Source organism: Poromitra crassiceps (assembly GCF_964638095.1).
Source record: "Poromitra crassiceps genome assembly, chromosome: 2".
Lineage (NCBI taxonomy): Eukaryota > Metazoa > Chordata > Actinopteri > Beryciformes > Melamphaidae > Poromitra > Poromitra crassiceps.
In genome coordinates this window covers 28888077-28960165 of record NC_139624.1, presented here as the reverse complement: position 1 = coordinate 28960165, position 72089 = coordinate 28888077, and the positions used below count along the sequence as shown (strand labels likewise).

The window sequence follows — 72089 nt, the reverse complement described above, 5'->3', positions numbered from 1 at the left end:
AAAAGTGAAACAACGTTGGCTAAATAACAAACATCTATCACTTTCTTTTCGTTTTTATTCTAGAATAGTCAATAACGTCAACCTTTACTTAATTTTAGTGCAGTCAGATGTTTGTACAGTGTCAGGAAAGTCACTTTTGAACAATAGTAGGAAGCATCTTACCTGACTGTGTTCTGGGCAGCAGCCGGCTGGTTATGTTGCTAATATAACTAACCTTAGAGAACTCACTCCACCTGCCCCAAAGCAGGACTAAACAGCCAGGATGATAGCAGCATTGCAGACCTTCAAGTGTAAGTGGAGTTAGTTTTAACCATGCTTTATTAAATAATAAGCTGTCATTACTTCCCATTTGTTGATAATGTAACGTTTTCGTTAGCTTGGTTTTATGCTTTTAATTTGAAGGCGGAAAGGGGAAATGGTGGTCTGTCAATTGTGTCAGTTCACACGTACCATTTCCCTTTTTCGCCTTCAAATTAAAAGTGTAAAAACAGCTAACGAAACGTTAGCCTGTCTGGATTATAAAAGTAAGTATAATGTCAGAGAAAACAGCCATCAGACATGCCGTTTTATACAAATTTATTGCCAAATGCTTGGCAGTTGGGATTCAACTTAAAAAATCTGTCTATGCAATGAAACAGCACCAGTGCGATCTGTCGCATGCGATGGTACCTTCAAGCAGGAGGACGTCTGAAACAAGTTATTTTTTATCCAGCGATGTGAAAATATGTTACCTAATTAATCAAGTATCTAGTTAGATAGCTACTAGGTGACTTGTACTTCCCACTGAAACCTGATAGTAATTGCTCCCTGATCCCTTCTGACCTCCTGTACCACCTTTCCACATCTAGGTCACTTGTCTTAGATCCTCTGACCAGATCTTACTGTCCCGCTAACCAGGTTAAAGCGAAAGGGTGACCGTGCCTTTTTCTGCTGCTGCCCCGTACCTGTGGAATAGCTTGCCCCTCCCTGTTAGGTCTGCCTCTTCACTGGGCATTTTTAAATCAAGACTAAAAGGACACCTTTTCTCCCTCTCTGTAGTATTCACATTTGTATCTTTCTCTCTGGGTTATTATCTGTTTGTTATATTTTACGTTGTTTTAACTCATACTGTTAACAAACACATTGCTTTGAACCTTTATCGTCCGACGTATCACGCCTCTCTCTCTCTCTCTCTCTCCCTCTCTCTAACTTGCATGTTGTACAGCACTTTGTTCAACTTCTGCTTGTTTTTAATTGTGCTCTATAAATACATTGACTTGACTTGTCTCATACACCCAGTGCAACTGTACTTTGGCCTCAAAGTGTCAGAAAATATTAATATTTTAAACATGTGATGTGATGTTTCTCTCAGTGACGGGCCTTCCAGAGATGTAATTCTCCACCTGACCACCGGGCGGATACACAACAAGAACGTCTCCACTCATCTCATTGGCAGCATAAGCAGAGGTACCATACAATGTGAACCATGTACTATAGTTAGCTAGCTATTTCACTTTAAATGTTGTGATTGTTTTTCTGTATTGCTTTGTCTTCTATCTGATTACTTACTGTGGCTTTTAAAGTTAATCTTGAATCTTAGTGGATTGGTTTACGACTAGAATTGACTACACTTTTTATGAATAACTCATTTATGTTATATATTATACAAATAAAGGTCTAACCATAATCTATTCTGGACTCAAAGATTTTGTTGATACATTTTGACTAGGGGTGTAATGCTTCACAAAATCCCTATGTGCCCAGTCTCTCCCCCCCCTTTTTTACTCCTTTTTGTTTTTTGTTTTTTTTAACAGGCTAATTCAGGCTGATGAACTTTTTTTTTTTTTTTTTTTTTTTTACATCTCGTCTCTTGTAGCCATTATTTCCTTTTAGGTCTCTGTACAACAAGTGTTTCTGAAAAGTACAAACAAATATTTTGTATTTATTAGCATAGAATTTGTTGCCAATTATTAAGAACTACAAAAACTTTTTAAACACACAGATTGGTTCTAGCAATAAATTGTAATGACCTGTGTTTCAAATATGGCCCTACAGCTCACCACTTGCTTGCACCTACTCTGTACTTGCTCACGCAATTTCTGAAAGCACTATTTGTTCAGTAAATAGGATCCAAGCTATGGTGTACTGTTCATGCCCAGATGTAGATGGGGGCAGCTGTAGCTCAGGAGGTAGTTGAAATACTGGAGATAGTTCCTTGATTTTAAAACTTTTTATTTATTTTTATTTATTTTACTTATTTATTTTATTACTGTATTTTCACAATCTAGTTAAAAAAAAATATATAAAAAAAAAAAAATTACGCCGTTTGTCTATTTTGTCTAAATTTTGTTTACCATGATATCTTTGTAGAAGACTCGCAGTGTTCAGCATTGAAAGATTCATTGGTTCATCGGTTTGCAATGTGTATTGCACCTAAAGCCTCGTACCTAAACAGTTCAGTACGAATACGCGTATTGTTACACCCCTAATTTTGACTGATGAGATCTTTTTCTCCACAGGCTCAAAAGACGAATCTTCTAAATGTGGCCTGTTTGCCCTCTGCACTCTTGATGGTGAGCCAGAAATGTTGAACGTATTCAAACGATTCACACAAGAGGATGTGTAACGATGAATCCATAGTGACATTGCTACATACAGGTACATACTGTATTTGTATAACATGTAATGCAAGTTAGTGAGAGCTCTACGACTTGCTTCATTAACGTAATGAGCACCAAAGGTGAAGGCGGCGGCTGCTCTGTAAGGTGCCTTCCTGCCAGCAGCTGATACTTACTAAGAGCTTTCTGAACAGCGGGAGAGTCCATCAATATTTAAAGAAGAGGGGAGCCAATGGGATTATCAAGATTCACAGCTGCCAGACATACTCAGAATCACTCTCTCACACCTTAACACGCCTTTACCTAGTACTGTATGTAGCATTAGTGTATTGAAATGCAGAGGAAATGGTGAGAGAAATGTAAATCAGCTGTATGACAGGAAAATCAGTGATTATTTGGCAAGGAAACCACAGTGGAGAACTCCTTGGAGAAGCATTGATTTTCTCTTTGTGTGTCGAGACAGGGTTGAACGGAAGATTTATTTGATTTCATTCTGCTCTGCTGCATATGCACTTTCCTTGAACTCATATTGGTTGTTGTGGATTTCTGCTATCTCATTGTTATTCTTGAAATGTCAGACCCAGCTCCATCGCAGAAACCTTGCGCTCAAATTATTCCTTCTGTTGGAAGAGCCATTCAATGCCAACATCTGTGATACAGTGTGCTCTGTGCCAGAGGATTTGTTGATTTATCTTTATTCATCACAGCATTAGCATGTGTAGGTTTAAACTTGTTTGGACTGTTCAGCTGCACCATCATTTCCCACACATCTCTTTGCATTTCAAAGGAACCTTGAAGCTGATGGACAGTTCGGAGAAGCTGCTGTGGTCAGTCCAGGTGGATCATCAGCTCTTTGCCCTGCAGAAGCTAGATGTCACTGTGAGTTCATGTATTTATTTAGGCCTCCGTTAAAGTCGAACTGAAATGAAAAAATTACTAACTATTTTAGATCACATCCCCGGCCAATTTCAACCAATAATATCATGATATCCATTAGGGGTGCACCGATCGATCGGCAAGCTATCTGTATCGGCCGATTTTGACCTCAAATATGCGATCAGCTGATTGCCGATATTTCGGCTGATTGCCGATATTTTTTTATATTGTTATTATTATTATTATTATTATTTTTATTTATTTTATATATATAAAAAAGCCCTATCACTAATCAGGCTTTCCAACGATATAAAATACAATGCCAATTGGTATTATTAAAGGGGAGAAATAATCGACCGAAATAACGTTTCCAAACTTTTTTTGAGGAGTTTATATATTGGTGATCGGTAATCGGTGATCGGTCGATGACCGGTTGGGCAGATATTTCCCATAGGCGATCGGCAATCGGTGATCGGTGGCAAAAAACTTGATCGGTGCACCCCTAATATCCATCTGTCAATCAGTCTTTATTGCTAGAATAAAATTCCAAGAATGCTTGCAACATGGCTACATGGGCCAACTTTGCTAGCCCATAAATGTAATATAACTTCGCAAATAAGCATGTTAAATAAAAATGAACTGTAGTATCTTTGTTTAATATAGATGCAGAGGACATGTAATTAGTTTATTAACTCGCATTCCAGTTATATCGCTGTTTACTGTAGCTCATGTCCCGCTTCAAGACCGTTGGCCGGCTCTCTCCCTCGGCTAGGAAGCGGCTGTCTGCCCGGGGGGGAACCGCCAGCCGGTTCCCTGCTCGGGGGCTGCGCACAGTGAGCCAGCCAGCCAGCACGCAGTGCACGGCGCTGTATTTACATTATGTTGTTTGTAACAAAGACTGTTCAATTTCAGATTTGTCAGGTAAAATAAATTATTTGGCAGACTGTCTCCCTCTGCTCCGGGAGACACTGTGGGCAGGGCACTCGACTTTTCAACAGTCAAATCACACTCCTCCAAGCGCTATGTCCCACCTCTCTATCCTGTTTCACTCGGAAATACATCACGATATAAGGAAGTCACATACTCTCGAAATGCCGTTTCAGCTCCACTTTAAAGTGCAAAAAGTTTGTTAGGTTTGAGCTAGGGCTGGGAAATATATGAGACTAAATATCTTAGATTTAGATATCGTGATATGGCATAAGTGTTGTCTTTTCCCTGTTTTAAAGGCTGCGTTTACAGTAAAGGGATATCATTTTCTGAACTTACCAGACTGTTCTAGCTGTTCGAATATTTGCCTTTACCCACTTAGTCATTGTATCCACATTACTGATGATTAGTTGTCAAAAATCTCATTGTGTAAATATTTTGTGAATCACCAAGTTACAACTGAACATTTAGCCCAATTTGTAGAAAATACCGATATATATATATCATGTATCGCCAACCAGCCTAAAAATACAGAGATGTGAATTTTGGTCCATATCGCCCAGCCCTAGTTTGAGCCTCATGTATATGTGTGTGTTTGCCTCCAGGGAGATGGCCGAGAAGAGGTGGTAGCATGTGCCTGGGATGGTCAAACCTATATCATCGACCACAACCGCATGGTGGTGCGCTTCCAGTTCGATGAGAACGTCAACGCTTTCTGTGCAGGTGAGAGACCTTGTATTTAGCCCCAAATCTGCTTTTTTCCCCTCAGGCCATTTGCTCCTGTACGCTTCACTCCTGCTTACACTGTGCATGTCTAGAATTCCAAACATGCACACGGCCCATGACACCAGTAGATGGCAACATTGAGCTTAAGTCTCATCCAGTCGTCGCTCTCCCCCTCCTGTTTACCCTTCGTGTCTCTGTCCTCTCAAATCTTTCTCCAGTGTTTGAACAAGCCCCATCTTCTTTGACATGCACAGTAAGAAGTGGATTACAGAAAGGCATAAGAGAGGCTGTTTGATCTGCCTGGCTTCATCCTCAGACGCACACAGCCACAGAGTGTGTGGGGGAAGAGGCACCCCCCCCTTCCTTCGCCCACAGCCACAGAGCGTGTGGGGGAAGAGGCATCCCCCCCTCCCTTCAGACGCACACAGCCACAGAGCGTGTGGGGGAAGAGGCAGCCCCCCCTCCCTTCGCCCACAGCCACAGAGCGTGTGGGGGAAGAGGCAGCCCCCCCTCCCTTCGCCCACAGCCACAGAGCGTGTGGGGGAAGAGGCACCCCCCCCCCTCCCTTCGCCCACAGCCACAGAGCGTGTGGGGGAAGAGGCACCCCCCCCCTCCCTTCGCCCACAGCCACAGAGCGTGTGGGGGAAGAGGCACCCCCCCCCCCCTCCCTTCACACACAGCCACAGAGCGTGTGGGGGAAGAGGCATCCCCCCCTCCCTTCACACACAGCCACAGAGCGTGTGGGGGAAGAGGCACCCCCCCCCCTCCCTTCGCCCACAGCCACAGAGCGTGTGGGGGAAGAGGCACCCCCCCCCTCCCTTCACACACAGCCACAGAGCGTGTGGGGGAAGAGGCACCCCCCCCCCCCCTCCCTTCACACACAGCCACAGAGCGTGTGGGGGAAGAGGCATCCCCCCCCCCTCCCTTCAGACGCACACAGCCACAGAGCGTGTGGGGGAAGAGGCACCCCCCCCCCCTCCCTTCACACACAGCCACAGAGCGTGTGGGGGAAGAGGCACCCCCCCCCCCTCCCTTCAGACGCACACAGCCACAGAGCGTGTGGGGGAAGAGGCACCCCCCCCTCCCTTCGCCCACAGCCACAGAGCGTGTGGGGGAAGAGGCAGCCCCCCCTCCCCTTCGCCCTCCAGCCGTTCTGTGTGATCATTAAGTCACATTAGATGAGCACATTAGTTTCTCTGTTGTTTATGTGGAGGCTGGCTCTGCCACACACATTAGCATGCCGAGCACCACAGGGCTTTGTTGATGTCTTCATTGGGATGCACATGTCCTGTAGGGCTGTGAATCTTCACTGGCCTCACGATTCGATTCGATTACGATTCAGAGGGCTCCGATTCGATTATAAAACGATTATCGATGCATCTCGATGCATCTTACATCGATGCATCACTTTTTTTCCCCAATACATGATTTATTTTTTCTCACTTTCTTTTTTCTCACTGTGTGGCTACTTTTAAAATAAAAGTGCATTTGGAATTGCATTGTATTATGATCCATAATTAAAATAAACAAATGCATGTACTTCCATTATATTTTATTCAATTATTAAAAAAATAAAAAAACGTTTTTTTGTTGTTGTTGTTGTTTTTTAATAATCGATTTTTTACATTTGTGAATCGATGCAGAATCGTGCACGTCCGCATCGCGATGCATCTTATAATCGATTATTTTTGACACCCCTAATGTCCTGTTCTATCACAGCGCTGCATGCACACACACACATTGCCTTATCATATATCGGATTACTTCAACGCGACTGAATTGTAAGTCAAAGAATAGTTCTTACTGTAACCAAGTGCAATTGTGGGTTTTGTGGTGCAGGGCAGTACACCTGCAAGGAGGGCAAGAACAGTCCCTGCCTAGTGTACGTCAGCTTCAACCACAAGATCTACGTCTACTGGAGGGTGGAGCTGGAGCGCATGGAGCCCACCAACCTGCTGCGCGTGCTGGAGGAGCGGCCCGACTTCAAGAGCCGGCTGAGGCAACTGGGAGTCGGTGAGGTCGCCACACCAACACACCTCAAGGCAGCTAGCTATGCTCTTGTTAGCATTCCAGCCTAGTCCCAGACAAAACCTTTTAACCAAAAACCAGAGAAAGCTAATCAGGGTACCTGGGGCCTTAAAAGTATTTAAAAAGCATTGAATTTAATATTCTCGAAACAAGGCCTTAAAGCCCCCCTCCAGTCAGTTTGTACTATCTGTATAACTGTTGATGTTCTATGGAAACATATGTGCTGTATCAACGCACATCCTCATTTGCGGCAAATAACTTAAATTGATAAGAACCAAAGGTAACATTTTTCTCCATGCATTATTCCATCTCAGCATGACAGCAGCAGCGTTCTCTGTGTGTCTGTTCTCTCTTTGTTCAACTCTTTGTCCGCGTCCAGAGCGGAAATACCGGAGACAGTCACCGCCATGACCGTCTGCCCGCATCTCCGTAAATATTGTTATAATATCAACAACTAGCCAACAGATATCAAAGCTGGTGGGCTTCATGGAACGAGCGTGACTCAAACTGGTTAACAGTGATATCAAATTGGTCATTCAGTGGCGTTTTGCACCCACATAACTAACGTAGCTCACAGCTAAAGCGCAAATTATGCTCAAGCGAAATCGCCGGCTCCAAGGCAAGGCAAGGCTCCAAGTCGAGGCTGCGCAGAACCCTGTCAGCAGCTTAACTAACAGCTAGCTAACAACACCAGAGGCTAACCCCAGCTATTTACTGTATACTGTAATGTATTATCTGAATATCATACGTCAGTCGTCTGACCACTACAATATCTGATGTCATCACCCGTTTTTACAAACCGCTTTATTTTGAGTTTTATTCTGAGCCCAAAATAAGGTTATTTGTCAACAAAATACACTGGTGAACAGTGTGGCTAATCAACAGACCAGGGCAGGACTCAGCAACACATGAAATATCTTAAAGATTATAAAATACACTGGAGAGGGGCTTTAAAAGTATTAAATATAGTTTACAAAGGTCTTTTTCTTGTCCCTTTGTACGGACAAGAGCATTTTTTATTTTATTGTTTCCACTTGGAAAATGACAACTGCGCATATGATATCAAACAATGCACGTCTTCTGAGAGCAGCGAGTGTGCACTTAGGAGTGTTCGTCTTGTTGATTCCTCGCCTGACTGCGCTCGTCTATTTTCCTGGCAAGCACAAGGTCATTTCAAGGCTACATTACCCTTGTTGCTTTCAGTTATGTTTTGACAGTTGTTTATTAACAGACTTAACTGCACAGTTCTTGAGGGGGTCTGGCTACAGACCTCCGCTGTCACGCCAGCTCCATATGTATACATATAAGATGGAAAAGAGGTCGGCAGCCATGTTTGGAAAGTAGTGCCGGCTATCTCTTTTCCTTCCAAAAAGACCGATTATGTGCATTTTGGATTAATATTTAATCGTGTGTTGAGTACCCGAAGCACAACATGTATTCTGGCACTGTGAGATGTGTGTTTTGGCAGATTTCTAACAGCTGTACCATTACCCTCCATTCTATGGCGATACTAACTAACTTCACGAGGCATGGTATCTTGGTTATGTGGGGGGGGGGGTGTGGCAAATGAGCAAAACTCCCCAAAAAGGGGAGTATCCCTTTAAATTGAACTTGGAGAACCCCTGGGGGTACCCGAGAAGGTTGATTCTGTTCAGATTAGAGCCTCGTTTTCAAACAGGCAGTGTGTGTTCTCCTTTGATCTTGTTTGGCAGTGCAAGTCATAAGCGGATTAAGAGGCCAACTGTCACTGTCTCTGCATTCAAATGATTTGCCAATCAGTTAGTCATAGCACACAAACGCCCCCCCCCCCCTCACACACACACACACACACTAGATCCCACTGAGAGAGATCCTTCTTGCTGGCAAAGCGATAATTGTCCATCCTCGCAAATTAACCACACACACACACACACACAGAGGAATATATATATATATATATATATATATATATATTAGGGCTGTCAGTGTTAACGCGTTAATTGTGATTAAGGGCTGACCATAAATGCGTTAATCGCATGCCGCTATTTTGCCCCTTCGACGCACCCGTACTTGTAGTCAAGCATCGGTTTCCTGTCTCCTGTATGTTTCAGGCATGGAAAAGAAACACGGCAACACGCTTCTAAATGGCTCGTTTTACTTAAAAAAACTCCCAGATGCCACGTTTGCTTTAACCGTTCAACATACAGAAGAACGACACTATGCAGAAACATGTGCCCAGCACTTCTCCGAAGTAGCAGAGCAATGGGACATTGCAAGGAAGGTGACGACAATCGGTACAGACAGTGCACAGAATATGATAGCAGCAGCAAAAATCATGCCATACCAACACATGCCGTGCATTGCACATAGTATACAGAGGACGATTACAACGTCAATCCGTGACAGTGGTTTTGAGAATGTATTGGCAAAATGCTGCAAACTGGTTGGACATTTCAAGCATAGTCCAGCAAATGCAGCAGAACTGCAACTAGAACAAGCAGAGAGAAGACAAGAGCCTGAGCCTCTAATCCAAGACGTTTCCACCAGATGGAACTCCACTCTGAGCAGGATCACTCGGCTGCTCAAACACAAAGATGCCATCAGAGCTACACTTGATCTCCATCAGCAAAGGATCACTCCAGCCATGCTGACCAATGCAGAGTTTGATTAGATCCAAAAGCTTGAGACACTACTTGAACCCTGCAAGTAAGCTACTACTTAAACACACACACACACACACACACACACACACACACACACACACACACACACACACACACACACACACACACACAGACATTGTAGACATTGTTACCTCCTGTCTACATTGCACTTCTATTGAATTGAAAATAAATCTAAAATTCAAGATCACAAAGGACATTTATTTGCATTCATTTGATTCCCAATTCCCCATGACACACTGGTAATAATTATTAACATCGAATTAAAAATGCTTTGAATGCAAAATAATGGCATTTTAAACATGCGATACAAAGATGCGATTAAGAAAATTAATCATTTGACAGCCCTAATATATATATATTTTCGAATATAAGTGAGCCAAGTATTGCAAGGCAGGAAGGGCTGTGTGACGGGGTTTTTATTATTATTATTTTGCTGTGACCTCACCTTTTCACTCCAGCCTGGGAAACTGTGTGCAGCCAAGCAACACCGCTGCTTTTACTGCCAAACAGCAGAGAAGCTATATGGATTCCATTTGTCTGCTTGTTGTAAGGTTCACAAATCACCATGTCCTCTTTTCATTCCTTTTCATTAAATGTCCCTTTTGAAACACACTTTCGTCGAGGCTAAATTATGCACGCCATTACTGTGCCCCAAATTCACTTTACCTTGCTTACCCAGGTAGTCAGAGAGAGTGGACAGTCTTGTCAAGACTTTTTACGCACAAATGCTAATACTCCCTCCAAATGTTTGTTGTTTATTCTTTTATTATTAAATGGACACAGGTAAGACAGCAGTGGACCTCCTACCCAATCTCTTTAAAAAAAAAATCAAATCCTTGGCGAATAAAATAATTCTGACTCTGATTCAGCTTTTTTCCATAGCTCTCACTTAGCCACTATAAGCGTAGATTAGAAGCTTCAGCTGTTTGTTGAGAAGCCTCTGTAGTATTTGCTATCTCACACACCAAGTGCCCCATGTCAAGGTCATTGCCACAATTGTGCTTTTCCCCCACAGATGCTGAAGACACGGCGGCACAGAGACAATTGGTGGCAGATTTGCTCTACAAGGATGGACAGCCCAAACACACTGACACACATTAACTTGTTGCCGTTTGTTCCCCATTTCCCCTGTAACTGTCAACAATGTAAATAATACACTGTTAATAAAGACTGAATAACCGTCTCTCCTGTTGTTAGCCGTGTTACTTGTGTTACCTGTCAGGGTCAGGTTTGTAATCTGCCTTCTCCATCACCTGCTGTAATCTCAGATCTACTGGCAGTCACTGGCATAGGTATTCTATCCACCCGTGTTGCCTTTTTGGACCAGTCATCAGTTCAGCGCCTGCAGTTAGTCCAAAATGCAGCCGCTCGGCTCCTAACTGGGAAAAGAAAGGGCAACCATATTACACCGGTGTTGGCTGCCCTTCATTGGCTTCCGGTCCGCTTTAGGATCAATTTTAAAATTGTGTTAATTGTCTTAAAAGTTTTAAATGGATCTCGCTGATCTCATACACATTCACACTCCATAACAGGGCACTGATGTCGACAAACCAGATGCTCTTCTATGTGCCGAGGCGGAAGAATAGAGGCGACCGATTGTTCGTGGTGGCTGCCCCTAACCTATGGAACAACTTACCTGTCCACATATGAACTGCTGAGTCCTTTAAGTCGCTACTAAAGACTCATCTTTACTCTCGGCTTTCAACTCGAGCTGAGTTGTCATTTCGACTCTATCTTATTGTGTTTATCTCTGTGTTTATTGTTTGACCTTTTATTAATTGTACTATTTGATATTGTATATTTGTGCTCACATGTTAAGCACTTTGGTCAACTGCGGTTGTTTTAAATGTGCTATACAAATAAACTTTGCCGTGCTTTTAACAAGGCTGAAAGAGAGCAGAACAAACAGCAGTCCTTTTTGTTTTGATCACGGCTACATTTTGTCAGTGTTTGAGACGGCTTCTTCCCTGCCACTCGCTTTGTTACATATGCATCCTCTGAAACACATGGAGTGGAGTGCCGTCATATTACATAACACAGCGTTTGTTACATAATGAGGCCTGTGTTGCACCCTGCCGCAGCGAAGCGCCTGCAGGGTGTGGAGCGTCTGCAGGATGGCTAAGCTGCCTGGAACGACTGCGGGAATCACCCACTGTTCCCAATGGGAGGATCCTATAACCACCTGCGTAGACTGTCTCCATTTCTCATGTAATATAAATGAGGTGTGTATGGCTCAGGTGGAGGCCGGAGCCTCTCATGTCTCCTGTGTTTCTGCCCTTTAGACGTGTGCCAAGGGAAGGGTTTTCCTGCTGGACACAGTCTCCCTGTGTTCACAGCCTGACAGATGAGCTTGTTTTGTTTGCCTCCGCTTGTTCATATCAGGCGTAAAGGAAAGATCCACCTTTAAAATATTAACACTGCTAGAAAACCGCTTTTGGCAGTGTACCTTTGATTACTGGGCCAATTTTATTGCGGTAGAGATTTAATAAGCAAAATCAGTAGGGGATAACCGTTCCTATGCAGGTCTGGAAAGTCTGGGGAAGTATTAAAAATGAATTAAATTGATAATTTCCAGGTCGTGAATAGTTTGGGGGTGTGAAAGAATGTCTGGGAAAGTATGGCAAATGTTCAGGTCCGATACACACATAATTCTAGCTTTTATGTTGTAATGTAGACCCACTTTGAGTCCACAGTTTTTGTTGATGTGAAGAATAATGTTCAGATAGAGGGATGCTCTTATTTAACCAGCCACTGTCAGCATGCATTATATCAAAACACCCACCAAAGTCAAATCCAGTCAAGAACATACAGTAGGGTTTGCCTGGAGAAATATGGAATTTTAAAATGGAAACCATGTAGGAACCCTGCCAATCATCTCACATATTCTGATATTTGTCGCTGCGAAGAGCAATCTTCATCTATGTGACCTAGTTAGCAGGGGTAACATCTTCTAAACAAATCAAGCTCTGGAAAAAGTATGGATTTCTTTTGAATGAAAATGTGCCTTTAGGGTTCCAAAGGCTTTTATAGATCTCTACCTGTGTTACGGTTGTCCCCCTTCTCATGGAGATATGATAATATTCACTTCTATTTGTTATGGCTGATTTATCCTTTGATGTGCTGGTTTGCTTATGTATAAGGAAAGCGGTGCCTTTTTGTCCCACAGGGCTGCCGCCCATGCACACTGGAGTTCAGTCTGGTCCATACAGAAGATTGGGGCTGCTGCCCGCAACGCAGCTTGTGGATACTTTATACTAGTCTATGTTTCGTTTTGCATTGTTTTGTCACTTCTGTCCTGTCCCGTCTTTATGGGACCCTTTGACCGTGTGACGACTATCTTGGATTCCTCATGCATCCAACCGACGGGGCTGGCCCAGTGTTGGGATGTTTCTGGAGGCCACATCAGTGACCTCCACCAATGACCCTTGGGCCTTCATCTCAATTGATAAATCAGCCCGATTCATTGTTTCTGTTCATGATCATGTTATTATAGATCATAATGCCAGTCAACCCCTAGACACGATAGAGTACGAGCCAGAATTGAATATTGAGAAATGACTGGGCGCGATCATGTAACACCTGTGTATTTCATGAAACATTAGGTATCACGAATATTTTGAACATTCAGTGTATCTTACACCATGATATGATTCATTAGGATAATTCTATATTCATCTGGCAGTAGTCAGAACAAGCAGGCATTCTCCTTTGTAAATGTTTCACCTTGTTAAAACAACATTCACTGGCCGCCCGCCCTGTTTGTCCTCTTTGTCCATAAGTGGTGAGCATTCCTGTGCACTAAGCTCATGAAGCCCCCCCAGAAAGCCCGATCGATCCTGTCTGTTATGAATGGGCTTAGTGAGGTCTGTTAGTTTGGACTTGCCAGTGTTTCAAGCAGACATCAGTTTCCCTGAGAAAATGTCAACCCGTCGGTATGCAAAGTCCTGCCTGGCTTCGAGCGATGAATCCTGTGTGACTGACTTTTGCACCCTGTGTTTTCCCCATGCAAGCCGGCTGGACACAAAACACATCTCGGCTCTGGATCCAGCAGATTTCTGACCCTGGGAAATGACCACACAAGGATAATGGCCTTGCCAGTGTCCAACTGACCATCTGTGTCTATGTGTGTGTGTGGATAGTTTCATATTTATTTTAGCCTTATTTCCTGTATTTATACTGTAAGTGGACTAAATATCCAGGCAAAGCCCACATTTTCATTTGCTACATTGCCCTCTGGAATTTGTGCCAATGGGGGATACTACCTCTAGAGAGAGCTTGTTGTTATACATACAGTGTGGATGCATGTAGCAAGGTTACTGGGTGTTTTTGTAATCAGTCCTCTAAAGGGGTTAGTAATAGTTCTGCCACTGGTACCAGAGCACATTTTATTAGCTGTGGCTCTTGTCTTATAGGGCCAAGAGCCCCTACAGTGCCATGGCATGGCTTAGGAACTGTGGAGCCTGCCTGCATGACACAGAATCATCTCTCCACCAGATTGAGAGAGTGATAGAAAGAAGGGGAGATGACGTCCAGACAGGGAGGGTTGGGCTCGAGGAGTGGGCTCTGTTTATATAGCCAAGGTCTGTGGCAAAGGTACAGGGAGCATGTCAGTCATAATACAAAGGTACAGGGAGCATGTCAGTCATAATACAAATGAAAGTAGAAAAGGTAACCACTGCGCTCAGACAGGTGCGTAGTCCAATATAGAAATGTCACAAAATAATGAAAAGGTGGGGACCGCACTCAAGGAATATCGTTTTTAATTTTCTTTTTCTTTAGCAACAAAACGTTTTCGGCCGTCCGGCCTTCATCAGTGTGCAAGTACAGAATGGTTGAAACAGACAGGTCTTAACCAAGCGAGGCATCCACTCGAGTGGATGCCTCGCTTGGTTCACACCAGAAGCATCTCCGAAGCAGCGCGTCACGGAAGCATCGAGCAGGAGCCTTGACATTCACACCAGAAGCACTCTGTTTTGCTCCACGCCTCGCTCTGTTTTGCCCCGCGGTGGTCACAACTTGTATTGTGACCGGCGCGTATTGTGTATTGTGTCCATGCCTGGATGCACATGGCCGCTCGAACCTGACGCCGAAAATCTCGCTGCACGCGAGGCGACGTGCTGCGGCTGCTGTGATCGCTCTTCCTTGTTATCAAGGACGCTGAAATGAAACTGCCTCCGCGTGGCATTGCTTCAGTGTCGGATACGCGTCTAGTGTGTTTGGGCTGTCAGCATCAGATACGTGTCTGGTGTGTTTGGGCTGTCAGCGTCGGATACGTGTCTGGTGTGTTTGGGCTGTCAGCGTCGGATACGCGTCTAGTGTGTTTGGGCTGTCAGCGTCAGTTACGTGTCTGGTGTGTTTGTGTAACCGGTGGCCAACAGTGTTGGAAACACCACAAATATATATACGGGGAGCCACCCAAAACCACCAGGCACAGACAGGAGATAGGATACAACAATGATCTTTATTTATAATAATCATGTGGCGCGACTCTAGGCCCGCCCCAGTCCAGAGCTAGGTGTCCCTCCAAGGTCCTCCACTCGATCAATCCTCCTCCGTCCAGCTCCAGGATAGACTGAAAGGGTGAACAAGGGGGACAGTCACTCGACAGATCAACAGGCCCAGGCTCCCTAATAAGAAGTCAGTGATTGGTCCAACAGTCCCGAAACACCGGATGACACTGCAAGCAATTCCACTCGTGAATTATAAACCTCTTGGGTAGTTTGGAGGAGGGGAGCGGACAAAGCTCCACACTCCAATTAGTTGCACACGTGAAAAAAATGACAAACTTCAAGGGCAGTTCGTGGCCAACACAGCTCATAAAAAGCACAAAAAACGAAGGGAGTTTGGCTGGGCCGTTGCTTAAAGTGCAGGAAATTTGCACTGAGTCTGGTTCTGGAGACACCGGTGTGGCTGGGTTAGGCAGAGGCCATTACCACTAGAGCTATGGCTAAAAGTACAGTGTCATATATAATACAATCCGGTTTGGCCAATCCGAATCAATAATAAAACGTCAGTGGAAAAATCAGCAATGGTGGAAACAGTAAAAAGGGGAATCGTTGTTATAGTCCATGGGCCAAGGCAAAAATCGGTACCACCTGAGGTGACCGCACGATTTTGTTATTTTTGTCTTCCTACATGTCTCTAGTTTATATTTTGGTATGATAACCCTGCTGATTTGGTAGCTTAAGGATAGTTATCACTCTGTAAACAAACCTACCCCCATATAAATGACAAAACCCTGATTTCTGTGTATTAGTCCAGATGATATGTGAAAATGATGTTCCCTTTTTCGTAAAAGCATGAAACTTGGTACGATTATAGTTTGGGGCCCTGTACAGTTTCAGAAATTGAGCCATCGCAAAAATGCCTTGTGGCGGCCATTTTAATTCTGCCATAAGCAAATTATGTAGTTTGCATCATATCTCCTGAACCACACATGCTAACACAGAAAAGGTGATGTCTATCCCAATGTTTTCATGGTCAAGGATTACAATGATACCATATAGAACATCATAAACTGTTAAAGTGACTAATCAATGGTGAATTTGATGACGTTGTGAGAAGGAAATGACAGTATCTGATAACCGATGCTATAACTTCAAAGCCATGACCATTCTCTGGCTAAGATGTTTTGATGAGTGATTTGACTTATATAGACCTTTTGTTAAAATAGCGCCCAGGTCCCTCCTAAGGATCCTGGGATTTTCCTTGCCAGATGGCCAAATCCAAGATGGCCACTGGCGCCATGTTAAAAAATTGACTTTTGAACCAGAGCACATAGAATAATGTATGAAGACACTTTTCGGTGCAAGTCAACCACGAGGAATCCGATTCTGACATCAGTTTGACATTATGGCATAATTTTGACCCAGAATTCCAAGATGGCTGCCATCCAGTATTGTGGAAATGTAACTTTTGAATGGGAAGGTATACTGTGCGTTTGGGGTTTACCACAAGGAAGGAGATTAACAATGGTGGATGTTTTGGGAGTCATTTCAGAATTATGTTCACTGAAAATATGTTAATGTCAACACCCATTTTACCTTGGTACTGCTGTACCAACTACCTCCAGGATTTCTTGCATTAAAATATTTAATGAATGTATGACAAGATAACTAAAATAAGCTATTTTTATTAGCTGTAGCTATAGATTCTGAATCATCAGAGTCCGCTCATCATCTTTAGCCAAGTATGCTGTGTCATACCGGTCGATCACACATGATATGTCAACATCACCATGGCTAGATGGATGACACCTTGTGGACATAGTCCGACCACTTGTATGGGGTGCCATCTTGTGTCTGCCGATCCAATTGCTGATGGAGTTGCCATCATCTAGATCATGCCCATGTCAACGAGAGTGATGTAGGGTTCTTGCAGCCCTACAGATTGGAGATAGAGCTTCTTCTAGATGTGCTTGGTCTTCTGCGTCTTCCTGTATGTGATGTTGGAGTTGAATAAGGCCACACATTCATCAAAAACACAATGTTCCAGCAACTTGTGGAGGTTTACAAGTTGACCACAACCAGGTCAATCACTGCCTTGGAGCGCTCCACTCCATCTCAGCAGCTCCTACCTTGAGTTCCTTCCCGGGTAGTCTCGCTTGCCAGACTCCCTCCCTACAATGGCAGAGTCTGGCTGCTAATACCTCCACCCTGGTATAGGGGAAAAAGGCTCCGTTCACCTTTACAACTATCCACCAAACGTATCAAGCAGGCCTGCTTTATTGCACAATCCAGATCCAACCGTTTTCAGCATGTAGCAACGAGCTAGCATTGTTGATGTTGTTGTTTCATAGTGGCACAGGCATTTGAGATAGACAGATTTGACACGGAGGGAGTGGAAACGAAATCCATAAATGGTCGCCACCAGTCAGTCAGAGCGGGTTGGAGCATGCATGCAGGGAGGAGGGTGGAAGATGATTGTGATGCTGCAGACGCGAAGTGCCGCTGTGTGTAAATTCAGCTCGAGCAGGACCCTGGCCATTCACACCAGACGCACTGCTTTGCTCCACGCCGGTGACAACTTGTACTGACTTCCTATCTGGCTTCACACAATCACTCGCGGGTCTCACACAAAAATAGATCAGACGCCGAAACAATCTCTGCATGGGGCGAGCCGGCCGCATCACGGCTGGTCTGACTGAATGGTCTAATGTGCTAACAAGTGCACCAAAATGAAACTGGCTGCGCTTCCAGATGCTTAGTCACTTCAGCGTCTGGTGTTTTTGCTCCTTTTCGCATCCACTCATTGCAGACTTAAAATCAGCCCATGCTGCAGAGGAGAAGTTGACCAGATTCTTGCAAGTCCCGGGGGCCCTATCTTCGCAAAAGCGGTACGCCGCGCGCAATGCAAATTGGGGGCGTGCACAAGCGCATGCCTGTTATAATTTTACTGGACATAGGCGTGCCACAATCAGCCGTTTCTGTTCAGAATACGGGGCAGCACCTCTTACACACTAAAAAAAAGCACCTCTTACGCGCTAAATACTCTGCTGCGCTTGAGCGCACCATAATCTCTATGCTGTGCAGCGCAGCGCAGATTAAAATTCCTTTTGGATATGTCATTACACGCGGACGTGCCCACGCCAGGACATCAAATTCTGCTGCTAAAATTGGATATTAGCAGATAATTCAGTGAGGCAATGCAATCAACTATAACTCACTGAGAAACTTTTATCACATCGCAAAGAGGGAAATTAATTGAGAAAACTTGTTGGACAATGGACATAGGCTATTCACCTTCACCTTTCCCATAGTCTCGCTGGCCAGCCTCCCCTCCCACGCAGGTCTCCATAGTGGGATTGCGATGGGCGGCGCTTAGCGGCAGTGCCCTTGGAAAATAGTTTCCAACAATCCAACTTGCCCTTTTCAGCGTGTAGCAATGACCTAGCGTGTAGGTTTCTGCCGTTAGCTTGCTAGCTAGTTAGCGTTGTTGTTTTCACTGAGGCGGCAGGGCACTATTTACAGCGACACACAGGGAGGAGGGAGCGGAAGCTGCTCTGATTGACGTGGTCGGAGCCAATGACAGAGTTTGTAATAAGCAGACATCCGGCACCCACTGAAACAGTCGCTCCAATGGGGAGCAGCTGTAGAGCAGGGGAGGGCTTATCCCAGTTGCCTGTTTCCGTGGCGCCAGACTCCTCTCCCGGTAGGGAGGGGAGGCTGGCCACCGAGACTAACATAATTATGAAATTATCCTCAAAACACAATAATTGTCATTACTAAACCATGTTTGGTAGGCATGGATTTGCAATTAAAATAGCTATAATTCACCATTGTTAATCTCCGTCTTTACTCTAAAAATGGTAAACCCCAAACACCACATACGTATATGTTGCCATTCAAAAGTTAAGTTTTCACACTACTGGATGGCAGCCATCTTGGAATTGTGGGTCAAAATTATGACAGAATGTTAAACTGATGTCAGAATCAGATTCTTTGTGGTTGACTTACACCGAAAAGTGTCTTCATACATTATTCTAGGTGCTCTGGTTCAAAAGTAAATTTTTCAAGATTGTACCAGTGGCCATCTTGGATTTGGCCATCTGGCAGAAAGTCGGAGGATGTTTGGGAGGGGCCTGGGGGCTATTTTAACAAAAGGCCCATAGAAGTCAAATTACTCATCAAAAAATCTTAGCCAGAGAGTGGTCATGGAATTGAGGTTATAGCATCAGTTATCAGAAACTGTGATTAACTTCTCACGTCATTAAATTCACCATTGATTAGTCACTTTAACAGTTTATGATGTTCTATATGGTATCATTGTAATCCTTGACCATGAAAACATAGGGATAGACATCACCTTTTCTGTGTTATCATGTGTGGTTCAGGAGATATGATGCAAACTACATAATTCACTTATGGCGGAATTAAAATGGCCACCGCGAGGCATTTTTGTGATGGCTTAATTTCTGAAGATTTACGGGGCCCCAAACTATATGTGTACCAAGTTTCATGCTTTTATGAAAAAGTGAACATGATTTTCACATATCATCTGGACTAATACACAGAAATCAGGGTTTTGTCATTTATATGGGAGAAGGTTTTTTACAGAGTGATAACTATCAATAAGCTACCAGATTGGCAGGGTTATCATACCAAAATATAAACTAGAGACATGTAGGAAGACAAAAATACAAAAATTGCGCGGTCCCCTTACGTGGTACCGATTTCACCATTGGCCCATGGACTAATTGCATTGTATCCTTCTCAAAACACCACTGAATTCACCAAAACACCACCTAATTCACCATTAACTATTCATGTGAACAGTTTATGATGTTGCATAGGGTGTCATTGTAATCCCTGACCATGAAAACATAGGGGTAGACATCACATTTTCTGCGTTATCATGTGTGGTTCAGGAGATATGATGAAATCAGGGTTTTGTCATTTTTTGGGGGTAGGTTTGTTTACAGAGTGATAACTATCCTTAAGCTACCAAATCGGAAGGGTTATCATACCAAAATATAAACTAGAGACATGTAGGAAGACAAAAATAACAAAATCGTGCGGTCACCTCAGGTGGTACCGATATGTCAAAATTTGAGCCTTGGCCCATGGACTATTAGAGGGGTTACTTATCTTGAAGAGGGGGTTATCGTGATAAACCCCCTCTGCCTTTAAGCGACGCTTCCCCCTCTGTAGCCACGCAGTCTGTTCTGTCAGGTCGCTCCTCCGGCGTTACTCCAACAGCCGTAGGTCTGGATGCCGTGTCTGTGTGTCTGTCTTGCCTGGGACTCGTCTGCTTGTCCCCCTCCGCTTCTCCGTCAGGTCTGCTACCCCGTCAGGTCTGCTTCCCACCCAGGTCTGCTTCACCCAGGTCTGCTTCCCACCCAGGTCTACTTCACTCAGGTCTGCTTCTCCCTCTGCTTCTCTTCCCTCTTGCTTCTGGCTGCCTTTTAAGAGAAGAGAAGGACGCCAGCCCACTGCACAAAGCTCCCTCCACTAATTACCGACACCTGTCTTCAATCAGGGTCACTCCTCCCCACAGTCATTCAGGTGATTCAGAGTTAAAATAAAGGTACAAAATGTTTAAAGAAACTGGCCTGTGACATTTGGGCTGGTCTTCTCGTTTCATATGACACCAAGCTCTTCACTCTAGCTTTAAAAATGCTACAGCCTCTGAAAGACAGTAATTTTGGCTATGCAGACCCCGGTGCCCTCAGGATTTTGGGGTGGACATTGGACAATCAGATTTCAGGGGTTACCCCCTAAACATGCCCCATGTAATTAAGGTAGTTAGTAGTTGTTAGTTAAGTATTTTGCATGACCTCATCTAAAGTGAGGACTATCTATGCCTTACAAAGCATGTATAAATAAGATTAAATACAATTGGTTCATACATTATTAGTTTATGATTCAGGAATCAAACATTTATAACTGTTTATGAATTACTTAGTAATGCTTAGTAATGTATGAACAATGCTTTATAAATTATGAATTAAGTATTTACTACTACTTAACTAATGCTATTAAGCCTTAATAGTGTGCAGTTATAAAGTGTTACCAAAGTCTGATATCGTGACAACCCTATAGGATGAATCAGTGTGACATCGCGACAACAAAAAAGCACTTCCGGGTGCCACTGCAGCAGAGTATGAAATATAGCTGAAATTTTTTGCCAAACAAATGTTAATATCTCAAAAACTATACATCACATCGCTTATATTTTGACATTCTTTCTGAGTGAGAGCAGAATATGTGAATTTAGTAAATAGTACAGCCTGCTAGAGTGAGACACACTCAAGGCTGGCTCCATTCCATAGGGTCCCATTATAAAGGCTGGAAAAAAGCAAAACTTAAACTGCGATTTGTCAAACAGTACATAATATAAATTAAAGCTGAATTAAGATAGAGTGATAAACGTGGTGACTCGTTTAAAATTTAAATGGCGTGTCTAGTTTAAAGTATGGAGAAGTAGTTACAGTTCAAAGAGGGCATGGTTTCTCCATGAACTGCTGTTTAAAGCAAACGGCAGTTGCAACCGGAAGTCTGTTGAAGCCATTTGTTTACCAACATCCTGATCCCTCATATTTAACACCAGGCAAAATAATAATAATAATAATAATAATAATAATAATAATAATAATAATAATAATAAAAAGGTATTGAAAAAGTATGGAATTTTTTCATTGAAAATGTGCATGAACCCTGGTCTGTCCATATGGATGTGCTGCTGCTGCTGCTGCTGTGAGAGAATCCAGCATTCACTACTACATTGAGCTCAGTTTGACGGTCAAAGTCGTAAGTGGAGCAGTCTGTGGTTTTGAGGCAAGAAATCCGTTAATCACTCATCTCAAGATGACGAAAACGAAAATACCACTCCTGTAGCCTATATTGCATTTCCTGTAAGAATTTGTGAACATTTTTACTTTACGTTCAGAGGCGTTCCCTGCTCGGGCCTCGACAGGATGTGGCCTGCAGAGTGACTCAAACGCAGTGAGGGGAGAAGGGGGCGGGGGCTTTCTGTAACAAGGTTTGTTGTAATTTACTGTTCCATCCTGTGCGGCTCTATCTCTGTGTTGCCAGGAGCTGTCAGGGTGCCCAACTACAGAAAAGCCATTGCTTGACAGTTCTGATGCGACCAAAACAGGTTTTCAGTTTTTTAGCGAGAAAGCAGCCATCTCCACCCAGGAACGAAATCACACGACGAATGACATGTTTCCTTGAACAAAAAAAATATTTTTTATTTTGCTATGACATGTATGCACGCTGATTTTGTTGACATTTTATTAGCTGTAGGCTACTCTTCTAAGGTCAACCCAGTCGGCAGAATAAAATGTTGGCAGTTTACGTTTCTGCAAGCCACATAATTAGCCTGGGTGAACCCAGCCTTCAACGTGACGTCACAGACTATGTCTGTAGGGTAAGTTTCTTATGTAACTGATTAGTACATGGAGGTCACGTGGAGGCTGGGTTTACCCAGGCCAGAGCTGTGTATATAGAAGAGTCATGACATCACCATTCACTCCGATGGACCAGTTTTTTACTCTCAAGAGTTCCAGGAAGTAAGGTCCATTAAGCAGCACTGTGGAGTTTCAGCAAAATGGACAGTTTGTGTTGTACTTTGATTTTTTTTTCTTTTTTTGAATCAAATTGTACATTATCAGCTTTATTTTAGCATTCAAAAGTAGCACAAGACCCCTTCCTGGCTGTTCATTGGGCTAATGAGTCACGCCTTTTGGTCCTCCGCTGACGCCAATCTCTCGCTAAATTGCTCTGACCCAGGCTAACGGATACGTAACATTCAACGTTTGTAAACCAAAGAATACATCGCATATCAATATTTCAAATGAACCAACATTTTCCAACGTAAATGTGAAAATGTCGGTTAATTTGAAAACAGTTTCCAGTTCAATTTAAAACATTATGCAAATAACAACTTGGTTATGCTAAGGCAACTAAAACAACTTTGCTACAATTTGGGTTAGGCTCACATAACAAAAAACCCCGTTGTGACTCATGGTTGAACTGTAGACTTTGAACACGCTGGGGATTGAATACGACCCTCCGGTGTGAAAGGCAAGTGTTTAAACTTTACAGTCTCCATCCCCCCTAACCACAATGCCCTTACTGGCCACCGCGCTATTTCAATAGCAGACTCGATGATGTTTATACGTTGATATACACATGTCTAGAAATGTTGATATGCAACATATTTTGGTTCACAAATGTTGACATTCAATGTAGAAACGTAAACTGCCAACAATTTATTCAGGCGACCAGGCTGCTAAGGTGAGTGGGCTGTGAAATAATGTGTGTGCGTGTGCGCGCACGTGTGTGTGTGTGTGTGTGTGTGCGCGCACGCGCTATATATGTGTGCTATATGTCAGTAGGAAGGGAGAGGAGAAGGATATGTATATGTAAGCGTGTGTCTGTGTGAATGCTACATATTAGTGTGAGGGGTCAACCTCCAAGCCCTCTGGTGCTGTGGGAACATCGGTTTTCTCTGCGCTGACATGGTCTTTATATAGCACTGGACCAGTGAAGGGCACAGACGAGGGGGGAGGGGGTGCTAGTCCAGGCCCACGGGAATCAGCGAGCAGTTTGAGATATTAAATGGCTGCCCTTTCACATAATCTCACTCTGGAGCCAAAATAGAACCACCACTTCTCCACGCTGTTTCAATAAATATTGAAATAATGCACACATACGAAAAGGGCTAGCCAGAATACATATTTTTAATAGCCAGAGAAAATACTGTTTCAGAAGAAGAAAAACACCAAAAATACATTTCTGTCGTACATCGATTCCCCTCGCACAGCATAGGAAGTTCACTAGTACATCAAAGAGGGACAAAACATTGCCAATCTATGCGTGGATGACCTCTGCAGAGAGGCCCAGGTGGAGACCGGAGCAGTGGCACAGTCAAAAGCACGGCACAGCCCAAGTGTGGTTAAAGCACGGCACAGCCCAGGTGTGGTTCAAGCACGGCACAGCCCAGGTGTGGTTCAAGCAGAGCACATGACTTTGGCTTTTTTTGTTTCCCCCCCGCAAGCATGTATGAGGCCTTCCTTGATTCTCCACATTATGAATACACATACCAAGAGAGCCAGGTGGCACTGCAGTGGGGAGGGTATAGAGAGCCAGGTGGCACTGCAGTGGGGAGGGGATAGTTCTCATGGAGCAAGCTAGTGCCCACTGAGTCTGTGTCAGCACTTCATAAAAGACCAAATCAGCAAACATGACGCATCAAAGTGAATAACATCAGCAAAAGGGGGGCACAGGAGGGGAAAATATACAAAGAAGACTGGTCCTCTGAATAAAGAGGAAGCTAGAAAGATGCTTAACCAAACATGGATGACCTTGGCACAGAATGCAGCTTCAGCCTAATGAATGATTTTAAAAAATCACAAAAGAGGCAAGGGAAGACAGCCGGGGTGGGCTTTTGGCAGCTTTTTCTGGCCGGGGCTTGGTGAACTGGTTGTGGAGATAGGACCTATTGACCGGGGCTTGGTGAACTGGTTGTGGAGATAGGACCTATTGACCGGGGCTTGGTGAACTGGTTGTGGAGATAGGACCTATTGACCGGGGCTTGGTGAACTGGTTGTGGAGATAGGACCTATTGACCGGGGCTTGGTGAACTGGTTGTGGAGATAGGACCTATTGGCCGGGGCTTGGTGAACTGGTTGTGGAGATAGGACCTATTGACCGGGGCTTGGTGAACTGGTTGTGGAGATAGGACCTATTGACCGGGGCTTGGTGAACTGGTTGTGGAGATAGGACCTATTGGCCGGGGCTTGGTGAACTGGTTGTGGAGATAGGACCTATTGGCCGGGGCTTGGTGAACTGGTTGTGGAGATAGGACCTATTGACCGGGGCTTGGTGAACTGGTTGTGGAGATAGGACCTATTGACCGGGGCTTGGTGAACTGGTTGTGGAGATAGGACCTATTGGCCGGGGCTTGGTGAACTGGTTGTGGAGATAGGACCTATTGGCCGGGGCTTGGTGAACTGGTTGTGGAGATAGGACCTATTGACCGGGGCTTGGTGAACTGGTTGTGGAGATAGGACCTATTCCTAATCCTTCACTCCCATAACTTTATTACCTCTGCAGATCCTAGATAATATCCTTGAGAATGATATCGCCCGATCAGCCCAATCCCAACATGGAGTGGCTGAGTGAACGTGGTGTAGGCTTTGTGGAGCAGGGTCATGGTGTCGCCGGTGACGCTATAAAAGGACAGAGTACCTGCCTCAGAATTCAGGTACACTCCCACTCTGGAGGAACGATCGCCTGACACTTTTGTTTTTACATTATTGTGTTGGAAAGTGTAGCCGCCATCTTTAGAACAAACTAAACTCCAGGACTTGTCATTACATCCAAAAAGTGAATCACTTGACGTTCTGCTGATGTCTTTGTATGAAACTGCTGCATACAGAGTGTTAACGTCCCACTGCACCTCCCAATAACATTGCCCGGACAAACTCTCTCTGCACAGCACTTGAGAGTTAGTAAACCTGTCTGAGTGAGCAGGGCGATCTTGGGTGTAAGATTCCATCGTCACTCTCCGGTTGTCTCCTGACAGGATGAGATGGTTGGAGACTGAGTTCTCATCCAGTGTGAGAGGACAGCAATCTGTCAGAAGAGCAAAAGCAGAAAACAATGTGACTAATGAGTATTGTTACGGACACCAGTTAACATCCATTTTGATCTTATTTCCCCCCCTTTCTATTCTTCTTCATGGAGCTGGTTTCTGAATATGAGATGATGGCAGCTATGCTCATGGTGGTCATATTTATTGGGTTATGCCACTGTGAGAGATAAAGACTGCATATCCCATGTTGCAGTGGGGTTCCACTGTGAGAGATAAGGACTACATATCCCATGTTGCAGTGGGGTTCCACTGTGAGAGATAAGGACTACATATCCCATGTTGCACTGGGGTTCCACTGTGAGAGATAAAGACTGCATATCCCATGTTGCAGTGGGGTTCCACTGTGAGAGATAAGGACTACATATCCCATGTTGCACTGGGGTTCCACTGTGAGAGATAAAGACTGCATATCCCATGTTGCAGTGGGGTTCCACTGTGAGAGATTAAGACTGCATATCCCATGTTGCAGTGGGGTTCCACCAGGGCCGCTGCTGGCCATTTGGGTGCCCTAAGCGTAATTGTTTTGTGGTGCCCCCCCCCCCCCGCTGCAAAACTTTCAATAACTGTCAAACGAAAGACTGCAAAATCATTAATTATGAACGATACTAGTGTATCTCACATTACATTACATGTGGCAAACAAACAATTGTTAGAATTACTGTACATGTCAGCAAACAAGCGATTGTTAAACTGTACATGCAAGCAGGGGCGGACTGGGATCATAATTCAGGCCGGACATTAGATACCAAGCAGGCCAGGCCGATATGGGCCGACGTGCGTGCCGGCGTCCAAAGGGCGGCAGCGAAAAATTTGGGCTGTTTGAAGCCGAATTTGGGCCGTTTGAAGCCCAATTTGGGCTGTTTGAAGCCAGATTTGGGCCGTTTGAAGCCCGATTTGGGTCGTTTGAAGCCCGATTTGGGCCAGTTGAAGCCAGATTTGGGCCGGTTGAAGCCCAATTTGGGCCGTTTGAAGCCCAATTTGGGCCGAGTCCAATTTTACAATGAGATGCACCCACTTTAACCCTGAATAAAGTAATAAAATCACTAGTAAACCAGTAGGCGGCGCCTGGCCTGCTGTTCAGTGAGTGGCCTGACTGAGGGCACCAAAAAAAAATCATCATGTGCCCTCAGTCACATGATGCCCTACGCAGTCTGCGTACTCTGCGTATAGTAGGGCTGTGGCGATTCACTTATCTCCCGATTCGATACTATCACGATTCTTGGGTGCCGATTCGATTTATATTGCGATTCTTAAGTATTGCGATTCTACGATTATTGCGATTCGATATTACGATTTATTGCGATTTTTGTTTATTTTTTTCTTTTCTTTTTTCAGTTTGTTTGCTTTTTTACACTAGATTAGAACATGGGAAAAGTAGAATCATACACTAGAGACTGTATATTATATCATGAGTAGGGCTGGGCGATATAGTTAAAAACAGGGGCGGACTGGGATCATAATTCAGGCCAGGCATTAGATACCAAGCAGGCCAGGCCGATATGGGCCGACACGCATGAAATTTGGGCCGTTTGAAGCCCAATTTGGACCGTTTGAAGCCAGATTTGGGCCGTTTGAAGTCCAATTTTACAATGAGATGCACCCACTTTAACCCTGAAGTGTAATTATTACTTCAGACTAACTAATAAAGTAATAAAACCACTAGTAAACCAGTAGGCGGCGTCTGGCCTGCTGTTCAGTGAGTGTGAGAGATAAATACTGCATATCCCATGTTGCAGTGGGGTTCCACTGTGAGAGATAAAGACTGCATATCCCATGTTGCAGTGGGGTTCCGGGTGTGTAAATGCTAATAATGGTAAATGGCATAATACAGCGCTTTTATCCAAAGCGCTTTACAATGAATTCACCCCTTCACACACACATTCACACACCGATGGCAGCAAGCTGCCACGCAGGGTGCTGGCACACCACCGGGAGCAATTTGGGGTGCAGTGTCTTGCCCAAGTAGGGCTGGGCGATAAAACAGACAGCAATATATATCGCGATAGACACGTCATCAATACAATAAAAATATGCTTTGATAGGGACGTTCGATAGAGCGCTTCCCTCTGCTCCGTGGCTCATATAGCCAATCATGTACCTTGTTACTACAAGTGCGCACCCGCCCCCGCTTATAAACAGCCAATCATATCCCTTGACATGGGCAGTGCTAGTGACACGAACAGCATGTTTGGTTTCACCCAGCAGATGTGATGTGGAGGAATTAATTGTCAATAAAAGGGCCGCCGAAAGCAGAACACCGTTGTAAACGTTACAAAGAATTAGATGCGAGTGAGTTTCAATTCATGTTAACGTAGATTGACGTGTTAACATTGTCAATGTTACGTGTTACAGACGGTAACGCTATTAATGGAACACATGTTATTAATGCATTCATATGTTGTACAGCAGGGTTTCCCAAATAGCGGCCCGCTATTTGGGCTATCTGTGAGGCCCGCGCTGGAATTGCAAAATAATAAAATAAATAAATACAGTGCACCTGAACGCAACATGCAAGCTACTCTCCCTATTGACCTGGCTATGAGGCCCTCCCCCCATTCATGTTGTACAGAGTGAAATATAATTGGCTTACAGCGTAAAAAGTCTTCTCTGGTTGGTGGCTCTGGTGGCTGTAAAACATCTACCAAAGACACTAGAATAAAGACAGAAAACAGAATCAGCACTTTGTAAATAGCGACATGTGTAAATCCACTGCATTGCTCTGAATGGATGTGTTGTCTTCCTGTCAGCTACCTGTGGCAGAGATCCTGGGCCAGGTGTCCTTCAGGATGTCCTCTAGTTTCTCTCTCAGGTCAGACACACATTCACTCACATCTCTGAAGTCATGTAGAGGATGAACAACAACACTAGGCAAGTCTGCAGACTCACTGGGACTGGAGAGAGACTGGAAACTCTGGAGAGTCCAGGAAGACAGACAGACAAACATTTAGAGGAAAGGAGAACAGGCAGCGATGTGTGTCATGACCCATGATATCAGTATTTTGTATGTAGTTGGGGTATATGCTATTGCTGAGCTCTGGAGACAGCATTATAGTAAATTGTTCAACTGTGTCCAGACTAAAGGCTCTCAAGTAGCTAATGTCGAAAGTGTAGATACTATCAAGACTCATGAGGTTCTTCAAGCTATTAAAAACCTATCAGTTAATAAATCAACAGGTATGGATTCTGTCTCCGCTGAACATCTTAAACTTGCAAGCCCAAGGTTAGCTCCACTTCTTGCCCTGTGCTTCACTGCCCTCATAGTCCATGGCTTCCTTCCAGACTCTATGATGACTGTGCTGCTGGTTCCAGTGGTTAAGGATAAAGCAGGAAAAGTGGGTTGCTCAGATAACTATAGACCTATCGCTCTTGCGAATATATTATCTAAAGTGGTTGAACGAATTATCCTGGAGAGGATCGAAGAATTGATTATTTCTACAGATAATCAATTTGGGTTTAAATCGAGACATGGTACGGATATGTGCATATATGTGTTAAAGGAATTGCTGAGTAACTATAAGAGAAAAAATTAATCTGTTTTTATGTGTTTTTTAGATGCGTCTAAGGCATTTGATCGGGTGAATCATGGGAAATTGTTTAAAAAATTGAGTGCAGCTGGTGTCCCTAAATAGATAGTTAGAATCCTGTCCTATTGGTATGCCCAACAGACCATGCAGGTTAAATGGGACAACAGTATGTCTGCTCCTTTTCATGTCAGTAATGGGGTGAGACAGGGGAGCATTTTGTCTCCTGTTTTATTCAATTTCTACATGAACGATCTATCATGTAAATTAAGCTTATGTAAAACTGGCTGTATGGTCGGCAGTACAGTGATGAACCATCTTATGTACGCGGATGATTGTGTCATTTTTAGCCCGAGCTCAGCCGGTCTGCAGCAGCTCCTTAACTCATTGAATGCCATGGACGTCCTTCGACGTCCAATTAAATAGTGACGTAGAATGCCACGGACGTCCTTCGACGTCCAATGCGTTTTTTGACGGTGGGACGTCGATCAAAGCCTTCCGCAGCTCCTGTACAACTATAGTAGCTATTGGAGGTGTATAACCTATTTTACGGACTCATTAGGTGGCGACAGTGCTTGCTCGGTGCAGTCCAGATTAGAGACAGGTCCGAGAAACAGCCTAAAAGCCGTGGATCAAAGACAAACCGATGCATGCTCCCAGAGCCATTTGCTCTGTCGCGGGAGCTGACATTGGCTCCGAACAGGAGTCAATCCGCGCTCACAACTGAGCCCCTCTGTCCCTGTCTGTCTGTCTGTCTGTATAGTTTCTCCACCCGATTAGCAGCCAGGAAAGCAGCCCCTGACGCCAAACCATTCAGCAATCCGGGTTGGCTCTTCCCTGCTGTGGCGCTGAGAGCCGACAGCAGCACACAAACGCAGCACTCCGAAAATATAATGGTTGCGTGAGGCTGTGTGCAGTGTGGGGAGGAGTTTACGGGGGGAGGGGGGGAGGGGGGTGGTGCACGCAGGGCATCACACAACAACTACGTCACTACATCAGAAAATATTATCTTCAGACTCAGTGAATGTGCTTGAAATGCTGCATTTCACAAAAGGCGGATTATCTCAGCTAATAATTTGAAAAGCCTGAAAACGCTGAAAACAACCTATCTTCTCCGGCTCATAACTAAAGAACGGAAAATGGTATCAATAAACTTTTTTTTGCTGATGATACAATAGAGCCAGCTCGTTCTTGTGCGTGTTCGGTGTTTACATAGTAATATCACACAATATTCTGTGGGCCTCGAGAAATCACTGAAAACGCTCTGAAAACTCTGGCACTGGGAGCATCCGTTCTCCAAAAGTGGCTGGCACTCAATGAGTTAATGTGTGCTCTGTGTTTGGGGAACAACAGGATGTAAAATATAACAATTCAAAAAGTGCTATTATGATTTGCAGAACCGTGGAAGATAGACGTATGACCTTTCCTGACTTTAAACTGTCTGGTAATGTTCTGAATGTCTGCAGTGAAGTGAAATATCTTGGTCACGTGATCACAGACCAACTGACAGAAGACGAGGACATTTATCGTCAGTGTCGTATGTTGTATGTACGAGCAAATGTATTGTCACGTAAATTTGGTTGTTGCACTGATGGAGTGAAGCTGACTCTGTTTACAGCGTACTGTTCACCTTTGTACACTGCACATCTGTGGTTGAACTATAAAAAAGCCAGCCTTCAGAGACTGCAAGTGGCATATAATGATGCTCTGAGAATACTGCTAAAAAGGTCCAGATGGACTAGTGCGAGTGAGATGTTTGTGAGTGCTGGAGTGAACACACTGCAAGCTGTCTTGAGAAATGTAATGTACAGGTTTATCTGTCGGCTAAATGATTCTGAAAATCAACTTGTTGTGGTGCTGGTGAACATTGCGTACAGTGCCACACGCTGCACGTCTCAGCTTTGGGAGCACTGGTATAGGTGTCTTTTAAAATGAGTCACTAGACTATTTTTATTTTGTGTTTTTCTTTTAATCTTTTTTGTATTATGTGTATTTGAATGTATTTTTGTATGGACCTTGAGTCTGCAATAAAGTCTATCTATCTATCTATCTATCTATAATTCCTTGGAATGAAAATAGTTCCTTTCTTGAATAATGCCGTTTATATTTGACTACATATCAGCTGAATCCAGCTCTGCGTTTTGAATAAATTAGGTAAATCATTGACAATTTCGGGATTAAACATGAAGCCAGACAAAATGACAAAAAGGGCCAGACTAAAGAATAAGCCAGGATGAATAAACAGTTAAAAACAAGTGTACACAGATTATAACCTGACGCTGCCAGATGGGGGCGGTGTTGGTTACACAGATCGGGGAGCATTTGTGATTATGTTTCTGAAATGACCAAAGTTCACCAGAGTATTCAGTTGTAGGATGTGTTGATCCTTCCATGTATGTGTTGTGGAGTGAGCTGGATGTTTATGGTGGTGGTTAGGTAGGGTCCATGGTCCCAATCTAACATCAACATGATATGAGGAGCAGCTGATATAGCACTGCAGGAAACCCCATGTGGAGATGTCAACAAATACATTCATTGTAAATAGTTGAAGTGCACTCAGAGTGAAAAGTGTGCGTTACCTGAATGAAGTGGATGTGGTCGTCAGCATGTGACAGCTGTTCCAGTTCAGTGTCTCTCCTCCTCAGCCTGGCAATCTCCTCCTCCAGCTGCAGCAGCAGTTCTTCAGCCTGAGCGACTGCAGTCTTCTCCTGGGCTCTGATCAGCTGCTCCACCTCCCTGTGTCTCCTCTGGAGGGAGCAGATCAGCTCAGTGAAGATCTGCTCACAGGCCTCCACTGCAGTCTGGCCAGAGCTCTGCAAGTACAAACAACATGGCGGCCCACCGGTTAGAGACAGTAATGCCAGCAAGCAAACACCCTCCTAACATGGGACTGAACAAGACACTGAAACCCCACCAGCTTTAGTAGCACTGTTCTGTAGCTGAGCTTGACCTCTGACCTCCCTGTGGAGGAGGGGACAGAAACACCCCTTCCCTATGGGGATCAGTGAAGCTCCACATTACATCCAACACCAAAATGTCCTTTCTCGGTACATGGCCCGGCCTCGCGCGATGCAGCACCATCATCAGGCATCAGGCCCAGCGCAGGTGGGGATTTGCATATCCATCAGGGCTACCAGATTTATGTCTTATATGATGCAATTGTCAAAAGAAGCCACGGTTAAAATGGTGCATTACCTTTAAGTTTGTCACAATAAAAGGCCTCCCACTCGTTTGTCAGTGGATCTATTTTATTATTAAGCAGCAGCAGCAGGAAATGTTTTCATCAGCTCAGAAGTGACATAACAGGGCTCTGATACTGTATGGCTGAAAGCGATGGGCAAACGATCAAATGAAGCAGATATCTTAAGTACAAACTGAAACACAGGAGAGAAACTACACTTCAAACCAGAGATTCAGTTTGAAGCTACAAAAGTACTGAGATACACCCTAAATACACCCCAGTTTAGGGGTCCTTGTTGATCATGATGCGAAAAGGTTTAAGAAGCAGTGCTTTAGCAGACACATTAGATCAGCGTTTCTCAACTGGTGGGTCGCGACCCAAAGGTGGGTCGCGGGGCCGTTTTGATTGGGTCGCGGACATTGGCCAATTTTTTTTTTTTAATTCAGATTATTGAAACTGGATTAGCCTGACCAGTTTTACTTGTTTAACAAGCTGAAGCATATGCTCTGCCTGTAATTCAAGAGAAGTCTGCCTTTTCATTTCATATTTAATTTTAGTTCAATTCAGATGATTGAAACTGGATTAGCATGGCCCCAGTTTAATTAAAAGTTATGACCAGTTTAACTAAAAAGCATATAGCCTGCCTGTGATTCCTTTTTATTTCATATTAGTTAAATTCAGACTACTGAAACTGGATTAGCATGACCAGGGCCCTATACTACAAATGTTGTATAAGAAGATCCAGGATCTGTCCCTTGATCCGGTTTGTCTAAACCAGATCAGCTCGATTGTAGTTAACTTGTACTACGAACGTCGATTGCCACTCGTTAACTCGAACCAGGTTTTTCTAATCAAGCTGTGAGCTCGTGCACATGAAAATGCCCGTGCACTGGAGCTCGTGCCCGCAAAAGAGGGGGGGTTTATAACAACTGCCAATCACAGTGCAATATGGACTGCTTCAAAACTCCTACAGCACCAGACACGCCTATTTCCTCATTGAATGAAACCGCAAATACAAATCTGCGTTGGATATTATTACTGTTCCCGAATGACTGTCTAAAGTGAGCACTTTTATCCACACCAGTAATTTCTTTGAAGAGCGGTTTCGTAGGCTATCTACAGCTCTCTATCTACAGTCTTTTGTGGAAGCAATGTGTAATCTATCTCAGTCCAAAATCCGTATGTATAGACCATTTAGGCTCAATGAATAATAATGATCTCATGATGTGTTTAGTCGCACTGATTGAATAATTCCTATAGGCTATCAATAAAAAAAAGAATGATAATAAAATAAAAAAATGCTTCTGAACTGAATCGACACGGTACGTGCGAGCATAGATTTAATTTATAAAAAATAGCCTATATAGGCTATTGTGAGGCAGAGTCGCATATCTCCATATTTCATATAATGATGCTGGAAATATGAAGTTCAATCACATCATACAGGCCAAAAGCAACACAGTTGCAGCTGCAAAATGCAGGAGTAGCCTAGATATGAATCATCTTAATATGGGATCGCCTGTGTGCAGGTGATCCAATATTAAATTGCTTAGATGTAGTAGGCTATTCTATCATGACCATTTCAATTCCAACCCAACGTCAGTCTCAGCTCCGTTGCGCACACGGGACCGTGCGCTTTGGAGATGTTTATGTAACCTTTTTATGCCAGTTTAGTGATATTTCTCCACTCACTATTCAGCTGCAATCGATCAGCGGGGTCAAACAACGTATCTAGGCTACTTGAGAGCACAAAAATGAATATATAAAAACAAATTCCAAAGTGGTAGGGCTTAATTAAAATGTAGCCTGCAACAAGTGCAAGGCTTTAGTCCTTGATTAATTCAACAACATTTACAATTCTTGCTCCTTCCTGATGGGAAAATCATCCAGAAAGGGGTTGGCCATTTTTCCAAACTGCTGATTCGATTGGTTCGTGGGCGGTGAATTTAAGGTCTAATCTTATCCTTGCAACCTAACCTGCTGCGGACCAGGTTAAGTGTGAAGCATAAGTTGCTATGGAAATATATGTCGGTAAGAAGTTAACTTGCTTTGTAGTACGGCTAAACCAGGTTTAAACCCAAACTTATCAGGATCAACCTAAATCTTGCTTTGTATTACAGGCCTCAGGTTAACTTGTTTTATTATTATTATTATTATTATTATTATTATTATTATTAACTTGTTTAAAAACATATAGGCATGTAATTCAAGATAAGTCTGCCTTTTATTTCATATAGTTCAAATAAGACTTTCTGAGCATGACCAGTTTGACTTGTTTAAATTTAAAAACATATAGGCCTGTAATTCAAGTCTGCCTTATTTCAATTGGTTTTTAGCCCTAGTTGCACTTCTGTTGCACTTTTTTGTTCATTTGAGGTTTATAACAGTGCATGAAGTCATTGTGTATTAAATTAATGCGCTATTTTTTGTGCAATAAATTTGAGTGGTTTAACACGTTCACTGCCGTAGACGAGATATCTCGTCAAGCAGAAACCAACGCTTGACTGCCGTGGACGAGATATCTCGTCAAAAAAAAAAAAAAAGAAATTTGACGGTGGGACGTGGATCAACGCCCCCCACGTCTCCTATAAAAATATGGGAGCCACCGAACGTGTACAACCCATTCCACCGACCCACTAAGTGGCGACAGTGCTCTCCAGACTAGAAAAAGCCGAGCCAAAACTGCAGGGGAACGCGCGAGGAAACCATTCTCATACTGTAAAATGGATTGGCGAAAACGCTTTCGCTTTCGCACTGAGAGCTGGCGGTGGGGGATTGCAAATTTGCATAATAGATTATGGGTGCAACACACTTTGAAACACGGGCAGAAAGCCCACAATCGCACGCAGCTTCATTCCAGCTGAGCTCACAACCGAAACGAACGAGCCCCATGCAGACTCGCCCAAAGAGCAGCCGCCAGCAGCCAGGCAGCACAGACAGGCAGAGCCTCGCTTGTACCGCTGCAGCCACGGAGGGAGGAGAACACACACGGAGGGAGGAGTTTGAAGGAGAGGGGGGTTTCCTGCTGCTATGAAGGAAATGACTGTTGATAGATTTCTCTCCTCAGATCTATGGTTTTTTGATTAAACATTTCCCCATAGGTCCAGTTTGGACTCAACAGAAGGCGGATACTCCAGAATGGCGGCCCAACATGCTGATATGAAGCATATGCATTTGTTAATTCAAATATATCTTTAATTATGTTTTAAATGTTCTGTTCTAGGTCTCGGAGGAGCTGCTGTGAGTTTGTGTTTAGATAAACTTTCTCCCTTTCTCACAGGGGGACAAAAGGCCATGGAGAGGGAGGTCTAAAGGACTCAAGCGTAATGATCCAACTGCACCAGGATGTCAGTTAATGAGTTCAACAGATGGTTAAATGGTTCTTGTTATCTAAGGATGGTCTGTTAACCTTTAATGGATATATGGTCTCTCTTCAGTCACTTTGGGATAGGACTGGGAAACAACATAGAGTTTATGGCGTTTCTCTAAGATAAATGGTTACAAGAGCATTAGGGGAACATTCCACAGGATGCCTCAGTAGGCAGAAGCTATCTGGAAAGGAAATCAACACTATGCATTTAACAATCTAAATGAATGATGGTTTTCTCTCATGATTGACTGTTGTTGCTTATTATTCAATATATATCCTACTGATTGACTGAGTGGTTTTGATATCTGATATGAAATAAAGTTTAAGAGCATACATTAGATGCGCTGATTTTTCCACAGAGAAAAGAAGACATGCTCAAGTTCACAGCACCAATGAGAGGAACCATGATTCGAATCTCAGACGGCTCGGCGTTGGTCTTTGGGAATATTGGATGCTCAGCAGAATATATATTGGTTATCTTATGAGAATAGAGTGTGTTTAGATCAGTCTGATGTTGTATTTCTGTGTTTTGAATAACTTCAATTTGTCCCACTTGCTGCACGATAGGAGAGTGCTATCATATTTAGATAAATAATAGCCTATGGTTATTATTGTAAGCAAATGGAAAATAAAGGTATAGTCGAATTAGTGGATAAGTGGTAATTGATAAGAGTTTCTCATCCAGGTTAAACAGGGTGAGTTTTTCTCTGTTTTGTTGAATTTAACTTTTGAAACTATCTCTTCTCTTTTTATACTCATAGAGTGGTTTTAGACTAAAGAGATAGTAAGTCTGAACTGTAAGATGTTTAAATCCAGTTTAGACTGGGATTAGCCCAAATATAGCTGAATTTGATTCATATCCAGAATATAGTTTAAGTTTATTTAGTCTAACAATAACCTTACATAATGTTCTAAACCATAGGACTTTAATAGGTAAATAGCTAAATTAGCTGACCCAAATATAAGTTGAAAATAGGAATTTAAAGTAAATATATTAACAGATGCTTTGGTAGATAGGAACCAATAGATAACTATTTCAAGGAGAAGGTTAGTGTGTGACCTCCAGTGGAAGCCAGGTCACAGGATGTGGACAAGAGGGGGAGAAAAACACGCCGGCCAAATAGGAGTGACAGAAGGGAGAGATCATATGACCAACCAATACCAGCACAGCAGTGAAGGATGACACTAGATGGAGGAGGAACCATACCGGAAGACAGACGCCCCCAAAGGAAATGTAGTTTAAAAGGACACGCAAAAGATAAGGGAGGGGTCGGTTTGCAGGGGTCTTCTTTTGACCTGCTACATATTTTGCTGTGAGGGAAAGACCACTGGAAAATCCACCTCAGAGATCTCTGATGGGGTAATATAAATACTTGACCTGTCTTTGTACTGAATATGCTAAATCCTCTATATAAAATAATGTTCTAAATATCAGAATTGCTTGTTGTATTGATTTTTCATATATCTGGAATGATTGGACACACTGGAAAGGTATTAACATATGTCACACCTTCTGATTGGAGTGGGCACTTTTTAGCTAGGTTGAACGAGGTACAGAGAAATCCTTTCCATCAAATGGCGACCCCGACGTGATTAGAATCCAGAGAAAAAAGCAAGCATTCTGATCAAGCATTTCAGGAAAACAGTGGCTTAACATCCCGGGAAAATATCAATAAAGGGTTTACGGATTACCTTTTTCATAAAAATATCTGCATTGGCTATTCTAAATTATTGTTACACTAACTGGATTCCACAAATGCTGTAATTTATCAATCAAATTTAGTAACCGTACAAAGCTGGTCAGACACGTGTTTTGATATTTTGGAAAGATTTGTAAAGTGACCGAGCGCGTGTGAGGGTCGTAATTAACCCCAAGACCATTGCCCATGACCGAGCACGTGTGAGAGAAGTGATTAATCTCAAGACCATTGTCAGACCGAATGCATGTGAGGCGAATAGTACATTATTATTATGATAATACTAATTTTCCAAGACCATAGCAAAATGTGTTATTTATACAGAACCGGCGTGTTCTGGGGGAGTCCGTTTTGTACAGAGAGCATTAATGCTCAGGTTTTTGCATTTTATTGTAATATATCTTGAAGGTTTTGGTATAATATGAATTGTGAAAAAATCAGCTAACTAAGATCATAAAAGATTATATAAAATGGGGAAGAAATAACACTGAATTGTCTAATAATAGTAATATTAATATCCATATTTTGAGTTGAATTTTAGATTCTTCCAATTTATGTTGCTATGTAAATTAGACACAAAGGTTTATGCTATAAATTCAAACAACAAGGTGAATTTAATGCAAGATTAGGTCACGTTGGGTTAGTATTCCTTTGTATTTTTGTGTTATACTGCTTTATGATCCATAACTTTGCTGTAAGTTTGAGAAGAAGAGAATGAATGTAAATGATTTTTAAATTCACTGTGCAGGGACGCCTGTCACAGTGGAACGGTAATATGTAAGAGTATAGTACATTAATAGAATCAACAGTAATTTGACGCTTATGAAAACTGTTTGTGGAAGAAAATACACCATAGTTGATGCGCGCAGCTTCTAACCAAGGGTCCGGGTGCAGCCAAAAGGCCGCGGGTGTGATGATGCTGGCACTTTTGCGGTCTGAGTGGGCTCTGGAATGTGGCAGGAGAAGTCTGTGAGGAAACGCCGCCCCGTCTGGCAGGCGGAGAATGGTAGATAGCCTAATATTGTTAATAAATGGCAAATTTGGTCATGGAATGTGACCTCCAAATTATTCAATTTATTGGAGAACAATTCGAGTATTAAGCGATGTTTGGCTATTTCACTGAGCATTAGGCTTGCCGTTACCAAATAGCCTATTAGATTATTGATTATATTTGGCTGCATGCGCGGGATCACTGAGGTAATGTTATTTTAAAATAAGAGCCTTTGGCAAGCAAATTCTGAGGAATCGATATTTGATCAAACTGCGTGAATAACATGTTTTTTGGCCAAAACGTGGGATCCTTTCCCTCGGTCTGGCCTACGCCCTGCACCCTAAATTTGCGGCTAGGCCGTCCTGCAACACGGGCGTCAGTAGGCCGTCGTGAAGTCAGCTCACACTTACAGTAAAACGACCATGGAGCCGGGATTAATATTGCATGAAATAAGTCACGCTATGCATAAAAGCGAGTCTGAAAATCAACACCGCAGTATTGTAGTAATTATAGTAAACGATTGACTGTTAAATCAAAACAGACATCGACAACCTTTATTTAGTTTTTGTCTGCCTGTTAGTCTGTCTGTCTGTCTGTTTGTTTGTCTTTTATCTATTGGTCGCTGGCAGTGCAAACTTTGCATGTCGTTGGGCAGTGTGTGCCCTCAGTCTGGATTTGAGTGTGTGTGTGTTTGCTCATGTGTGGCGCTTCCATGATGATCAGGATCGCATCACACTTTTCGCATTTCTCTGAGTTTTGCCTCTCCTCCGTCCGTCTATGTGTTAACTCTGTAAAGCAGTAGCAGGCAGAATCGATTCACTTGTAGATTGGCTGAGCAGCATCACGTGTGATGAGATACAGTGTATGCATTGGTCTGTGAGCTTCCTGACAGATAAACCTGTAGTACCGTAAAGGCTAGAAAAGCCTGTGCCGGTTAGAATGAAGACGCTCCGTGAAAATGTAACTATCTAATGATTTGTTTGTTATAGGGCTCGGTCCGGATGGAACGGCGTCTAGGTCTGGATGTGGACCGCTTGGAAAAACGCTATGTTTGTTGTTCTTGGGAGGGGGGTTTGAGGCGCTGTGTTGTTTGAGGTGAATGTGTGTGTCTGTATGCCTGTGCTGATAGGAGAATGGAGAGTGTGTGTGTGTGTGTGCGCGAAAAGGGGAGAGCATGTATGTACCGTATGTATGTTTGTGATTGAGTGTGTCTCGCGTTACTTTGGTAATGTACAGTTTGATCCAAGGGGGAACTTGTAACACCAAACTGTCTGTTTTGCTGCTTGTTTAGTCCAGGACCTTGTTTCCTGGATCTGTTGAGAGGTGGAGGGGGGCTGCTCCGTGCGAGCTCCGTTCTGTTCAAGGTCTATATGATAAGTGAAGTGACCATGCGCAAAGACTGGGCGTGTCTAAAAACACACCATGTCCAAGAATGTTGTCCCTTGAGAAGGTCAAAGAGGGCAGCCCTTTCCTAAGGGTGGGGCTGCACGAGTGGGGTAGGCTCTTGAGCAAGGCATTACATCAGGGCAGCGTTGCTGTAAGTGGCTGATTATGTAGGCTATAAGTTCCATGTTTGAGTTGATTTGAGTGTGATAATATGAGATAGATAGGATTTTATGTTACTGCATGAGTGATGGGTAGATGCCGGTAGTAAAATTTGATGTTGTGAATGCATTTAGTGGTGTAAGGAGACAGATAGGATTTAAGTGGGTTGGTATGAGTGATGAAGTTTGTGTAATGTGGGATTTTATGTGGATTGGGAATACAATGCTGATAGTATGGGGCGTGAACGTTCATTGTTTCTATGGAGAATGAAAGCACTGATTATAATATTTAGATTGGCGAAATGGTGCTGTGTTTTGTCGGTGTGGCTGTGATATGGGAAGTGATGTCTGTTACTCGTTTGAGGTGTCAATTGATCTAATGATTATTGATAGTTGTTTGATTAATTTAGACCAAAGGGGGGTCCCCATACATTGTGGAATGCATGGTGAATGAATGCATAGAATATAGAATGGACCCAGATGGAGGGTTAAATCTCAGCAAAACACACTGACGACGTGTCAGATATAATGAGTTATGAAAAATAGATTGGAATGGGAAAGTACAGCAGTGGGGAACACTGAATACTGCACATCATTATATAGTAATACTCACTGAATAGGAAGTTTGCAGTGACACATAAAAGAACAATAGTTATATGATGAGTTTGTTTAGTTGACAACTTTGCATAAATGAAGGGTTTGTTGATTAACTTGAAAATTCTCTTTGTCGTCCCTATAGAAGAACTAGCTCAAACCCAGGTAAGATACACTATCATTTTTCCGTTTGAGAAAAGCTACACATAGTTAAATTTATACTAAAAGTACGCTGGAGAGGTTTTTAAAAGTATTTATAAATAAGTCAATGCCCTCGGAGGACAGACAGTCTTGAGTTTGCGTTTGGAGTATTTATGAACAATGTTGGCCCTCACTGTTTTACCTAGTGGGGTTATGCCATCCCCAAAATTACTCAAGTGAACTGCCAGGGGTCTAGCCCGCCCCTCCCCCACTCACAGCACCTTCTGGGGTTACCCTCCGCCCCATTGTTTATTGCCACAAGTCTACAAGGTCGGTACATTGTCACTCTGTAAGCTATGAATGTTCACTCAGGAGTCATCTTGTTTATGAGGATGCATTGCAATCAAATTATAAAAGTAAACAATTGGATATATACTCACAGAGTATCTCAAACATTATCTGCCGTACGTGCGTACTTGTTGTACTAATAAAAATAGAAGAAATTATTTTGTCTAAAATACAGGCACATTGTGAAATCAAATGTTTGCAGCACAGGTCCAATCTTGAGTATGTGGGTTTCATTTTTGCATAGTGCGATCTAAGCAAATAGTCTTATGCACTTATATGGGTGCAAATTGGGACAAGGGGGCAACCAAATTATGACAAATTAGGAAAATGAATACATGCACTAATGGTTAAGTTGTGTTTGTGCTGAGGTTTAATATTGTCTATGTGTTTACCCAGGAAGTGGGTTCCAGGAGAGCTATGGGAACAGTTATGTTACTGAATGAACTGAATGTTGTCGTTAGGGGGGTTTCAATGGGGCTTATGTTAGATTCAGTACCAAGCCAAGTTGAAGAGCCAAGTTGAAGAATATGTTTAAAATAACTCAAATCATAGTGCTAATATAATATGCTATGTTCCAGGAAAATATGTAATTGGACCGTCCGATGCTGCCATGGGACGAGATCAATAAGTAGGTGGTTTTACACCTCTATTGGAGGTGTAAAAAGGGGGATTGATAGATTTCTCTCCTCAGATCTATGGTTTTTTGATTAAACATTTCCCCATAGGTCCAGTTTGGACTCAACAGAAGGCGGATACTCCAGAATGGCGGCCCAACATGCTGATATGAAGCATATGCATTTGTTAATTCAAATATATCTTTAATTATGTTTTAAATGTTCTGTTCTAGGTCTCGGAGGAGCTGCTGTGAGTTTGTGTTTAGATAAACTTTCTCCCTTTCTCACAGGGGGACAAAAGGCCATGGAGAGGGAGGTCTAAAGGACTCAAGCGTAATGATCCAACTGCACCAGGATGTCAGTTAATGAGTTCAACAGATGGTTAAATGGTTCTTGTTATCTAAGGATGGTCTGTTAACCTTTAATGGATATATGGTCTCTCTTCAGTCACTTTGGGATAGGACTGGGAAACAACATAGAGTTTATGGCGTTTCTCTAAGATAAATGGTTACAAGAGCATTAGGGGAACATTCCACAGGATGCCTCAGTAGGCAGAAGCTATCTGGAAAGGAAATCAACACTATGCATTTAACAATCTAAATGAATGATGGTTTTCTCTCATGATTGACTGTTGTTGCTTATTATTCAATATATATCCTACTGATTGACTGAGTGGTTTTGATATCTGATATGAAATAAAGTTTAAGAGCATACATTAGATGCGCTGATTTTTCCACAGAGAAAAGAAGACATGCTCAAGTTCACAGCACCAATGAGAGGAACCATGATTCGAATCTCAGACGGCTCGGCGTTGGTCTTTGGGAATATTGGATGCTCAGCAGAATATATATTGGTTATCTTATGAGAATAGAGTGTGTTTAGATCAGTCTGATGTTGTATTTCTGTGTTTTGAATAACTTCAATTTGTCCCACTTGCTGCACGATAGGAGAGTGCTATCATATTTAGATAAATAATAGCCTATGGTTATTATTGTAAGCAAATGGAAAATAAAGGTATAGTCGAATTAGTGGATAAGTGGTAATTGATAAGAGTTTCTCATCCAGGTTAAACAGGGTGAGTTTTTCTCTGTTTTGTTGAATTTAACTTTTGAAACTATCTCTTCTCTTTTTATACTCATAGAGTGGTTTTAGACTAAAGAGATAGTAAGTCTGAACTGTAAGATGTTTAAATCCAGTTTAGACTGGGATTAGCCCAAATATAGCTGAATTTGATTCATATCCAGAATATAGTTTAAGTTTATTTAGTCTAACAATAACCTTACATAATGTTCTAAACCATAGGACTTTAATAGGTAAATAGCTAAATTAGCTGACCCAAATATAAGTTGAAAATAGGAATTTAAAGTAAATATATTAACAGATGCTTTGGTAGATAGGAACCAATAGATAACTATTTCAAGGAGAAGGTTAGTGTGTGACCTCCAGTGGAAGCCAGGTCACAGGATGTGGACAAGAGGGGGAGAAAAACACGCCGGCCAAATAGGAGTGACAGAAGGGAGAGATCATATGACCAACCAATACCAGCACAGCAGTGAAGGATGACACTAGATGGAGGAGGAACCATACCGGAAGACAGACGCCCCCAAAGGAAATGTAGTTTAAAAGGACACGCAAAAGATAAGGGAGGGGTCGGTTTGCAGGGGTCTTCTTTTGACCTGCTACATATTTTGCTGTGAGGGAAAGACCACTGGAAAATCCACCTCAGAGATCTCTGATGGGGTAATATAAATACTTGACCTGTCTTTGTACTGAATATGCTAAATCCTCTATATAAAATAATGTTCTAAATATCAGAATTGCTTGTTGTATTGATTTTTCATATATCTGGAATGATTGGACACACTGGAAAGGTATTAACATATGTCACACCTTCTGATTGGAGTGGGCACTTTTTAGCTAGGTTGAACGAGGTACAGAGAAATCCTTTCCATCACTGTTCAAAACTATTGTTTAGATGTCTGACGTCTTACGCCAAAAATAAATGGTTAAAGTGACTGTTCTATCGAATTTCACAAAAAGCCATTTATCTCAGCTTAAATTTTCAGACGCTGAAACCATGCTGTATTCAACTGCTAATGTCTACATAACTACTAACTCTACAAACTAACTCTTTTAGACAGAGAAAGCACACATTCTATTAGTTCTTTTGAGATATTTTGTGTTCACAAAATCTTAGCAGAAAATAATCCTCGGCCCTTGAAAGATGAGCCAGAATCCTAAAAAAAAAAACTTGGCAGAAGCTACCTACAGTAAAAAAAAAAACTGCTGGCAGTGAGTGTAGTCGCAGACTGAAGTTCAATCATGGAAGACCAAATAAGGCATTAATAGAGCACCCCATGCTGTCATAACCCTCAGCCCAAATGACGTCACTAAATGACGTCACCATCTCCGACGTCACCTTCTCTATGACGTCACCTTTGCAGCGTGACGTCAGTTGCCCAAATGACGTCAGTTATGACATCATAAATGCCCTTCTCCCGGTACTATATAAGGCCCCCATCACCACAGCTTAAATCACACTCGTGCAGTCATCACTCACCTTGTGTCAGCATCACGCATCCATCCAGCATCTCCAGGCAAGAAGCTTCATCCCACCACCTCCCCCAGATCACCACCAATGTTATGACTCCCGTTGGAAACAGATCCCCTCAGGGGGGATGTCCTATCTCTTACAGCACCGACGCCTGTCCTATCTCTTACAGCACCGACGCCCTCTCTCATAAGCAAGAGGAGCGTCACATCATGGAGTCATACGCCATACTATTCTGATTCAATAAAGTTTGTTAAAATTATATTAAGAGTCTCTCATGATTGAAATGTGTTAAAAAAGAAATCTGAAATTTGGGTCGCGACTTCATGACAAGGAAAATAGTGGGTCCTGATGCTACACCAGTTGGGAACCACTGCATTAGATCATATGCTGTGCTCCCATCACACCTTGAGACGCTCCACAGCCTGACTCAGCTCCTTCAGCTCCCTCTCTCTCTCCTGGACTCTCTCCTGGACTCTCTGCTGACTCACCATCAGCTGTTTCTGGAATATCAGGAAGTGTTTTCTCACTTGCATTTCTAATTACCATGAATGTTACACTGGATAATGAATCATAGTTCAAAAGAGGAAAACATGAAAATATTTATTTTTCAATTAATATTGTTTAATGGCCACAGATGTTGTCAACAACTCATTTTGGTCCTACCTGTTTCTCAACTCTCTCTGCAGCAACGGACACTGTATTGTGTCCCTGATGCTCCTCGATGGCACACGGATAGCAGACACACTGCTGGTCTTCGCGACAGTAGAGCTCCATCAGCTTGTCATGCTTGGAGCACATCTTCTCCTGCAGCGGGGCCGTGGCTGAGACCAGCTTGTGCTTCTGCAACACAGGAACGCTGTAGTGAGGCTGCAGGTGAGCTTCACAGTAAGAGGCCATGCACGCCAAGCAAGACATGGTGGCTTTGCTGCGTCTGGTCCCGCTGCAGAAATCACAGGCCACATCTGCTGGGCCGGCACAGGCCAGAGCAGCAGAGGGAGAGGCCTGCTGGACGCCCGTCTTCTCCACAACCTGGGAGGAAAAGACAAGAGATGTCATTCACTGACGAGCAGTGTTGGGCAGTAATGCATTACTCAAGTCTGTAACTGTAATTGTATTACCGGTACTTTCCCCAGTAACAAGTAGTGTAAGGGGGTTTCAATTTCCAAAAACAGTAATTATATTACAGTTACTAATCGAAGTAACTTTCAAGTGATGCAGTGTAGGAAACTTAAAAGATATATTTTGGGGGCACATTTTGGGTTTCCAAATTCCAATCATGGAAGTTTGAAACCCTCAGTAGTGTTTTGCTTGCACCTATGTTTACCCTGCCTTTTCGACACAAAATGGGCCCCTGGATCATGGTTTTTTTAGGGCATTCTGAGATTTATGGTGCATTTCTGCCCTTGCCCCTGGCTAAATTACACTTATTACTAGTACATATCACATCAGATTGGTATTAGATAGGTATGCATTCATTGCCAGCAGTTTGGCTGATTGTTAACTCCTGCGAGCTGGCTAAACAGGTACTACATTGCGATGGTAATGTTGGCCAACGAGTAAGCTAACTAGCATTAAGGTGGCTAATTTCATAGCCTAGCTCTAGCTCGTCACTGTCAGTGACGAGCAGGTTATGGACTGCTACGATTGTCCACTTCCGAACTTATTTGTCCAGCCCACCTCAGGCAGCATGTTGTTCCTTTCCATGGATGTATTATAATTTATAATAACGTTCCTTTCTCTGAAAACATGCGCGGAAGAAGGAAGGGGTTGGACTTTCTGCTTCTTCTTCTTCTTTCTTATTTCCGGCAGTGTAAACGCTACATGGCGTATTACTGCCCTCCTCAGGTTCTATACTTCAACTACGCCCACAATTGAGAAAAAATTAACTACGCATAAATAAATAAATAAAAATAAACATTATATCCTCTGGTACAACTCTGATTCATGCAGAAATTTCAGCACTGCCTCTGTGATCAACTGGTGGTTCTTATTCTTCAGGCCAAAGAAAGATTTTAGAGAGAAAGAAGAAACTCCTAATACTGTTAACCTCTTATAAAAGATTTCCCTTTCTTTTCTTTCTCTTCTGTTACATTCTAGAAAAACATGCTTGACAGTTTCAGGCTCTCCACACTCACACCGCCCATCTGGATGTTTTCCCACAATGATTAGGTACTATTCAATGCACAATGGCCAAGCCTCAGTCTACATATTGTAGCGATGTGGGTTTGTCAGTAAACATGGGTTTGTCTAGTTGTCACGTTAGTTTGGGGTTGACATGTCTGTGGGGATTTACGGGGGTACGTAAAGACAGCAGACCAGCCAGTGGGTGTGGTGGAGAGAGGGGTTCACCTGTGATTGGCTGGGGGAAGGGGGGATCTGAACGAGAGAGTGTCAGCTCGGGGTTGTTGATGTGGGAAGCCTGAGGGAGAGGGCTGTGTGTGTTGGGAGCTGCGGAGCTAGGAGAAGCTAGCTGGGTTTGGGTGTGTGTTGTGGGGTGTTGGTTTTGGCGTGGACCACGGCTGACAGTGGTCCCTGGTTATAGCGATCCACAATAAAGTGCGGTGACAAGAACCTGACTCTTCGGCGGCTTTGTGGGATTACTACATTGGTGTCAGAAGTGGGATTACTACATTGGTGTCCAGAAGTGTAACTACGAACTTTGGTCGCTCGTCTCGCACGAGGTTCCAGCTAGCTGCAAGCTAACTGAGCTGGATTCGCCTCGGGTAGTTAGCTGAGGTGCTAACGTTGAACACGGACTGTTACAGCTCGCCGCGGAGGTTCCAGCCAGCTGCAAGCTAATTGGGCTGGATTTCCCTCAAGTAGGTCGGCTTGAATGCTACAGTTGGCGTGTGAGGAGACGGCGCGGAGGAAGGTCGAGGAAGAAGAAGCTACAGAGTGAAAATTAACGCCTTGGAGGATCGGCCAGGGGTGGGCGGCTAGCTGTGTCTGCTAGCTGCTGAAAGGTTAGCTGTGTCTGCTAACTGCTGAAAGGTTAGCTGTGTCTGCTAACTGCTAAGAGGTTAGCTGTGTCTGCTAACTGCTACGAGGCTAGCTGTGTCTGCTAGCTGCTACGAGGTTAGCTGTGTCTGCTAACTGTTACAAACACCACGTGGCATGGTGCGCGCTGGTGGACCCTCGTCGTTGGACGGGGGGGAAAAGGAGCTACCGACTCCGGAGTTCAGCTCGGTACTGGCCGGCATGGAGGCCCGCCTGGAGCAAAAGTTCAGCGCGGTGCTTGCCGGCGTGGAGGCCCGCTTGATGCAGGAGATCAGACGGCTGTTGGAGGCGACGCCTGCCTGGGCAGAGGTGCTTATGAAGCTACTGAGGGAGGCCACGCACCGCGGAGAACGGCAGACGGAGGAGCCGCAAAGAAAGTGTTGGACTTGCGAGGAACTGGGGCACCTAGCGAGGTGGTGTCGCAGCGGTCCCGGGGGGCAGACCAGGTACGCGGAGCAACGGTACTGGGGACGGCCAGGTGTCTGTTGGTCGTGCGGAGAGTTCGGGCACCTAGCCAGGGAGTGTCGAGAGGCTGTCGGGGACCGGAGGACAACGGGAGAGGAGGGACGTGCAGGCGGTGGGCAGGTGAGACTCTGTTGGACTTGTCGTTCGCCTGAGCACTTGGCCAGAGACTGCACTGAGACTTTGGGGAACGGGGGAGACACACAGCCTGGGGAGGATGTGAGCAGCCTAGGAGAAGAGAACGTTGTTACGGTCAGGAGAGTGACGATTGTGTCTCCGGAGGAGCTGGTGTTGCTAACGCCAGAGGAACCGGCCCAGCCTAGCTCCTCTGCACCCCCCACGGTTGCTGCGCAGAAAGCCGAGGTGGAGGTCGCTGCCGTTCGTGTTCTTCCTGCTGCCCTGAACACGGGGGAGGGGGACGGGAGGACGAGCGAGTGCAGGAGGCAGAGGAAGGGGAGTACTGTCCGGATGTGGACGCCATCTGGGATGTCGGGGAAGATGAGTGGAAACACAGGCAGGCGGAGGACGCGGATATCGGTCCGGTGTACGCGTGGGTAGCGGCCGGACGCCGGCCCCTTTGGGAGGAGATTTGCACATGCTCCTGTGCCACGAAGGGACTGTGGAATATGTTTTCGGACCTGCGTCTGGATGAAGAGGGGCTGTTAAAAAGAACAGTTCCGGGATCTAAAGGGAAAGAGGGGTCCCAGAGGGTTGTGCCCAGCTACCTGCGGGGATTGGTGCTACGATGGGCACACAGGGGACTCGGGGCCGGTCATCGCGGCCCTGATGACACACTCCGCCGTGCTCGTCTGGGATTCTACTGGGGCGAACAGAGGGAGGATGGGTGGACAGCGCCGAAGAAAATTTGACGTTTTTGGACTTTTAGCCATATTTAGAAGAATATTTAAAACAAACAAACATGACAATGACGCTCGTTTGTAGCCCTATCAGTGTCAAGCAAGCGTGTAGAACCCAGCAGCCATAGGGGTTGCCAGGTCAGATAAACCAGGGGTTCCCAACCTTTTTTGTGCCAAGGACCGGTAGATACATGCAGGACCGGTTGTCAATTTTAATGGTTTTAGTTACATATATATTTACTCACCAGGTGGCGACAAAAGGTAAATAACAGCCTTTTGTGTTGTATGTAGCCTACAGTATTTATGTTTTTGTTTAAACTACAAACATAAATAAACGTCAACCTATGCCACACAGCCACCTACCACACACAGCCTATAATATAGCCTATGTTTATTTTTATTATTTTTAATTTATTTTTTATTTTTTGGGGGGGCCCCCCCAACTCCCGGGGCTCTAGGCAGCCGCTTGGTTCGCATATAGGGCGGGCCGGCCCTGCGTATGAGGTGTTGTAGGAATAAACAATATTTTCTGCGTTGCAGCGGCATTCAAAATCAAGCTTGCATTGAGGAGCTCCCCAGCCCCAATACCTTTTCCTTGCTCCACCTCCCCCCCCCTTTCTCCCTTCTCCCCTTCTTTTTTGGAGCCCAGCAAGAGTGTTTAGAAAAGAAGCGTGGGTTCTATTCAGCCTCCCTCTGTAGCCCCTTGCCACCGCCAGGCTTTCTGAAACCTATCCATGCCCTGTCAGTGCGCTTCCAGAGTCCAATTAGCGCTTTGTAAAGACTTTCTCTCTGCTGTGCTCTTACAGAGGCAGGGAGGGCGCTCACTTTACTTGAGGGGGTTTCCAGTCATAGTTTAGTGTAATAATTAATATGACATCTGGGCGCCCGAGTTCCCATTCAACCGCTTTCTATCGTAACTTTCTCTTTTTTATGAAGTTCGCTGGCAGATAATAATAATAATAATAGCCTACAGTAATAATAAAAATCCGCAAGCACCCATTATAATCCCCCTGTATGATGTATGGGATTATCGTCCAATTTGTGAGCTATTAAAAATAAATGTGTTTACAGAGTGGCATCATTTATTTTTTGCAGGTGCGTTATAGTAGGCTATTCTATAAGACAATGTTGCATTTTTCACTTTTTTTTTTTTTTTTTTTACCTCGCATAATATTATTTTAATATTCGTGTGGGGACTTTCTGTGATATGTGTCGTGTTTTGTGGCCTGTTATCATTTTAATAATCATTATTATTACTTATATTTTATTTTTTCTCTCTCGGGAGAGTGGTTTTGATCCAGAAACATACAACACATGTGCAAAGGGAATAGTGACCATAGTGACCATCATCGTAATGTCTCTCCCGCCTGCCGGATAAGAATGAGTGAAAAGTTATGCCTACATCGCCCTCTAGAGGAGAGCGGCGAGACAGCGCTGACAGTAAAGCTAGTATGTGCATTATTTTTTTGTCTGCACCTACAATTTGATTAGGCTATTTCCCAGATGATTTATTTGAGATCACATCTTAGTTTCCCAATCAAACCTAAAACGTCATCGCTCAGTTGACCTAATTTAGTGCTGTGGCATGGCATCTGATATTTTAACAAAGGAAGAAATGTTGTTGGTTGTGAATCTTGATTCTTCCCACATTTATTTTTTTCTTCTACTTAAATATGTGTTTTTCTTTGTATATAGCCTAGCCCTACTATTATCTATCTATCTATCTATCTATCTATCTATCTATCTATCTATCTATCTATCTATCTATCTATCTATCTATCTATCTATCTATCTATCTATCTATCTATCTATCTATCTATCTATCTATCTATCTATCTATCTATCTATCTATCTATCTATCTATCTATCTATAACAAACTGAGCTCCTCCCTTCACGTCATGTGTTTTATGTCTACACTGAGCTTCCGTTACTTTTCACGTCACGTGTTTTTGTTTACCAGGAAAAAGAAGCGTGTTCTTCATGTCTGAGCTGCTAGCGGAACATTGTTAACGTCTAGAGTATTTTTTCTGTAGGGCCAACGGGCCAACTCATGTTGGAAAATAAGCTACTATTTGGGACTTTTAATAGCAAAGAAGCTTTAGTCTCAGCTATGCGCTCTCTGAATTACGTGCAGCGTGTCAGCCTGGATTTCACGGGAACTCTGTTTCCTCATGCAATTTGCCTCGGAGATGCAGACAATAACTCGGTAAGGTAACGTTGGCTTTTGGGTTGATGCTATTCACACTAGCTAGTTCACAATACGATATGTGCCGTTATCTAGTTAATGACGAAGCAACACAAAACGATAAACTGATTAAAAATTGGTTTCCCCTGTTATTCCCGCAATCTACGTTTAGCGAGCTGCGTGAACTAATTAATTAATTAATAAGACTTCTTTTAGCAGTGTTTGGTGGATTATCAAACGCCATAATTGCCAGAAGACCACAATAATTGGTAACAGTTCACAAAATAGATTCTGCCAGGTATGCATCTTTGCGAAACAACAACTTAAACTTTTTTTTTTTTTCTCTCTTGCCTCTGAACCTGGGCGGTCGCAAATCCTCCCTCTCCTGCTCCTGCACCTTTTTCCCTCTGCCTGCAACACCACGCTAGCCGGAGCAAACTTGCATTTGTCTATACGAAATGACAAACATGGATTTATTGGATTTACTGGTCTCTCAACGCAAATCAACTAAACTTTGTGGAAAGCGAGGTCCGGGGAGCCCCCACCCTCTGCCCAGACGGATTTTCGCCGCGGGGTACGGGAAGACAGCAGCGATTGACCCAAGGCTGTGACGTCATGAAAATTGAGATGGGCGGTCAGTGAATTTGAACTGTGAAAAATGGATTATACCTGGATTATATGACGGAAATTTCCACTGATCTGCATAAGGAATGAACTTATGTTGGGATTCCAGAGACTTAAGACAGAGACTTAAGACTTAAGACCTGTTCTGTTTGGTCTGTGTGACCTGATAGGAATTCAGGCAACCAAAACATTTTCATCCTAATCTGGACTCGGAGCTGCCAAGGACGCATCCGAAATTCCTCTCCTGATATCTACGAATGCAACTGCGCTCCTCCACCCTCCACCCTCCCCCTGACACCTGTTGGACTCGAGGCCGTCACCATAGCGACTCGCTATGTCTCGCTCACCATCCGGGAAGACGACTCGCCCTATCAGGCTCACTAGCACACACAAGGACAATTGGTCATTCACAGACTCTCAAACACACACACACACACACACACACCCCACCCCCCCACCCCCCCCCCCCCCCCCCCCATGCCGCCTTGTTCCAGCCTGGCTCTGCAATCTTTCCTCCACGCTTCATCCTCACCCCCCCCTCCTTCCCTCGTTCTCATCTGAATGGGGCCATATAGATGGAGGCTGCTATGAGCGATATGCATAGCCCCCAGTTCCTGTGTGAACGAGCTTCTCCCCCCCCCCCCCACTGCTAAACCCCCGCAATCCCTCTCCTTCCCCCCCTAGTATTTCATGTTTCTCTATGTATGTTAAGTCCTTACATATAACAACAAATGTTTATGTATTGTATAATAGTCAAGTGTGCCATTATTCCTATTCAAATCTAGTAATACTGTTAAAAATAGTCTTAATTTGAGTATAGAAGGTGATATCCATTTGTGTGTTGTATTTTGTCCCTCTGTTGTTTGTAGAGGACCGCAATGGAAATAAGCCTTAGGGCTTTATTGTGTTTTTATCCTCGGTGATTGTCTGTGATTTACCCTGTATGGTTGACATTCACCCAATAAATCAAAAAAAAAAAATCAAAGGTTAGCGAATGGAGTTTGGCGCATGACGGACTCGCCATACAAGCGATAACGGCACGTATATTGGGGCTAACTACTGTAGCGTTAGTTGCTTTCCTACTTGTTGTTTTGTACGGCATTTCTAGCAAGCTAGAATACTATAATCCAACCCTTCTCAAACATGCTTCCGTCTTCGCTCATTGTAGCTGAACGAGCTGGTTGTAGGTGACACCAGTGGAAAGCTGCTTATATACAAGAATGATGACTCCAAACCCTGGATCACAAGAACCTGTGTGGGCATGGTCAGTACAGTAGCCAGAGGAGTGGAGAAAGGTTGATGATTGATTGTATTGTACACAGTGAATATGTTTTCCTTACTCATTTGTAATTTGTCTTGGTGCCCCCAGCTGACCTGTGTTGCAGTTGGAGACATCTGCAACAAAGGGAGGGTGAGTTCATGGAAGCCCAACACAACAGACACAACACATGATGTTTGTTGTTTTAATATTCATTTCCTGTGTTTTCCTCATTGTCAGAACTTTGTGGTAGCTGTGGGTGCAGAGGGTTGGTTTCACCTGTTTGACCTGACAGCAGCAGCCGCTGCAGGCAAGGCAGATTCATCCAGCCAGCATGAAGGCCTGTTCTCCGACGACCAGAAGCCCTCCTTCACCCAGCACATTCCCGCCAACACCAAAGTCATCCTCATTAGTGATATTGGTAAAGTCAGCATTCCATAGCCTCAGCAGGGGTTTTCAAATTGGGAGGCGGGCCTCCCCAGGGGGGCTCCAAACAGTTTCAGGGGAGGCTCAGTGAATGGAAGTGGAAAAAATGACATTAGTTATTACATTGTTATGAAAAGGAGATCATATAGAATAGCCTAAATGTGTGTGATTTGGTTAAAGAGATAATTCAGAGATACTTTGTTTAGGGGGATTTGACTGTTTTTCCCACTCTTCCCATAGTCAGAACCAAATAAATGCCATCAGACAGACCTTCTTTATGTATGTAGTTCCAGTATGTCAAACAGAAATATCAGGCTATCTTGGCTCTATTGTTGAGTGGCAATGGGCAAATGGGGGGCTTTGTCCAAGCGTCAGCATCTGAGGGGAGGACCACAGTCTCAGACTTTGAAAACCCCTTCTATACATTATACTGGATGTTTTGCAGATATCTGATATGCCAATATTTTCCAACTCTTTGGCCGATGCCGATACCAATATGCATCTATTTTTCCCCACCTAATTTCAGAGACCATCAAGTCTCTCCTATAGAGGGTATGCACACCCACTGGAACACGCCCCCTCAATCGGGAATGAGTGTCAAAATGAGTGTCAAGTTCCTCCCTGAGCAGCAGGTGTCAGTTATCTAGGCTGATTACTGCATTCAAGCTCAGTCTTGCTGTGACTCAGTGGGCGTGACCCCACAGTGACTTCTGCCTCTGTGACATCACATGCATACCCTCTATAGTGGAATTAATACATTGTTATGCCTTATCATGATGGCCCTGCCCCACTGGCAGATGCAGACATAAATACATTTAAAAAAATGTACTCATTCACTGGGCAAAATAAGAAAAATACTTCAACTTAGATTATGTAAGTATATATATATATATATATATATATATATATATATATATATATACACTGATGACATGCCGATATCATCATCATGCATCCCTAATGTGCAGGTAAGTATTGTTCTGGTGATTTGAGCTAAGTGTGTGCATTTATGCAGATGGTGATGGCCGCAGTGAGCTGGTGGTGGGATACACAGATCGTGTGGTGCGAGCTTTCCGCTGGGAGGAAAACTCTGAGGCGTCAGACCTGGGATCTGGACAGCTGGTCCTGCTCAAGAAATGGCTTTTGGAGGGTCAGGTACTGCTAGCTATCAGTTCAACACACGTTCATCTTAGCATCCTCCTGTAATTGTTGCTAGATAACATTGACCGTCAGCTGTTATGGGGTTATACTGTACTTTTGCATCTTATAGTAGCATACTAAGTTGAGTGGTGAGCAGATGCATACAAAATTTTAAACGGTACAGTGGTTACCGTAAGGGAATTTGATATATTTGATCATTAAACCGGTTATCATGTCATCCCTTTCATCCCATTATCATAAAGGAAGTGTACTGTGGGGTCCACCAATCAAGAGCCAGGGGTTATCATAAAGGAAGTGTACTACTGTGGGGTTGATCGGCACCAGCCATGTCACCAGCCAATTTCCTCCTGGCCGGCCAATCACTGTTGAAGACGTCACCTGTCTGGCATCAAAGATCCCTCACAGACAATGACCTCTCACTCTCCACCACACATAGCATTACAAGACACAGAAGGGAATAAAAGAGAAATGTTACAGATAAAAATACACATACGGCTAAAGGCCATAACAGGCTGTCAAAATGTGCACAGGCTTAGGGCGTTTCCAGATTGGGAACGAATGCTTTCGTTCTGTGCCCCGAGAACGATTGCTCCCCTTCCCTCTCCCCCGCCGGTCAGCTTTCACATTACAGATGTTGTTCCGTGCCCAGGCACACTTGCGTATCTACAAACTCTGACACAATAGGTGGCGGTATGCACGTAGTTGCTTTGTGATCCGCCAATAAACACAAAGAAGAAGAAGAGTAGGCTAGTAGGCTACACTTGCCAAGTCAGTGAACGAGCTGGATACTATTGTATGGTTGGACTTTGTGGTGTACAAGAGGTAAATACAAGTTTGTGTATTGTTTTCCCTACTATGACAAACTCAACATGTACAGTGTAAAAGTGAGTTGTGTTGCTAATAGCGAGTAGCCCTTAGCATTTAGTATAATACACATTTGCTTTCTTTTGAATCAGCCTACTCCACCGAGTTGACTGTTTACGAGTTGACAATTCAGTCTGATATTGGCTAACGTTAAAATGCCCATACACTACTTTGTACCCAATTCCTTAATGCAAAGCTAATGGTAATGAAAGCAAAGCTAAACAGTAACACAAATCGCTTTTACATTGTAACATTGTAACATCACAGTATAGAAAACAATACACATACCGGTACTCATATATTTACCTCTTGTGGGCCACAAAAGTCCAGACCATAGGACAACTGTTCATCACACAGTAAAGAAATAGCAGTCCATTTTGTGCTTTGGTACAGTTGTGTTCACACTTCAAGTGTTGCGTTCCCGGGGATGCCTGAACCCTTCCCCAGACCACCTTTTCAAGTGGACCCGGCAACAGTTCACTGTTCCGGGGACAGAACGCAATGTTCACACTGATCAAACGAACCTGACTTTGGGGTCAGAGTGGTGACAAGTGTGCTCTGAGACGTTCCCGGGTCCTTGATGTGAAACCACCCTTATTGACTTATTCCACACACAATCAAACTCCAGTTTGTGATGATGTCCCTGGTGCAGGTGGACAGTCTGTCAGTGAACCCAGGTCCGGAGGGTTTACCAGAGCTGATGGTGTCCCAGCCAGGCTGCGGCTATGCTATCCTGCTGTGCTCCTGGACCCAGCAGGGCTCCACCGGTCCTGGATCTGCAGAAGAGTCCCCCGCCACTCTTGGGAGGTACACATCATCATGATAGAGTCCTTATATGTGGAAACATGGGTTTTGTCTGATTCTCAAGTGAACGAGCATTATAGGTGGCATTTCTAGGTATGAAGTTGTAATTAGGCTGTCTGAAACCAGTTTGATACAGAAGTTGACTGAATTTGCAACCTTTCTAGTTACCTGGTTTTAGCCAATTTTCGAGGAACCATATGGTACCTTTTGGTGCGTTAGGATATCCCATAATACCAATCGACGAAGAAGAACAAAGCAAGCCCCTAATCGCGCCGCCCACAAAGCCTCCCGCATCCGAAAAAAGTGAAACAACGTTGGCTAAATAACAAACATCTATCACTTTCTTTTCGTTTTTATTCTAGAATAGTCAATAACGTCAACCTTTAATTAATTTTAGTGCAGTCAGATGTTTGTACAGTGTCAGGAAAGTCACTTTTGAACAATAGTAGGAAGCATCTTACCTGACTGTGTTCTGGGCAGCAGCCGGCTGGTTATGTTGCTAATATAACTAACCTTAGAGAACTCACTCCACCTGCCCCAAAGCAGGACTAAACAGCCAGGATGATAGCAGCATTGCAGACCTTCAAGTGTAAGTGGAGTTAGTTTTAACCATGCTTTATTAAATAATAAGCTGTCATTACTTCCCATTTGTTGATAATGTAACGTTTTCGTTAGCTTGGTTTTATGCTTTTAATTTGAAGGCGGAAAGGGGAAATGGTGGTCTGTCAATTGTGTCAGTTCACACGTACCATTTCCCTTTTTCGCCTTCAAATTAAAAGTGTAAAAACAGCTAACGAAACGTTAGCCTGTCTGGATTATAAAAGTAAGTATAATGTCAGAGAAAACAGCCATCAGACATGCCGTTTTATACAAATTCATTGCCAAATGCTTGGCAGTTGGGATTCAACTTAAAAAATCTGTCTATGCAATGAAACAGCACCAGTGCGATCTGTCGCGTGCGATGGTACCTTCAAGCAGGAGGACGTCTGAAACAAGTTATTTTTCATCCAGCGATGTGAAAATATGTTACCTAATTAATCAAGTATCTAGTTAGATAGCTACTAGGTGACTTGTACTTCCCACTGAAACCTGATAGTAATTGCTCCCTGATCCCTTCTGACCTCCTGTACCACCTTTCCACATCTAGGTCACTTGTCTTAGATCCTCTGACCAGATGCTTCTTACTGTCCCGCTAACCAGGTTAAAGTGAAAGGGTGACCGTGCCTTTTTCTGCTGCTGCCCCGTACCTGTGGAATAGCTTGCCCCTCCCTGTTAGGTCTGCCTCTTCACTGGGCATTTTTAAATCAAGACTAAAAGGACACCTTTTCTCCCTCTCTGTAGTATTCACATTTGTATCTTTCTCTCTGGGTTATTATCTGTTTGTTATATTTTACGTTGTTTTAACTCATACTGTTAACAAACACATTGCTTTGAACCTTTATCGTCCGACGTATCACGCCTCTCTCTCTCTCTCCCTCTCTCTAACTTGCATGTTGTACAGCACTTTGTTCAACTTCTGCTTGTTTTTAATTGTGCTCTATAAATACATTGACTTGACTTGTCTCATACACCCAGTGCAACTGTACTTTGGCCTCAAAGTGTCAGAAAATATTAATATTTTAAACATGTGATGTGATGTTTCTCTCAGTGACGGGCCTTCCAGAGATGTAATTCTCCACCTGACCACCGGGCGGATACACAACAAGAACGTCTCCACTCATCTCATTGGCAGCATAAGCAGAGGTACCATACAATGTGAACCATGTACTATAGTTAGCTAGCTATTTCACTTTAAATGTTGTGATTGTTTTTCTGTATTGCTTTGTCTTCTATCTGATTACTTACTGTGGCTTTTAAAGTTAATCTTGAATCTTAGTGGATTGGTTTACGACTAGAATTGACTACACTTTTTATGAATAACTCATTTATGTTATATATTATACAAATAAAGGTCTAACCATAATCTATTCTGGACTCAAAGATTTTGTTGATACATTTTGACTAGGGGTGTAATGCTTCACAAAATCCCTATGTGCCCAGTCTCTCCCCCCCCTTTTTTACTCCTTTTTGTTTTTTGTTTTTTTTAACAGGCTAATTCAGGCTGATGAACTTTTTCTTTTTTTACATCTTGTCTCTTGTAGCCATTATTTCCTTTTAGGTCTCTGTACAACAAGTGTTTCTGAAAAGTACAAACAAATATTTTGTATTTATTAGCATAGAATTTGTTGCCAATTATTAAGAACTACAAAAACTTTTTAAACACACAGATTGGTTCTAGCAATAAATTGTAATGACCTGTGTTTCAAATATGGCCCTACAGCTCACCACTTGCTTGCACCTACTCTGTACTTGCTCACGCAATTTCTGAAATCACTATTTGTTCAGTAAATAGGATCCAAGCTATGGTGTACTGTTCATGCCCAGATGTAGATGGGGGCAGCTGTAGCTCAGGAGGTAGTTGAAATACTGGAGATAGTTCCTTGATTTTAAAACTTTTTATTTATTTTTATTTATTTTACTTATTTATTTTATTACTGTATTTTCACAATCTAGTTAAAAAAATATATAAAAAAAAAAAATTACGCCGTTTGTCTATTTTGTCTAAATTTTGTTTACCATGATATCTTTGTAGAAGACTCGCAGTGTTCAGCATTGAAAGATTCATTGGTTCATCGGTTTGCAATGTGTATTGCACCTAAAGCCTCGTACCTAAACAGTTCAGTACGAATACGCGTATTGTTACACCCCTAATTTTGACTGATGAGATCTTTTTCTCCACAGGCTCAAAAGACGAATCTTCTAAATGTGGCCTGTTTGCCCTCTGCACTCTTGATGGTGAGCCAGAAATGTTGAACGTATTCAAACGATTCACACAAGAGGATGTGTAACAATGAATCCATAGTGACATTGCTACATACAGGTACATACTGTATTTGTATAACATGTAATGCAAGTTAGTGAGAGCTCTACGACTTGCTTCATTAACGTAATGAGCACCAAAGGTGAAGGCGGCGGCCATTAGCTGCTCTGTAAGGTGCCTTCCTGCCAGCAGCTGATACTTACTAAGAGCTTTCTGAACAGCGGGAGAGTCCATCAATATTTAAAGAAGAGGGGAGCCAATGGGATTATCAAGATTCACAGCTGCCAGACATACTCAGAATCACTCTCTCACACCTTAACACGCCTTTACCTAGTACTGTATGTAGCATTAGTGTATTGAAATGCAGAGGAAATGGTGAGAGAAATGTAAATCAGCTGTATGACAGGAAAATCAGTGATTATTTGGCAAGGAAACCACAGTGGAGAACTCCTCGGAGAAGCATTGATTTTCTCTTTGTGTGTCGAGACAGGGTTGAACGGAAGATTTATTTGATTTCATTCTGCTCTGCTGCATATGCACTTTCCTTGAACTCATATTGGTTGTTGTGGATTTCTGCTATCTCATTGTTATTCTTGAAATGTCAGACCCAGCTCCATCGCAGAAACCTTGCGCTCAAATTATTCCTTCTGTTGGAAGAGCCATTCAATGCCAACATCTGTGATACAGTGTGCTCTGTGCCAGAGGATTTGTTGATTTATCTTTATTCATCACAGCATTAGCATGTGTAGGTTTAAACTTGTTTGGACTGTTCAGCTGCACCATCATTTCCCACACATCTCTTTGCATTTCAAAGGAACCTTGAAGCTGATGGACAGTTCGGAGAAGCTGCTGTGGTCAGTCCAGGTGGATCATCAGCTCTTTGCCCTGCAGAAGCTAGATGTCACTGTGAGTTCATGTATTTATTTAGGCCTCCGTTAAAGTCGAACTGAAATGAAAAAATTACTAACTATTTTAGATCACATCCCCGGCCAATTTCAACCAATAATATCATGATATCCATTAGGGGTGCACCGATCGATCGGCAAGCTATCTGTATCGGCCGATTTTGACCTCAAATATGCGATCAGCTGATTGCCGATATTTCGGCTGATTGCCGATATTTTTTTATATTGTTATTATTATTATTATTATTATTTTTATTTATTTTATATATATAAAAAAGCCCTATCACTAATCAGGCTTTCCAACGATATAAAATACAATGCCAATTGGTATTATTAAAGGGGAGAAATAATCGACCGAAATAACGTTTCCAAACTTTTTTTGAGGAGTTTATATATTGGTGATCGGTAATCGGTGATCGGTCGATGACCGGTTGGGCAGATATTTCCCATAGGCAATCGGCAATCGGTGATCGGTGGCAAAAAACTTGATCGGTGCACCCCTAATATCCATCTGTCAATCAGTCTTTATTGCTAGAATAAAATTCCAAGAATGCTTGCAACATGGCTACATGGGCCAACTTTGCTAGCCCATAAATGTAATATAACTTCGCAAATAAGCATGTTAAATAAAAATGAACTGTAGTATCTTTGTTTAATATAGATGCAGAGGACATGTAATTAGTTTATTAACTCGCATTCCAGTTATATCGCTGTTTACTGTAGCTCATGTCCCGCTTCAAGACTGTTGGCCGGCTCTCTCCCTCGGCTAGGAAGCGGCTGTCTGCCCGGGGGGGAACCGCCAGCCGGTTCCCTGCTCGGGGGCTGCGCACAGTGAGCCAGCCAGCCAGCACGCAGTGCACGGCGCTGTATTTACATTATGTTGTTTGTAACAAAGACTGTTCAATTTCAGATTTGTCAGGTAAAATAAATTATTTGGCAGACTGTCTCCCTCTGCTCCGGGAGACACTGTGGGCAGGGCACTCGACTTTTCAACAGTCAAATCACACTCCTCCAAGCGCTATGTCCCACCTCTCTATCCTGTTTCACTCGGAAATACATCACGATATAAGGAAGTCACATACTCTCGAAATGCCGTTTCAGCTCCACTTTAAAGTGCAAAAAGTTTGTTAGGTTTGAGCTAGGGCTGGGCAATATATGAGACTAAATATCTTAGATTTAGATATCGTGATATGGCATAAGTGTTGTCTTTTCCCTGTTTTAAAGGCTGCGTTTACAGTAAAGGGATATCATTTTCTGAACTTACCAGACTGTTCTAGCTGTTCGAATATTTGCCTTTACCCACTTAGTCATTGTATCCACATTACTGATGATTAGTTGTCAAAAATCTCATTGTGTAAATATTTTGTGAATCACCAAGTTACAACTGAACATTTAGCCCAATTTGTAGAAAATACCGATATATATATATCATGTATCGCCAACCAGCCTAAAAATACAGAGATGTGAATTTTGGTCCATATCGCCCAGCCCTAGTTTGAGCCTCATGTATATGTGTGTGTTTGCCTCCAGGGAGATGGCCGAGAAGAGGTGGTAGCATGTGCCTGGGATGGTCAAACCTATATCATCGACCACAACCGCATGGTGGTGCGCTTCCAGTTCGATGAGAACGTCAACGCTTTCTGTGCAGGTGAGAGACCTTGTATTTAGCCCCAAATCTGCTTTTTTCCCCTCAGGCCATTTGCTCCTGTACGCTTCACTCCTGCTTACACTGTGCATGTCGAGAATTCCAAACATGCACACGGCCCATGACACCAGTAGATGGCAACATAGAGCTTAAGTCTCATCCAGTCGTCGCTCTCCCCCTCCTGTTTACCCTTCGTGTCTCTGTCCTCTCAAATCTTTCTCCAGTGTTTGAACAAGCCCCATCTTCTTTGACATGCACAGTAAGAAGTGGATTACAGAAAGGCATAAGAGAGGCTGTTTGATCTGCCTGGCTTCATCCTCAGACGCACACAGCCACAGAGTGTGTGGGGGAAGAGGCACCCCCCCCTCCCTTCGCCCACAGCCACAGAGCGTGTGGGGGAAGAGGCACCCCCCCTCCCTTCGCCCACAGCCACAGAGTGTGTGGGGGAAGAGGCATCCCCCCCTCCCTTCGCCCACAGCCACAGAGCGTGTGGGGGAAGAGGCACCCCCCCTCCCTTCGCCCACAGCCACAGAGCGTGTGGGGGAAGAGGCATCCCCCCCTCCCTTCAGACGCACACAGCCACAGAGCGTGTGGGGGAAGGGCATCCCCCCCTCCCTTCAGACGCACACAGCCACAGAGCGTGTGGGGGAAGAGGCATCCCCCCCTCCCTTCGCCCACAGCCACAGAGCGTGTGGGGGAAGAGGCATCCCCCCCTCCCTTCAGACGCACACAGCCACAGAGCGTGTGGGGGAAGGGCATCCCCCCCTCCCTTCGCCCACAGCCACAGAGCGTGTGGGGGAAGAGGCATCCCCCCCTCCCTTCAGACGCACACAGCCACAGAGCGTGTGGGGGAAGAGGCACCCCCCTCCCTTCAGACGCACACAGCCACAGAGCGTGTGGGGGAAGAGGCACCCCCCCTCCCTTCAGACGCACACAGCCACAGAGCGTGTGGGGGAAGAGGCATCCCCCCCTCCCTTCAGACGCACACAGCCACAGAGCGTGTGGGGGAAGAGGCATCCCCCCTCCCTTCACCCACAGCCACAGAGCGTGTGGGGGAAGAGGCACCCCCCCCTCCCTTCAGACGCACACAGCCACAGAGCGTGTGGGGGAAGAGGCATTCCCCCTCCCTTCACCCACAGCCACAGAGCGTGTGGGGGAAGAGGCACCCCCCCCCTCCCTTCAGACGCACACAGCCACAGAGCGTGTGGGGGAAGAGGCATCCCCCCCTCCCTTCAGACGCACACAGCCACAGAGCGTGTGGGGGAAGAGGCATCCCCCCCCCTCCCTTCAGACGCACACAGCCACAGAGCGTGTGGGGGAAGAGGCACCCCCCCCCCTCCCTTCAGACGCACACAGCCACAGAGCGTGTGGGGGAAGAGGCATCCCCCCCTCCCTTTGCCCACAGCCACAGAGCGTGTGGGGGAAGAGGCATCCCCCCCTCCCTTCAGACGCACACAGCCACAGAGCGTGTGGGGGAAGAGGCATCCCCCCCCCTCCCTTCAGACGCACACAGCCACAGAGCGTGTGGGGGAAGAGGCAGCCCCCCCCCTCCCTTCAGACGCACACAGCCACAGAGCGTGTGGGGGAAGAGGCATCCCCCCCCCTCCCTTCAGACGCACACAGCCACAGAGCGTGTGGGGGAAGAGGCATCCCCCCCTCCCTTTGCCCACAGCCACAGAGCGTGTGGGGGAAGAGGCATCCCCCCCTCCCTTCAGACGCACACAGCCACAGAGCGTGTGGGGGAAGAGGCATCCCCCCCTCCCTTCAGACGCACACAGCCACAGAGCGTGTGGGGGAAGAGGCAGCCCCCCCTCCCCTTCGCCCTCCAGCCGTTCTGTGTGATCATTAAGTCACATTAGATGAGCACATTAGTTTCTCTGTTGTTTATGTGGAGGCTGGCTCTGCCACACACATTAGCATGCCGAGCACCACAGGGCTTTGTTGATGTCTTCATTGGGATGCACATGTCCTGTAGGGCTGTGAATATTCACTGGCCTCACGATTCGATTCGATTACGATTCAGAGGGCTCCGATTCGATTATAAAACGATTATCGATGCATCTCGATGCATCTTACATCGATGCATCACTTTTTTTCCCCAATACATGATTTATTTTTTCTCACTTTCTTTTTTCTCACTGTGTGGCTACTTTTAAAATAAAAGTGCATTTGGAATTGCATTGTATTATGATCCATAATTAAAATAAACAAATGCATGTACTTCCATTATATTTTATTCAATTATTTAAAAAATAAAAAAACGTTTTTTGTTGTTGTTGTTTTTTAATAATCAATTTTTTACATTTGTGAATCGATGCAGAATCGTGCACGTCCGCATCGCGATGCATCTTATAATCGATTATTTTTGACACCCCTAATGTCCTGTTCTATCACAGCGCTGCATGCACACACACACATTGCCTTATCATATATCGGATTACTTCAACGCGACTGAATTGTAAGTCAAAGAATAGTTCTTACTGTAACCAAGTGCAATTGTGGGTTTTGTGGTGCAGGGCAGTACACCTGCAAGGAGGGCAAGAACAGTCCCTGCCTAGTGTACGTCAGCTTCAACCACAAGATCTACGTCTACTGGAGGGTGGAGCTGGAGCGCATGGAGCCCACCAACCTGCTGCGCGTGCTGGAGGAGCGGCCCGACTTCAAGAGCCGGCTGAGGCAACTGGGAGTCGGTGAGGTCGCCACACCAACACACCTCAAGGCAGCTAGCTATGCTCTTGTTAGCATTCCAGCCTAGTCCCAGACAAAACCTTTTAACCAAAAACCAGAGAAAGCTAATCAGGGTACCTGGGGCCTTAAAAGTATTTAAAAAGCATTGAATTTAATATTCTCGAAACAAGGCCTTAAAGCCCCCCTCCAGTCAGTTTGTACTATCTGTATAACTGTTGATGTTCTATGGAAACATATGTGCTGTATCAACGCACATCCTCATTTGCGGCAAATAACTTAAATTGATAAGAACCAAAGGTAACATTTTTCTCCATGCATTATTCCATCTCAGCATGACAGCAGCAGCAGCGTTCTCTGTGTGTCTGTTCTCTCTTTGTTCAATTCTTTGTCCGCGTCCAGAGCGGAAATACCGGAGACAGTCACCGCCATGACCGTCTGCCCGCATCTCCGTAAATATTGTTATAATATCAACAACTAGCCAACAGATATCAAAGCTGGTGGGCTTCATGGAACGAGCGTGACTCGAACTGGTTAACAGTGATATCAAATTGGTCATTCAGTGGCGTTTTGCACCCACATAACTAACGTAGCTCACAGCTAAAGCGCAAATTATGCTCAAGCGAAATCGCCGGCTCCAAGGCAAGGCAAGGCTCCAAGTCGAGGCTGCGCAGAACCCTGTCAGCAGCTTAACTAACAGCTAGCTAACAACACCAGAGGCTAACCCCAGCTATTTACTGTATACTGTAATGTATTATCTGAATATCATACGTCAGTCGTCTGACCACTACAATATCTGATGTCATCACCCGTTTTTACAAACCGCTTTATTTTGAGTTTTATTCTGAGCCCAAAATAAGGTTATTTGTCAACAAAATACACTGGTGAACAGTGTGGCTAATCAACAGACCAGGGCAGGACTCAGCAACACATGAAATATCTTAAAGATTATAAAATACACTGGAGAGGGGCTTTAAAAGTATTAAATATAGTTTACAAAGGTCTTCATTTTTTCTTGTCCCTTTGTACGGACAAGAGCATTTTTTATTTTATTGTTTCCACTTGGAAAATGACAACTGCGCATATGATATCAAACAATGCACGTCTTCTGAGAGCAGCGAGTGTGCACTTAGGAGTGTTCGTCTTGTTGATTCCTCGCCTGACTGCGCTCGTCTATTTTCCTGGCAAGCACAAGGTCATTTCAAGGCTACATTACCCTTGTTGCTTTCAGTTATGTTTTGACAGTTGTTTATTAACAGACTTAACTGCACAGTTCTTGAGGGGGTCTGGCTACAGACCTCCGCTGTCACGCCAGCTCCATATGTATACATATAAGATGGAAAAGAGGTCGGCAGCCATGTTTGGAAAGTAGTGCCGGCTATCTCTTTTCCTTCCAAAAAGACCGATTATGTGCATTTTGGATTAATATTTAATCGTGTGTTGAGTACCCGAAGCACAACATGTATTCTGGCACTGTGAGATGTGTGTTTTGGCAGATTTCTAACAGCTGTACCATTACCCTCCATTCTATGGCGATACTAACTAACTTCACGAGGCATGGTGTATCTTGGTTATGTGGGGGGGGGGGGGTGTGGCAAATAAGCAAAACTCCCCAAAAAGGGGAGTATCCCTTTAAATTGAACTTGGAGAACCCCTGGGGGTACCCGAGAAAGTTGATTCTGTTCAGATTAGAGCCTCGTCTTCAAACAGGCAGTGTGTGTTCTCCTTTGATCTTGTTTGGCAGTGCAAGTCATAAGCGGATTAAGAGGCCAACTGTCACTGTCTCTGCATTCAAATGATTTGCCAATCAGTTAGTCATAGCACACAAACGCCCCCCCCCCCCCTCACACACACACACACACACTAGATCCCACTGAGAGAGATCCTTCTTGCTGGCAAAGCGATAATTGTCCATCCTCGCAAATTAACCACACACACACACACACACAGAGGAATATATATATATATATATATATATATATATATTAGGGCTGTCAGTGTTAACGCGTTAATTGTGATTAAGGGCTGACCATAAATGCGTTAATCGCATGCCGCTATTTTGCCCCTTCGACGCACCCGTACTTGTAGTCAAGCATCGGTTTCCTGTCTCCTGTATGTTTCAGGCATGGAAAAGAAACACGGCAACACGCTTCTAAATGGCTCGTTTTACTTAAAAAAACTCCCAGATGCCACGTTTGCTTTAACCGTTCAACATACAGAAGAACGACACTATGCAGAAACATGTGCCCAGCACTTCTCCGAAGTAGCAGAGCAATGGGACATTGCAAGGAAGGTGACGACAATCGGTACAGACAGTGCACAGAATATGATAGCAGCAGCAAAAATCATGCCATACCAACACATGCCGTGCATTGCACATAGTATACAGAGGACGATTACAACGTCAATCCGTGACAGTGGTTTTGAGAATGTATTGGCAAAATGCTGCAAACTGGTTGGACATTTCAAGCATAGTCCAGCAAATGCAGCAGAACTGCAACTAGAACAAGCAGAGAGAAGACAAGAGCCTGAGCCTCTAATCCAAGACGTTTCCACCAGATGGAACTCCACTCTGAGCAGGATCACTCGGCTGCTCAAACACAAAGATGCCATCAGAGCTACACTTGATCTCCATCAGCAAAGGATCACTCCAGCCATGCTGACCAATGCAGAGTTTGATTAGATCCAAAAGCTTGAGACACTACTTGAACCCTGCAAGTAAGCTACTACTTAAACACACACACACACACACACACACACACACACACACACACACACACACACACACACACACACACACACACACACACACACACACACACACACACATTGTAGACATTGTTACCTCCTGTCTACATTGCACTTCTATTGAATTGAAAATAAATCTAAAATTCAAGATCACAAAGGACATTTATTTGCATTCATTTGATTCCCAATTCCCCATGACACACTGGTAATAATTATTAATATCGATTAAAAATGCTTTGAATGCAAAATAATGGCATTTTAAACATGCGATACAAAGATGCGATTAAGAAAATTAATCATTTGACAGCCCTAATATATATATATTTTCGAATATAAGTGAGCCAAGTATTGCAAGGCAGGAAGGGCTGTGTGACGGGGTTTTTATTATTATTATTTTGCTGTGACCTCACCTTTTCACTCCAGCCTGGGAAACTGTGTGCAGCCAAGCAACACCGCTGCTTTTACTGCCAAACAGCAGAGAAGCTATATGGATTCCATTTGTCTGCTTGTTGTAAGGTTCACAAATCACCATGTCCTCTTTTCATTCCTTTTCATTAAATGTCCCTTTTGAAACACACTTTCGTCGAGGCTAAATTATGCATGCCATTACTGTGCCCCAAATTCACTTTACCTTGCTTACCCAGGTAGTCAGAGAGAGTGGACAGTGTTGTCAAGACTTTTTACGCACAAATGCTAATACTCCCTCCAAATGTTTGTTGTTTATTCTTTTATTATTAAATGGACACAGGTAAGACAGCAGTGGACCTCCTACCCAATCTCTTTAAAAAAAAAAATCAAATCCTTGGCGAATAAAATAATTCTGACTCTGATTCAGCTTTTTTCCATAGCTCTCACTTAGCAACTATAAGCGTAGATTAGAAGCTTCAGCTGTTTGTTGAGAAGCCTCTGTAGTATTTGCTATCTCACACACCAACTGCCCCATGTCAAGGTCATTGCCACAATTGTGCTTTTCCCCCACAGATGCTGAAGACACGGCGGCACAGAGACAATTGGTGGCAGATTTGCTCTACAAGGATGGACAGCCCAAACACACTGACACACATTAACTTGTTGCCGTTTGTTCCCCATTTCCCCTGTAACTGTCAACAATGTAAATAATACACTGTTAATAAAGACTGAATAACCGTCTCTCCTGTTGTTAGCCTTGTTACTTGTGTTACCTGTCAGGGTCAGGTTTGTAATCTGCCTTCTCCATCACCTGCAGTAATCTCAGATCTACTGGCAGTCACTGGCATAGGTATTCTATCCACCCGTGTTGCCTTTTTGGACCAGTCATCAGTTCAGTGCCTGCAGTTAGTCCAAAATGCAGCCGCTCGGCTCCTAACTGGGAAAAGAAAGGGCAACCATATTACACCGGTGTTGGCTGCCCTTCATTGGCTTCCGGTCCGCTTTAGGATCAATTTTAAAATTGTGTTAATTGTCTTAAAAGTTTTAAATGGATCTCGCTGATCTCATACACATTCACACTCCATAACAGGGCACTGATGTCGACAAACCAGATGCTCTTCTATGTGCCGAGGCGGAAGAATAGAGGCGACCGATTGTTCGTGGTGGCTGCCCCTAACCTATGGAACAACTTACCTGTCCACATATGAACTGCTGAGTCCTTTAAGTCGCTACTAAAGACTCATCTTTACTCTCGGCTTTCAACTCGAGCTGAGTTGTCATTTCGACTCTATCTTATTGTGTTTATCTCTGTGTTTATTGTTTGACCTTTTATTAATTGTACTATTTGATATTGTATATTTGTGCTCACATGTTAAGCACTTTGGTCAACTGCGGTTGTTTTAAATGTGCTATACAAATAAACTTTGCCGTGCTTTTAACAAGGCTGAAAGAGAGCAGAACAAACAGCAGTCCTTTTTGTTTTGATCACGGCTAAATTTTGTCAGTGTTTGAGACGGCTTCTTCCCTGCCACTCGCTTTGTTACATATGCATCCTCTGAAACACATGGAGTGGAGTGCCGTCATATTACATAACACAGCGTTTGTTACATAATGAGGCCTGTGTTGCACCCTGCCGCAGCGAAGCGCCTGCAGGGTGTGGAGCGTCTGCAGGATGGCTAAGCTGCCTGGAACGACTGCGGGAATCACCCACTGTTCCCAATGGGAGGATCCTATAACCACCTGCGTAGACTGTCTCCATTTCTCATGTAATATAAATGAGGTGTGTATGGCTCAGGTGGAGGCCGGAGCCTCTCATGTCTCCTGTGTTTCTGCCCTTTAGACGTGTGCCAAGGGAAGGGTTTGCCTGCTGGACACAGTCTCCCTGTGTTCACAGCCTGACAGATGAGCTTGTTTTGTTTGCCTCCGCTTGTTCATATCAGGCGTAAAGGAAAGATCCACCTTTAAAATATCAACACTGCTAGAGAACCGCTTTTGGCAGTGTACCTTTGATTACTGGGCCAATTTTATTGCGGTAGAGATTTAATAAGCAAAATCAGTAGGGGATAACCGTTCCTATGCAGGTCTGGAAAGTCTGGGGAAGTATTAAAAATGAATTAAATTGATAATTTCCAGGTCGTGAATAGTTTGGCGGTGTGAAAGAATGTCTGGGAAAGTATGGCAAATGTTCAGGTCCGATACACACATAATTCTAGCTTTTATGTTGTAATGTAGACCCACTTTGAGTCCACAGTTTTTGTTGATGTGAAGAATAATGTTCAGATAGAGGGATGCTCTTATTTAACCAGCCACTGTCAGCATGCATTATATCAAAACACCCACCAAAGTCAAATCCAGTCAAGAACATACAGTAGGGTTTGCCTGGAGAAATATGGAATTTTAAAATGGAAACCATGTAGGAACCCTGCCAATCATCTCACATATTCTGATATTTGTCGCTGCGAAGAGCAATCTTCATCTATGTGACCTAGTTAGCAGGGGTAACATCTTCTAAACAAATCAAGCTCTGGAAAAAGTATGGATTTCTTTTGAATGAAAATGTGCCTTTAGGGTTCCAAAGGCTTTTATAGATCTCTACCTGTGTTACGGTTGTCCCCCTTCTCATGGAGATATGATAATATTCACTTCTATTTGTTATGGCTGATTTATCCTTTGATGTGCTGGTTTGCTTATGTAGAAAGCGGTGCCTTTTTGTCCCACAGGGCTGCCGCCCATGCACACTGGAGTTCAGTCTGGTCCATACAGAAGATTGGGGCTGCTGCCCGCAACGCAGCTTGTGGATAGTTTATACTAGTCTGTCTCGTTTTGCATTGTTTTGTCACTTCTGTCCTGTCCCGTCTTTATGGGACCCTTTGACCGTGTGACGACTATCTTGGATTCCTCATGCATCCAACCGACGGGGCTGGCCCAGTGTTGGGATGTTTCTGGAGGCCACATCAGTGACCTCCACCAATGACCCTTGGGCCTTCATCTCAATTGATAAATCAGCCCGATTCATTGTTTCTGTTCATGATCATGTTATTATAGATCATAATGCCAGTCAACCCCTAGACACGATAGAGTACGAGCCAGAATTGAATATTGAGAAATGACTGGGCGTGATCATGTAACACCTGTGTATTTCATGAAACATTAGGTATCACGAATATTTTGAACATTCAGTGTATCTTACACCATGATATGATTCGTTAGGATAATTCTATATTCATCTGGCAGTAGTCAGAACAAGCAGGCATTCTCCTTTGTAAATGTTTCACCTTGTTAAAACAACATTCACTGGCCGCCCGCCCTGTTTGTCCTCTTTGTCCATAAGTGGTGAGCATTCCTGTGCACTAAGCTCATGAAGCCCCCCCAGAAAGCCAGATCGATCCTGTCTGTTATGGATGGGCTTAGCGAGGTCTGTTAGTTTGGACTTGCCAGTGTTTCAAGCAGCCATCAGTTTCCCTGAGAAAATGTCAACCCGTCGGTATGCAAAGTCCTGCCTGGCTTCGAGCGATGAATCCTGTGTGACTGTGACTTTTGCCCCTGTGTTTTCCCCATGCAAGCCGGCTGGACACAAAACACATCTCGGCTCTGGATCCAGCAGATTTCTGACCCTGGGAAATGACCACACAAGGATAATGGCCTTGCCAGTGTCCAACTGACCATCTGTGTCTATGTGTGTGTGTGGATAGTTTCATATTTATTTTAGCCTTATTTCCTGTATTTATACTGTAAGTGGACTAAATATCCAGGCAAAGCCCACATTTTCATTTGCTACATTGCCCTCTGGAATTTGTGCCAATGGGGGATACTACCTCTAGAGAGAGCTTGTTGTTATACATACAGTGTGGATGCATGTAGCAAGGTTACTGGGTGTTTTTGTAATCAGTCCTCTAAAGGGGCTAGTAATAGTTTTGCCACTGGTACCAGAGCACATTTTATTAGCTGTGGCTCTTGTCTTATAGGGCCAAGAGCCCCTACAGTGCCATGGCATGGCTTATGAACTGTGGAGCCTGCATGCATGAGACAGAATCATCTCTCCACCAGAGTGATAGAGTGATAGAAAGAAGGGGAGATGACGTCCAGACAGGGAGGGTTGGGCTGGAGGAGTGGGCTCTGTTTATGTCAGTCAGCATGTCAGTCATAATACAAAGGCACAGGGAGCATGTCAGTCATAATACAAAGGTACAGGGAGCATGTCAGTCATAATACAAAGGTACAGGGAGCATGTCAGTCATAATACAAAGGTACAGGGAGCATGTCAGTCATAATACAAAGGTACAGGGAGCATGTCAGTCATAATACAAAGGTACAGGGAGCATGTCAGTCATAATACAAAGGCACATGGAGCATGTCAGTCATAATACAAAGGTACAGGGAGCATGTCAGTCATAATACAAAGGTACAGGGAGCATGTCAGTCATAATACAAAGGTACAGGGAGCATGTCAGTCATAATACAAAGGCACAGGGAGCATGTCAGTCATAATACAAAGGTACATGGAGCATGTCAGTCATAATACAAAGGTACAGGGAGCATGTCAGTCATAATACAAAGGCACAGGGAGCATGTCAGTCATAATACAAAGGTACAGGGAGCATGTCAGTCATAATACAAAGGCACAGGGAACATGTCAGTCATAATACAAAGGTACAGGGAGCATGTCAGTCATAATACAAAGGCACATGGAGCATGTCAGTCATAATACAAAGGTACAGGGAGCATG

At 43.9% G+C, this 72089-nt stretch overlaps 3 protein-coding genes across 3 annotated transcripts in view; 2 read left to right on the top strand and 1 right to left on the bottom strand.

The window, feature by feature from the left end:
- The window catches only part of LOC310792987 (KICSTOR complex protein ITFG2-like), a 15668-nt gene extending 4572 nt beyond the window's left edge, over positions 1-11096 (top strand). Inside the window, exons 7-12 of the mRNA XM_083654739.1 lie at positions 1352-1446; positions 2499-2552; positions 3385-3476; positions 5006-5123; positions 6966-7139; positions 10833-11096. Coding sequence (XP_083510865.1) covers positions 1352-1446; positions 2499-2552; positions 3385-3476; positions 5006-5123; positions 6966-7139; positions 10833-10918 — 619 coding nt within the window. The 3' untranslated portion in view covers positions 10919-11096. The remainder of the gene's footprint in view (positions 1-1351; positions 1447-2498; positions 2553-3384; positions 3477-5005; positions 5124-6965; positions 7140-10832) is intronic.
- Positions 11097-25123: 14027 nt separating this feature from the next.
- Positions 25124-46265, bottom strand: LOC310797039 (tripartite motif-containing protein 16-like). The gene is made up of 7 exons (XM_083659314.1): positions 46151-46265; positions 45137-45502; positions 44878-44973; positions 32019-32252; positions 28670-28829; positions 28509-28568; positions 25124-25899 (listed from the first exon to the last, which is right to left on the bottom strand). Exons 1-7 carry the CDS (start codon positions 46175-46177, stop codon positions 25349-25351), a joined length of 1494 nt encoding a protein of 497 aa, XP_083515440.1. The 5' UTR covers positions 46178-46265; the 3' UTR covers positions 25124-25348.
- A 4490-nt stretch (positions 46266-50755) lies between these two features.
- LOC310792239 (KICSTOR complex protein ITFG2-like) lies at positions 50756-68096 on the top strand. The gene is made up of 12 exons (XM_083653967.1): positions 50756-50996; positions 52768-52863; positions 52969-53010; positions 53098-53278; positions 54299-54438; positions 55961-56115; positions 57761-57855; positions 58894-58947; positions 59787-59878; positions 61408-61525; positions 64039-64212; positions 67937-68096. Exons 1-12 carry the CDS (start codon positions 50841-50843, stop codon positions 68020-68022), a joined length of 1389 nt encoding a protein of 462 aa, XP_083510093.1. The 5' UTR covers positions 50756-50840; the 3' UTR covers positions 68023-68096.
- The last annotated feature ends 3993 nt before the right edge of the window (positions 68097-72089 follow it).

Bases quoted from the DNA above. Each gene is read 5' to 3' on its own strand.
- LOC310797039 (XM_083659314.1), bottom strand. From the start codon at position 46,177: ATGGAAAGGAACAACATGCTGCCTGAG. The intron at 28,830-32,018 runs GTAACGCACACT...TGGACTCTCCAG, and splicing joins ACCACATCCACTTCATTCAG to AGTTTCCAGTCTCTCTCCAG. The intron at 28,569-28,669 runs GTAGCTGACAGG...TCTTTATTCTAG, and splicing joins GCCCAGGATCTCTGCCACAG to TGTCTTTGGTAGATGTTTTA.
- LOC310792239 (XM_083653967.1), top strand. From the start codon at position 50,841: ATGTTGGAAAATAAGCTACTATTTGGGACTTTTAATAGCAAAGAAGCT. The intron at 50,997-52,767 runs GTAAGGTAACGT...CGCTCATTGTAG, and splicing joins GAGATGCAGACAATAACTCG to CTGAACGAGCTGGTTGTAGG. The intron at 59,879-61,407 runs GTGAGTTCATGT...GTTTGCCTCCAG, and splicing joins TGCAGAAGCTAGATGTCACT to GGAGATGGCCGAGAAGAGGT.